This window comes from Canis lupus, chromosome 15 (assembly GCF_048164855.1).
Source record: "Canis lupus baileyi chromosome 15, mCanLup2.hap1, whole genome shotgun sequence".
Taxonomy (NCBI): Eukaryota; Metazoa; Chordata; class Mammalia; order Carnivora; family Canidae; genus Canis; species Canis lupus.
The window spans coordinates 5,084,463-5,155,083 of record NC_132852.1 but is presented as its reverse complement, the minus strand read 5'-3'; the positions used below and the strand labels follow the sequence as shown (position 1 = coordinate 5,155,083).

Sequence of the window (70,621 nt, the reverse complement as noted above, 5' to 3'; positions counted from 1 at the left end):
TGGCAAGCGTGGCCAGGAAGCCAAGGCAGGGGTCACACAGTAGACGCATCCAGGGATGAACGTCGTTAAGAGTCTGTTGTCTGGTGTGTCAAAACGGAGAGAATAGAATCCGGTGGAAAGTCAGAATGCAAAATGGAAAGTCCTTTGTAATGAACCGGATGCTGCGGTGGGCACGAGGGAGAACCGTTCTTCACATCTGAGGTACAGAAGTGACTCAATAAAACAGAAAGCCCTCAAGAGGACCCAAGTTGGGAGGGAAGATGAGGCATTTGGCTGTGGAGAGGGTGCACTGGAAGGAAGCTTCAGGATAAGTGACTGATATCAATCAATGAATTCCTTTTTTCTTAATCCAGCTTGACTTACGTGCTTGGGTTGTATTTCTGTGTGATGCACCACCCCGGAGTCCGGACAGTGAAACAGCAACACTAGTCGTGCTCACAGACTCCGTGTCAGGAAGCCAGGGGGCTGCAGCAGGGTGGCTTGCTTCAAACCCACAATGCCTAGGGTCTCGGACCCAAAGAAAGCCCAGAAGTTGGGGAGCCGGACCCCTCCAGGGGCACATGGGCTGGAGGGACTCAAGAATGGCCTTCCTGCCTTTATAGAAGCCTATAGTCACACGGGCGGGCCTCGGGACACTGGGACATCTTTTCTCTGGCTTTCAGGCCAAGTGCTAGGATCCCAGGGACCAGGTGCCCCCTGCATCGCCATCTCTGTCATAGGCTCAGGAGTCAGACAGTATCCCATAACATTTCTTTTCCAGAGACTCACGAGCCCTCTGTCCCAGCTCCGCTGCCGGAGGCACAGCCCTCACTTCTTGGTTGAGGAGCATCAAGGCCATGTCGCCGAGGACCAGGAGAGATGGAAGGTGCTGCAGGATCTGTGGGAACCACCAGGGGCCACTTTGCTTCTGTGCCTCTTGCAGCCAGAGCCTGGGCAGCCGGAAGGGCAGTGTCTCCTCTCGCGCATCTTTTGTTTGGTGCCGTCCAAGACGCTCTCTTTCATACCAACGAAACAGGTGTTTGCAGAAACGCCGAGCCTGTCCTCTCTCCCTTTCTGGTTTGTTTCTTGTTCTTTTTCAACTGTGTATCACACGGTGCAATTTATAGGAAAGAAGCATAGGACAGAACATCGGCAAAAAGTAAACATGCAAAGAACTCATGTAAAATATTTCAATCTAGAGCGAATCGCTACGGATAATTTGATGGACATTGGACCTTTGAGAGATCCCTTCTCGGGCTTCCTTCTGAAGTCAAATTCGGTTTCCTGCAGTGGTGACATCCTTCTCCTCTCCTTCAGCGGTAGGTGAATAGTCATGCGTGTCATTAAAATGGCTTCATGAATACGATTTTTAAATAACATGTGGTCAGAGACCTACAACAAGAAGAGTTCCTTACATACAGCATTAAAACCATAAAGAGGGAATCGGTCAAATGCAGAGAGAAACACCTCTTGCACGCAACGCATGAACGGAGAGGGACGTCCAATCCCGGCGGCTTGGTGACCGGATCATGGGGAGGATGAGAATTGAACTTGCTTCCTTTCCTGCAGGTGCAAGAAGGGGTCACGCTGTGTCCGAATGCTGGTGGTTGATTTTGGAGACACAGGGGATCGTCCCTTCTGTTTCTTTATTTCAACCATCAGAAATACACACATTTAGTACCTTTGTTTTCTGAAAGAAGCCATAAAGTGAATATCCACTTTTTTTCTAGAAATCATCCATAATAATGAAACAGTTGCATGAGCCAATCTATGCCGCTGATGTGCTTTTGTTACATCTGATTTCTCTCCCAAGATTTCCCTCTGAGCGAAGTGCAGAAACAATACCTCAGTCCCAATATCCCTAAAGCCTACATGGCCTCAAGGTGAAATCTGTTGCAATCTGTCAGAGGCGTATTTTTCATCTTGCTGTAAAAAAAAAAAAAAATCCAAACATTACATTTTTCAAATCTTTAGAAAATACATTAAATAATAATTTAAAAAACCCTCTAAATATGAATTGGGGAAGAAAAAAGTTCTTGATCACAAACAGAAACCTGCTCTTGAGAAATATGGGAAATTCATTTTAACTAGAAGAATGTTAATTTAGTTTCATTAGAAGAAAAAAAACAAAAGAAAAGAAAAGAAAAGGAAAGAAAAGAAAAGAGCATTCAATTTCTTTAAGGAAAGTAACTTCCAAAGAATTTAATGAACACAGAAAGGGAATCGTTTAAGATTTTAATCTATTGGAGTTGTTAGGGGTTGAGTGGCGTCCCCCACAATCCTTATACAGGAGTTCCAACCCCCTGAGAGCTCAGAGATGAACTTGTTTGGAAACAGGGTCATGGCAGGTAGAGACCCAGGCAGAGGGAGAAGCAGGCTCCATGCAGGGAGCCCGACGCGGGGCTGGATCCCGGGACCCCGGGGTCACTCCCTGAGCCAAAGGCAGGCATCTGCTCAACCACAGAGCCACCTGGGCATCCCAATTTTACATCTTTCTAAAGGGGCTTCCCTTGGTCAGAATCAGAGACCCTGCAGGGTCCAGCCAGACCCCAAGAAGTGAGCAAATCAAAGGGGAAAGTAAGGTCATTAGAGACCGAAAGCTGACGAGACCGGACCGCGCTGGGTCTCGCGCTGAGCCTGCAGGATGACCCACCTTTCCCGCACCCAGTGCAGCACCCACAGTGGCGGGACAGATGCAGGGTTGGGGTGGCTTCGCCTCCATCTTCCTTGTTTCTCTTGCTCCCTCCCGTGGGCCGATGTCGGGGAGCACCAGCTCCCCGTTCCCCGCGGGCATCGCGAGCACAGGGAAGCCCCCCAGTCTCAGTCGCCTGCTTCCCCGAGTACCTGGGTGGTAAGACCTTGGATCAGGCGACCCCCACTAGAGCTGAGTGCTGGAAGGAACATGGGGGACGAGGCCGGGCCAAGGCGACCAAGGAGGATGGAGGCGGCCTGGTCCGCCCCGAGCGACCCCTGGAACGTGGGGCAAGGGCAGCCGCCGCTCTCAGGGCCGCGATAGGTGTCCCGCACCCAGCACGATGCTTCTCGGCCCTGGCATGGAGGCGGCACGAGGTTCCCGGGTCCTTTCGGGAGCACCTGTTTCCTGTGAGCCCCACGGGACCCGCCTCCACGTCCCCGGAGGCCGTTCCCTGGCCTAGTCCCTGCGGGGCCCCCGACCCCGGGCTGTGGCAGCTTCAGCGGCCTGCCCCCCGCCAGCCCCGCGCTCCCACAGGCAGCCCGGAGGGGGCCGCACCATCGTGCCCTTGAACACGAACTCAGCTCCGATCTCTTCCTCCCTGCGCTGCTGACCGGTGCAAGCAGCAGCTCCTGATTCTTTTCTTTCTGGAATTGTTTCTTAAACTTCTGCTTCTGCCCACCAGGCCCCCTTTACCTAAGTTTAGCAAAGCTGAAAAGGAACCTGGAGCAATATCGTTTTCAACTGAATATATTCTTGGTGCATAATGGTGACACTTTTTATGGTTTGTACGTGTCTCTAAGTGTGTGTGTGTCCAAGTCACACGCGCGTGCATGTGGGTGTGCGAATGTAGCACGGTCATGGCCGCGATACCGTGCCCTTTACCCGCTGGGTGAACGGACTAATCAGCAGGTGGTGTTGTCTGGAGAAAATGAAACATCGCTTGGTTGCAGAAAGACCCTAGAGCCAGGAGGTGTGTCCTCTGGAGCAATCCCCTCCACAGGCCCAGAGGGGCCCGGCTCCAGGCCCGCAGCCCCCATGACCCCTCCTCCTTCCCTGGGACACGAGGCCGCGCTGCCCGCTGCTTGTTCAGCATCGCCTCAGGGCGCCGGAGCACCTGTCCCCGCCTCACGCACCACCCGGGACCCCAGCTCCTCCGAGGACACTTGTCCGAGGCTTTGACCCCATCATCTGTTTGCTGAGCCTGTGTGTGTGTCGTGCCGCCAAACTCCTCTGGGTCGACGATGCCCAAAGGAACGTGATCCGCACCCCCGCTCCCTGCACGGCCCGGGTGGGGACCGCCTCCGGTTCTTGGTCCCCGCGGAGACTCACCGGGCACCGGGCGCCGACTGCCACCACGGGGCTGTAGGGGAGATCTGTCAGGGTTAGGGGGAGATCTCATAGTCTCCCATTTTTATTAACAGTTTTTCATTTCTATCGATTTTTTTTTATTCTGTGAATACCAAAATCACTTCAACATGAGCCGGAATCCAGTCTCACTACGATAGACAAAGCACAGCAAAGTCTCCAAAGACCCCAACTGTGTGTGACGTGCCTTACGCACAAAACGAGTTTTCTCCGAGGTGATGCTGTGAGCAGCCTGGCCGGGTGGGAGCCGTCCCCAGTGGCGTGCACATCTGTCCATGCACTACGCTGCCTGTGTCCACGGGGTGATAAACTTACTGTCAAAAAAAAAATGTTTTTTTGCCTTCCCAAGATCTAGAAAGAACTTATTAAACTCAAAAGCAAAGAAACAAACAACCCATTCAGGAAATGGACAAAAGACATGAACAGAAATCTCACAGAGGAAGACATAGACGTGGCCAACACACACATGAGAAAATGCTCCACATCACTTGCCATCAGGGAAATACAAATCAAAACCACAATGAGAAAAAAAAAAAAAAAAAAAACCACAATGAGATCCCACCCCAGTGAGAATGGGGAAAATTGACAAGGCAGGAAACCACAAATGTTGGTGAGGATGTGGAGAAAGGGGAACCCTCCTGCACTGTGGGTGGGAATGTGACCTGGTGCGGCCACTCTGGAAAACTGTGTGGAGGTTCCTCAAAGAGTTAAAAATAGACCTGCCCTATGACCCATCCATTGCACTGCTGGGGATTTACCCCAAAGATACAGATGCAGTGAAATGCTGGGACCCCTGCACCCCGATGATTCTAGCAGCAATGTCCACAATAGCCAAACTGTGGAAGGAGCCTCGGTGTCCATCGACAGATGATGGATAGAGAAGCTGTGGTCTCTGTGTACAGTGGGATATTCCTCAGCCATTAGAAACGACAAATACCCACCATTTGCTTCGACGTGGATGGACCTGGAGGGTATTATGCTGAGTGAAATAAGTCAATTGGAGAAGGATAAAGATTATATGTTCTCATTCACTTGGGGAATATAAAAAATAGTGGAAAGGAATAAAGGGGAAAGGAGAGAAAATGTGTGGGAGATATCAGAAAGGGAGACAGAACATGAGAGACTCCTAACTCCGGGAAACGAACTAGGGGTGGGGGAAGGGGAGGAGGGCAGGGGGTGGGGTGACTGGGTGACAGGCACTGAGGGGTCACTTGATGGGATGAGCACTGGGTGTTATGCTATACATTGGCAAATGGAACTCTAATAAAAATATATAAAAAAAATGACCGATGCTAATTGTGAAGTATGCGTCAAACCCACAAATATGTATATTGCGCTTCAGCAGATACCTGGTGGTTTTCACTGGGATGATTTGACACAAGTATGGGCTTTTCTTACTGTTGACAAGACAGGTTGGATTCAGATTAAACAACAGCTCCCAAATCTTTGGCCATGAGACATAATTTAAGGCATTGAAACTCTCCAATTTGACAAATTGCGATGTCATGGGAGACAGCACAGGACAAAAACAGCACATGACGCTTGTTTCTGATCGTCCGCCGCTGGGCTGGTGGCGTCTGTGGATCCTCACTGCTGCAATCACCAGTTACCCAGGGAGATTTCAGTGTTCCTGTCAAATAGTCTGTACTATTTTGCAGACTTTGTTCATTGTTCGGGGGCATCGATTCTTTTTTTTTCCAGTGAAACAGACCTAATGAACCATTTGCTCTAAATCCTATACATATGCCCAGTGTGATTATTTCCTAACGCCTTATTTACTATAAATCAGTGTAAAACAGTTTTTTTTTAATCAGAAATACACCAGAAATAAGGCATTTCCCCTTTAAACACCAACCAAGTGACTTTGCTCAGGTCAGATCCATAGTCACTGCACCAAGGAATTTGCCCTTCGCACCCGTTCACGCACGTTGACAGTGGTGGCCGGTTTTGAGCTCGTCGTTATTTGTGCACGTCGGATGCTGGGCTCAGATATGCTTCTCATTTTAATTAACATCTTTATTAAGATGTGATCGAGAGAGAACAGTGTGGCTCATTTTTAACGTGCGCGGTGGGTGAGCTTGGGTGGGTGACGACGCGGGACAAAGCAGCAGCACCATCAAGGGAAAGAGCACCCCGTGGCCGCAAGGGTTTCCTCCTGCCGCTGGGGGGGCGCACAGCCTCGAGGGCGGGCAGGGCTGTCCAGCTCTCTGAGCAGCAGCAGCGCGAGCAGGAAAGCCTCCCGGACGGCATCCTCCGTGGCTGCAGCCCGCCTCTCCCGTGGGCGCCCACTGGCAAGGTCCGGGCTGTTTGGTGCCACCTGTTGGCTGTCGCCTCCGGGAACAGGGCTCCGGGTTGTGTGGCCCCTCCAGCCTCGAGGTAAAGACCTGCACCCCCTCACCAGCTTCACCTTGGTTACCGTCCCTCCATCCCTGCACGGGAGCCACGGTCCCTAAGAAATGTGTCTCGACTCCTTGCACGCGGCCTCAGCCCCGCCTCCTCGAGCGGGTAAGTGCTGGTGCTTTGTGCGTGCTCTTCCCCGTCGCCTCGCACGAGGCCCTGTTTCACAGAGAGGAGCGCGCTGGGTCTGTGCGAGTGTGCGGTGTGTGCGGGTGTGCGTGACGTGGGGAGGAGACCGTAACGATGCTCACACGCACAACCAGAGACCAGACCGCAGCGGGATGTCAGTCATCCCTCCAGATGCCTGAGTCTATGCGGATCATACACGGGTCCCCGTGACTGCACGGAGGTGACACGCCCGGGCTTCAGCACACGCGCTCCCCAGGATGCCCAACACGCAGCGGTCCCTCGAGAAGTGCTCCTGGTTGACACACACACCGGCTCGCCCACCAGATAGACAGCTTCCCGGGGCCGGGGTCACCCAGTTTACGTCCGCGGAATATCTCAGGTCGCGTTGGTGGCCTAGAACTAAGGTCCCGACTGATGTTCATAAAACTTCCCAAGGGACGCCACGGGTCACCATCGCTTTATGAGCGTGACGGAAGCCCCCGGCTTGTCCATTAAGAACTCTGCACTGGCCTCCGTCCCTCACAACAAAAGTGGCTTCTTCACGGCGTCCACCAATGCCCCCCCTCCGCTCGGCTGCCCCCAGGAGGCAGGTCCCCTCCCCGGGGCTTCCCGCAGGTGGCTCCTCTGGGCCAGGGCCTGGGGTGGCCCTCGACCTGCCACTCCCTGCCGCCCGGGAGGGTCTGACCACTCTCATCAGCGCAGAGGCCCATTGCGACCATTTCCCGTCTTTCCTTTTCTTTCTATTTCCTTTATTTTTGCACATCGTAGTCATTGCCCTGCAACGTGCTATAAACTACAATTTTACGATCTGCTCCTTGTCTCCCCAAAGAGAACGATGTGTCCGTTTCCTTTACTGCTCTCGTCCCGGATTCGGAAAATGCATCTCCTCCGCAGGGCAGAGCAGGTATCTCAACAAATATTGGACCAATAGCAAGAGGGGTGACCGTGCTAAGGACTGCTGGGCCGGGTCGCCCCGTGGAGTGCGGCGGGCGTCAGCTGCCGATACAGGCCGCCTAGGCTGTGAAAGAAAAGTCACAGCATGACTGAAATTCTCAAACTGCGGTGTAGGAATGAATGAGGATCCCAGAGAGGTGGAAAACACCTGCTATTCAGTTTTTCCACGGATGGACCCGACGACGGTCGTTTTGTGCGTAAGGCACGTCACACACAGTTGGGGTCTTTGGAGACTTTGCTGTGCTTTGTCTATCGTAGTGAGACTGGATTCCGGCTCATGTTGAAGTGATTTTGGTATTCACAGAATAAAAAAAATCGATAGAAATGAAAGACTGTTAATAAAAATGGGAGACTATGAGATCTCCCCCTAACCCTGACAGATCTCTCCTACAGCCCCGTGGTGGCAGTCGGCGCCCGGTGCCCGGTGAGTCTCCGCGGGGACCAAGAACTGGAGGCGGTCCCCACCCGGGCCATGCAGGGAGCGGGGGTGCGGATCACGTTCCTTTGGGCATCGTCGATCCAGAGGAGTTGGTGGCACAACACACACAGAGGCTCAGCAAACGGATGATGGGGCCAAATCTCTGGACAAGTGTCCTCAGTGGTGCTGGGGCCCCGGGTGGTGCGTGAGGCGGGGACAGGTGCTCCCGCGCCCTGAGGCGATGCTGAGCAAGCAGCGGGCAGCGTGGCCTCGTGTCCCAGGGAAGGAGGAGGGGTCGTGGGGGCCGCGGGCCTGGAGCCGGGCCCCTCTGGGCCTGTGGAGGGGATTGCTCCAGAGGACACACCTCCTGGCTCTAGGGTCTTTCTGCAACCAAGCGATGTTTCATTTTCTCCAGACAACACCACCTGCTGATTAGTCCGTTCACCCAGCGGGTAAAGGGCACGGTATCGCGGCCGTGACCGTGCTACATTCGCACACCCACATGCACGCGCATGTGACTTGGACACACACACACTTAGAGACACGTACAAACCATAGAAAGTGTCACCATTATGCACCAAGAATTTATTCAGTTGAAAACGATATTGCTCCAGGTTCCTTTTCAGCTTTGCTAAACTTAGGTAAAGGGGGCCTGGTGGGCAGAAGCAGAAGTTTAAGAAACAATTCCAGAAAGAAAAAGAATCGTGAGTTGCTGCTTGCACAGGTCAGCAGCGCAGGGAGGAAGAGATCGGAGCTGAGTTCGTGTTCAAGGGCACGATGGTGCGGCCCCCTCCGGGCTGCCTGTCAGAGTGCGGGGCTGGCAGGGGACAGGCTGCCCAAGCTGCCGCAGCCCGGGGTTGGGGGCCCCGCAGGGACTAGGCTGAGGAACTGCCTCCGGGGACGTGGAGGCGGGTCCCCTTGGGCTCACAGGACACAGATGCTCCCGAGAGGACCCAGGAACCTCGTGCCGCCTCCATGCCAGGGCCGAGAAGCATCGTGCTGGGTGCGGTACACCTATCGCGGCCCTGAGAGCAGCAGCTGCCCCTGCCCCAGCCTCCCCTGAGCGCCCTCTTGCTTGGGGCGCCCACCTGCCATCTCAGTGTCCTTGTCCCACCAGGGGGCTGGGCCTGCACAGGCAGGGGCCCCTCCTCGGGTGACCAGCAGGCCCGGGGCCACAAGCAGGTCCCGCGCGGGGGCAGATGCTGTCAGGAAAGCCATGGGTGGTGGGGTTCAGGCAGAGGGGTGTCCTCTGAGTGGGAGCAGCTGCACACAGGCCACCGGGTGTCCGGGGAGGACGGCAGCCCATGGGCACTGGATCCTCAGTCCCACAGTGCTCACCCCGCAGTCACGGCATCTGGGTGATGCTCCGCCCTCCTGCACTGGGGCCCGTCCTCCTGCACCTGCTGCCTGTCCTTGGCTCCCGTCCCCACACGCAGGAGCTGGGGGATGGACACAGCCAGGCCGTAACTTGGGAATGGGGACAGCCCCAGGGGCCAAGGGACAACCTGCCCAAAGGGTTCAGCATCACCCAAACCCAGACAGCCCGCTGGTCCCTGCACCCCGTGCCCCCAGGAGAGGCCCAGGGACCTCGCAGGCCTTTCGGGCCAGCCGGGCCCTCTCCCTGGCAGGCGCGGAAGTGGCCCCACCACAGCACTGGGGCCCATCGTGTCTCTGTCCTCCCTGCACCAGCCTGTTGCTCCCTCCGAAGAGGGTCTGGTCGTTAGAAGGGTCAGAGGACCCAGGGAAGGAGCCCCCGCCCCAGGTGACTGTGCTGGTGCAGGCGGGGGCCACCGATCCAGGGATCGCTTGGGGCTGACCAGGCCGCCTCCATCCTCCTGGGTCACCTTGGCCCGGCCTCGTCCCCCGTGTTCCTTCCAGCGCTCGGCTCAAGTGGGGGTCGCCTGATCCAAGGACTTACCACCCAGGTACTGGGGGAAGCAGGCGACTGAGACTGGGGGGCTTGCTTCCCTGTGCTCGCGATGCCCACGGGGAACGGGGAGCTGGTGCTCCCCGACATCGGCCCACGGGAGGGAGCAAGAGAAACAAGAAAGATGGAGGCGAAGCCACCCCAACCCTGCATCTGTCCCGCCGCCTTCGGTGCTGCACTGGGTGCGGGAAAGGTGGGTCATCCTGCAGGCTCAGCGCGAGACCCAGCGCGGTCCGGTCTCGTCAGCTTTCGGTCTCTAATGACCTTACTTTCCCCTTTGATTTGCTCACTTCTTGGGGTCTGGCTGGACCCTGCAGGGTCTCTGATTCTGACCAAGGGAAGCCCCTTTAGAAAGATGTAAAATTGGGATGCCCAGGTGGCTCTGTGGTTGAGCAGATGCCTGCCTTTGGCTCAGGGAGTGACCCCGGGGTCCTGGGATCCAGTCCCGCGTCGGGCTCCCTGCATGGAGCCTGCTTCTCCCTCTGCCTGGGTCTCTACCTGCCATGACCCTGTTTCCAAACAAGTTCATCTCTGAGCTCTCAGGGGGTTGGAACTCCTGTATAAGGATTGTGGGGGTCGCCACTCAACCCCTAATAACCCCAATACGTTGAAATCTTAAGCGATTCCATTACTGTGTTCGTTAAATTCTTTGGAAGATACTTTCCTTAAATAAATTGAATGCTTTTTTCTTTTCTTTTCTTTTTTTTTTTTTTTTTGCTTTTTTCTTCCAATGAAAATAAATTAACATTCTTCTAGTTAAAATGAATTTCCCGTATTTCTCAAGAGCAGGTTTCTGTTTGTGATCAAGAACTTTTTTTTTCCCCAATTCATATTTAGAGGGTTTTTTAAATTATTATTTAATGTATTTTCTAAAGATTTGAAAAATGTAATGTTTGGATTTTTTTTTTTTACAGCAAGAAGAAAAATACGCCTCTGACAGATTGCAACAGATTTCACCTTGAGGCCATGTAGGCTTTAGGGATATTGGGACTGAGGTATTGTTTCTGCACTTCGCTCAGAGGGAAACCTTGGGAGAGAAATCAGATGTAACAAAAGCACATCAGCGGCATAGATTGGCTCATGCAACTGTTTCATTATTATGGATGATTTCTAGAAAAAAAGTGGATATTCACTTTATGGCTTCTTTCAGAAAACAAAGGTACTAAATGTGTGTATTTCTGATGGTTGAAATAAAGAAACAGAAGGGACAATCCCCTGTGTCTCCAAAATCAACCACCAGCATTCGGACACAGCGTGACCCCTTCTTGCACCTGCAGGAAAGGAAGAAAGTTCAATTCTCATCCTCCCCATGATCCGGTCACCAAGCCGCCGGGATTGGACGTCCCTCTCCGTTCATGCGTTGCATGCAAGAGGTGTTTCTCTCTGCATTTGACCGATTCCCTCTTTATGGTTTTAATGCTGTATGTAAGGAACTCTTCTTGTTGTAGGTCTCTGACCACATGTTATTTAAAAATCGTATTCATGAAGCCATTTTAATGACACGCATGACTATTCACCTACCGCTGAAGGAGAGGAGAAGGATGTAACCACTGCAGGAAACCGAATTTGACTTCAGAAGGAAGCCCGAGAAGGGATCTCTCAAAGGTCCAATGTCCATCAAATTATCCGTAGCGATTCGCTCTAGATTGAAATATTTTACATGAGTTCTTTGCATGTTTACTTTTTGCCGATGTTCTGTCCTATGCTTCTTTCCTATAAATTGCACCGTGTGATACACAGTTGAAAAAGAACAAGAAACAAACCAGAAAGGGAGAGAGGACAGGCTCGGCGTTTCTGCAAACACCTGTTTCGTTGGTATGAAAGAGAGCGTCTTGGACGGCGCCAAACAAAAGATGCGCGAGAGGAGACACCGCCCTTCCGGCTGCCCAGGCTCTGGCTGCAAGAGGCACAGAAGCAAAGTGGCCCCTGGTGGTTCCCACAGATCCTGCAGCACCTTCCATCTCTCCTGGTCCTCGGCGACATGGCCTTGATGCTCCTCAACCAAGAAGTGAGGGCTGTGCCTCCGGCAGCGGAGCTGGGACAGAGGGCTCGTGAGTCTCTGGAAAAGAAATGTTATGGGATACTGTCTGACTCCTGGGCCTATGACAGAGATGGCGATGCAGGGGGCACCTGGTCCCTGGGATCCTAGCACTTGGCCTGAAAGCCAGAGAAAAGATGTCCCAGTGTCCCGAGGCCCGCCCGTGTGACTATAGGCTTCTATAAAGGCAGGAAGGCCATTCTTGAGTCCCTCCAGCCCATGTGCCCCTGGAGGGGTCCGGGACCCCAACTTCTGGGCTTTCTTTGGGCCCGAGACCCTAGGCATTGTGGGTGTGAAGCAAGCCACCCTGCTGCAGCCCCCTGGCTTCCTGACTCGGAGTCTGTGAGCACGACTAGTGTTGCTGTTTCACTGTCCGGACTCTGGGGTGGTGCGTCACACAGAAATACAACCTGAGCACGTAAGTCAAGCTGGATTAAGAAAAAAGGAATTCATTGATTGATATCAGTCACTTATCCTGAAGCTTCCTTCCAGTGCACCCTCTCCACAGCCAAATGCCTCATCTTCCCTCCCAACTCGGGTCCTCTTGAGGGCTTTCTGTTTTATTGAGTCACTTCTGTACCTCAGATGTGAAGAACGGTTCTCCCTCTTGCCCACCGCAGCATCCGGTTCATTACAAAGGACTTTCCATTTTGCATTCTGACTTTCCACCGGATTCTATTCTCTCCGTTTTGACACACCAGACAACAGACTCTTAACAACGTTCATCCCTGGATGCGTCTACTGTGTGACCCCTGCCTTGGCTTCCTGGCCACGCTTGCCAGAGTCCACATCAGGATGAAGACCTCATCATCTTGCATTTCTGCGTACTCCTCAGTCGGCCTGCTCCATCCCTGAATGGGTACTGATGTCCTCCGCAGGACTCACATGCCCTAAATGGAATTGAGCCATCTGTTCAGCCTTGTCTCAGCTGACTCTTGGTGCTGGCTTTGCTCTCATGGGACAGTCCCGTGGCCCTTCTATTTCTTGAATGAGTTACACCGTTTCCTACCATGGGGTCTGCGTGCATGCTGCTCCCTCGGGAGCGCTCCCTCGCCCCTTCCCATAATGGGCTCTTTGACCTAGTTACCTAGAAGTAATCTTTCAAGTCTCAGCTTCTGCTATTTGCTTGGAGACTTCCCCACAACCATCTCACTGAGTTTAAAGGAGAACAAAGTAATATGTTATTCACCGAAGACAAAACTTACTGAATTTATGGTATATTGAATAGGGAGGACAATAGGAAAACTCTTCAACCGCAGAAAACCTTAACCGCAAACAATTCTGCACATGTGGAAAGAGTATTGGGGGCACTAATTAGGGATGGGAAGATGGAATTCAACAAATGCTTAGAAAGGAAGTCATGAATTCAGAAGGGGCCTGTGAGCCATCTGAGCCCCGTGACACTGACTTCCACGTAGATCCCAGAGAGCAGGGAGCGGGCTGCGCTGGGCAGGTGCAGCCGGGAAGCTGGTGGGGTCGCAGGCCGGAGCATCCCGTGCTGCAGCCGGGCCAGGTGCGGGCACCTGTGCAGCAGGCGGGGCAGGGACAGGTGCAGGTGGCGGCCACCTGGGAAGGGCCGGCTGGCGGGTGTGGGCCGCCGGGCCCGGATGGTGTGGGCCGCCGGGCCCGGAGGAGGACATGGCCCGGGATGCAGGTGGTGGACACGCAGGTTCCCAGGAGGCCGAGTACGGGAGTGAACCCGCAGTAAGCAGACTGGAGAGGGAATCGGGGAGACCCTGGGCGATGAGCTGCAGTCGACCTGGGACGGGCCGGCAGTCCGCGGGCATCAGCGTGGGCACCGTGTGCAGGCCAGGCTGCGTGGAGTCCCGACCTGAAGTCAGGACGGTCCTCGCTCGGCCCGGCAGGCCTTGGTGGCACAGCACATGCTTGCCGAGAGCTTTGCAAGCGTGAAGCAGGATCTGAAGCATTTTGGAAGGCTTTTCGCATTGATTCCTCCCACAGACGTAGGGAACAGGTGCTGTCCTTATTCTCAGTTTTCGTTTGTGGACATTAAGACTGAGAGCTTAAATAAAATGATTTTCCAAAAACATGCAGTGTATTGGGCAAGGGCTATGTCTGCTTTCCCGATGACAGACATTTTCGTTGGGAGGGACCCCGGGGTGCCACTGCGATACAATTTAAAATGTGTCTAGATTGGGATTGTTAATGTTTCTAGGGCATTATTTCCCAACCATGACTAAGAGCCAGACACCATGTATCTAAGCGAGTATTTATCACATGTAATTTTGATCAAACATATTTTGATTGAAAAATCAAATCTTAAAAAAGAAATCAAATCTTACCACGAAAAGCATTTTATAAATCTATTACATAAAAAGAAAATCAGATGCATAAGTATGTTGGATATTAAGAACGTTTTTGGGTGCCTGAGTGACTCAGTTGCCTAAGCGTCTGCCTTTGGCTCAGATCACAATCTCAGGGTCCTGGGATCGAGCCCGACACCTGCTCAGCGAGGAGCCCGCTTCTCCCTCTCCCTCTCTCCTTCCATCTACTTGTGCTCTGTCTCTCTCTCTGTCTCTCAAATAAATAAAACAAAAATCTCTCAATTTTTTTAAATAAAAGGCAAAAGCAAGAACAAGCAAATGAAGGAGAAATATAAATATGTAATAATAGAGATTGATGGTTGGCAAAAAGTAAGGCGAGATTGGCAATACCCGCTGCTGATGACAGTGGGAGTAAAGGCGCTCATCATATTCCTAGTGGGAGTTTAAATTGCTCCTGGGAAGAGACAGCACTTTTTTTAAATTAAGCTCTCTATTTTGAGAGCATTACAGAAGCACATACGGTTGTAAGAAACACTACGTGGAGGCTCCGTGTGCTCACTCCCCATCTCCCCGCCCGTGACCTCCTGCGGCTCTCCTGCACAACACCTCCACGAGGCCGTAGGTACTGACGCAGTCCAGAAGCAGGACATTATCACCACGCACCTGTCTTCCTCCCCTCCCTGCTCCTTGACCCCTTGGGGCCGCGGAATCCTGGCTCCTTTCCCATGGTCTCCTCACTCAGGAGCCTTAATGGGATGGGAAGACCTGCGGCATTTGGGGGTTGGATTTTTCCCCTTTCCTTCCTTCCTTCCCTTCTTCCTTCCTTCCTTCCCTTCTTCCTTCCTTCTTTCCTTCCTTCCTTTCTTCCTTCCTTCCTATTCCTTCCTTCCTTCCTTCCTTCCTTCCTTCCTTCCTTCCTTCCTTCCTCTTCCTTCCTTCCTTCCTTCCTTCCCTCCTTCCTCCCTTCCTTCCTTCCTTCCTTCCTTCCTTCCTTCCTTCCTTCCTTCCTTCCTTCCCTCCTTCCTCCCTTCCTTCCTTCCTTCCTTCCTTCCTTCCTTCCTTCCTTCCCTCCCTCCCTCCCTCCCTCCTTCCTTCCTTCCTTCCTTCCTTCCCTCAGAGCAAGTCTCTAAAGGTCCATCCACGTCATGGCGTGCATTACTGGCTTAGTCCTACGTGCTGCTAAGCAGTGCCCCTCGGAGCTGATGTACGACCTTCTGTTTACCTGCTCTTCATTGAAAGGCAGCTGGGCTGTTCCCAGTTAGGGCTGCTGTGAACAAAGCTGTCGTAAATACTTGCATAGAGTTCTGCTGGTCTATGTCTTGGTTTCTTGAGGAACAAGAGCCCTGGTTGGATGGACTGGGTCCTAGGGTAGGGGCATGCCTTGTGCTTTAAATTGCCTGGCTGTTTTGCAGAGCGGCTGTACCACTTCTGATAAACAGCGTTTCTGGGATCCCATTTCTCTGCATACCCACCGGCATTTGGAACCATCACTATTTGTCACGTTAGCCATTCTCATTGGTGCACTGGGGTGGCTCCTGATTATTTTAATCTGCATTTCCCTGAAGGCTGATGGTGTCGAACATTTTTTCTTTTTCTTTTTTTTTTTAAAGATTTTATTTATTTATTCATAGAGATGCAGAGAGAGAGAGAGAGAGGCAGAGACACAGGCAGAGGGAGAAGCAGGCCCCATGCAGAGCCCCGATGCGGGACTCGATCCAGGGTCTCCAGATCACGCCCCGGGCTGCAGGCAGCGCTAAACCACTGCGCCACCAGGGCTGCCCAACATTTTTTCGTGTCATTTGCCTTCCATGTACCCTTTGGGTGAAATACCTCTTACCCATTTTCTACTTGGAATTTGTTTTACTGTTGAGCTTTGAGATTCTTCACATGCTTTAGATACTAATCCTTTGCCAGGTATATGGTTCACAAGGATTTCCTTTACTCTGTAGCTGTTTTTCTATCCTATCAACAGTCACTTGAAGCATAAAAGTGTTTACTTTTGATGAAGTGTAGTGAATTGATGTTGTCTCTTTGTCTCTTACAGGTCAAGACCTGAGCTGAGATCAAGAACCAGATGCTTACCCGCCTGAGCCACCCAGGTGCCCCATAGTCAATGTATTTTTGAACTGACCGTGAGACTTCCTCTTTGACTCATGGAATATTTAGATTCTGATCAGGACTCTATGGTCATTTTTTTAATAATTTTTATTTATTTATGATAGTCACACAGAGAGAGAGAGAGAGAGAGGCAGAGACACAGACAGAGGGAGAAGCAGGCTCCATGCACGGGGAGCCCGACGTGGGATTCGATCCCGGGTCTCCAGGATCGCGCCCTGGGCCAAAGGCAGGCGCTAAACCGCTGCGCCACCCAGGGATCCCTAGGACACTATGGTCATTTTAATTGCTGTTCACCTATAGGATTTTTCTGTGATTTCTTTCAAGATTTTAAATCTTTCTTTCATTTTCAAAAAAAAATTAATCATGATATCTTGGCACAGATTTACCCTGTTTGGCTGCCCACAGCTCTTGAATCTGTTAGTTTATGTGTCTTGTCAAAATTTGCCAAGATTTAACCATTGACTGTTTCCAGGCCCCTCTTCTATTTCCTCTCCTTCTGGAACCACAGTGACACAAATATTAGATATTTGTGGTCGGTCTCCAAGCATCTACGTTCTGGAAAAATCCTCAAGGGTCACGTGGCGTGGCTCCAATCCCACTTCCATCCCCAGCACGCCAACTGACACACCAGGGGCATGAGGCCCCACTAGGCTTCGTGTTGCCCATTTACAATGCTCGGCTGTCCTTTCTCCTATGGACCCAGCCTGCATATTACATCACCACATGCCCACCTCCGAAGATCCCTTTCCTCATTCGCTTTCTAAACTGAGCTTTCCAGAAAGTACACCGACACCTGGTTTGCTTCCTTCTGCCCAGGGTCTTCCTCTTCAGTGGGTTTTCATGCCTCCAATTCATTTTCTCAGTTTCGAGATGGTGACATATCCCATCTCGGGGTGGTCAGAAAGACAGAGCCTTTCTGTCTTGTCTCTGCTCAATTTCTAGAAGATCTAATCTGGACCCGGAGTCTTTTTTCTGGATCCATGATCTCAGAGGATTAGTGGATGAAATTACCCAGCTGTGTAAAGTTTATTCTACTGGGGTACCCGTGAAGCTCAGAGTTATATTGTGTGACCTCCTGGCCACTGGTCTGTGACATCAGTGTCAAGTGAGGCAAGCAGAGTGAAACACATTTCTTCTCTCCACACTCCTGTTTGTGATGCTCCTCCATTCACCCCCAGAGGGCCAGCGACCATCGCAACACCACATGTGTACCAGATTCCTAAACAAACCCTATTTGCAATCAGAAGTTAGAATTTTTTTCATAAACTCTGGAACTAGAAATCCCACACACGGCGTACATATTTATTTCAGACAATAATGTTTGCTGCAATAAAAATCTACTTATCAGTAAATAGAACTTCTCTCTTTTTCATTTCAAATCTTTAATCATTGTGAGTCAAACTGAATTATTCATAATTCTTAAAACAACATAATGTTTGGACATGTTTGCTATAATTTAAAGCAGCAATGTAGATGGAAAGAAAACACTTCTCTTTATTCTGCGTTTTATTTATTTATTTATTTTTATTTTTTTAAATTTTTTTTTTATTTATTTATGATAGTCACAGAGAGAGAGAGAGAGAGAGAGAGAGGCAGAGACACAGGCAGAGGGAGAAGCAGGCTCCATGCACTGGGAGCCTGATGTGGGATTCGATCCCGGGTCTCCAGGATCGCGCCCTGGGCCAAAGGCAGGCGCCAAACCGCTGCGCCACCCAGGGATCCCTATTCTGCGTTTTAGCATATAAGTAAGCAATTAATCTCGGTTTGAGTTTATATGACTGTTTAGTAGTAATGCCTTCCTTTCCATTTATGCATTTAACTCAACATGCATTCCGTAATTTTTATTTCCTTTTTTTGTTGTTGTTAGAAATTTAGCCCTTGGGCAAAATAAAGGAAGTAATTACTTTTTGTCAAAAGGTTGCAAGACCGTAGCTCACGGATTATAAAGGAGACTTCATCAAGCCTGTATGTCTTCTATGCCTACTGTTATTTTACTTATCCTGACAGCCCTCAGAAGACAAAGCTCTTCATTAATGGACTCAACTATTACACTTCTAATTTTAACAGAAGGTTTTGGATATGTGGTGGTGTAAATGGGATATTATTTGAAAAAAAAAGTGTGAGTGAAATCCTTTATAATGTTCTCCTTTGATATATTTCCATTTAAATGGCCAATTTTATTAAAGTGCAAAGGGACCCTAGGCATGCACATTTGGTCATGAGTAGCCATGTCTCTTAACTCAACACAAGAGAAATCTTAGATCTAATGAGAAAACAGCCTTTTAAGGACAGCTCTTCAGAAAGCGGCTGAGAGTCTACTCATGCATTTAGATTTATTTGTGGGTATAAACATGCATATTTTTTTTTTAAATTTTTTTTAATTTTATTTATTTATGATAGTCACAGAGAGAGAGAGAGAGAGGCAGAGACACAGGCAGAGGGAGAAGCAGGCTCCATGCACCGGGAGCCCGACGTGGGATTCGATCCCGGGTCTCCAGGATCGCGCCCTGGGCCAAAGGCAGGCGCCAAACCGCTGCGCCACCCAGGGATCCCTATAAACATGCATATTATAGAGCATCTGGTTTTTACCTTTTCATAGTTTATCATCATTTAAAACTGCTGAATATGTTACTCCTTGGACAAGTGATTTTGTCATGATTTTTCATGGAATGACTTAGCATAGAAGAGCGAAAATTACCTCGTTCTCATACAAGTGATTCGGAACACGAATGAATGATGATGCTTTTATTTTAAGAAGGATGTGACAATTTAAAATAATAGATTATCACTTTTAATATCGATAAACTCAGGATCTACCTTGGTAAAGATCTTGCACGAACCTACTTGGAGCAAGAATGGATTGGAATAGGCCAAAATGTGGAATTAAGAAAAAGATATTAAACTATTTTTTTTCTTTTTCTACTAGACTCTTTCTACTTTATTTTGGTACTTATCATTTACTCTAGGTATTAAAGAGCAAACCAAACAACAAACAAACAAACAAAACCCATACATTAAAAAAAAGAAAATTGGAGTTTGAAGTCGTAGCCTCTGATGTAGGGACTACTGTACAAACATTTCCTACTGTGCATTCAGGTCAGTACATGTGGAGGCAGAGACGGTGCAAGAGCTGGGCCAGCAGAGGTCGGGGCTGTGGAGGACTGACAATGCCCTAGGGGTCTGGACAGCACCCCTTCAGTGGCGGCCCAGGCTGGGTCATCTCAGCCAGTTTCTTCAGATCCCTGCTGGTCATTCCTGGACGTAGCTGCTTCAGGTGGGGGCACGGTCTGGGACAGGTGGTGGTTTCGGGTGAGGTGATACCTGCAGGGCCATCTGCTAGAAAGCACTGCGATACATCTTTATCCTCAAGGGTATGAGTGGCACATATGACAAGGTTTGTTCCCCTGGAAGAAAGTCCTTCCTGTCCTGAGAGAAGCCCCACTAAGATCCCAGTGAAAGGCCCTGTCTAAGAGGAACATGGCGGGGGGCATTCTAGGGTACAGGAGCAGCCCCCCAACTCCAGAGAGAGGCTGATTTGGCAGCCACTCTGGGTATCTCCCACTCCCACCGTCCACTGTAGGCTCCTCATCTTCAACTGGCACCTGTTGGCTCGTTAGCATGAGCCAGACTCTCATCCCTGAGGGTATGTGCTGCTGAGGCCGAGGCTGCTGTGCGTGTTCATTCACCATCCAGTGTTGGCAATGGGCACCTAGACACATCCAAGTGTGTCACCTGCATGCCACTCGGTGACAACATCCCCCTATCTTCCCCTTGGTCTCAGGCCATTATTATACCTGCTAGAAGAGAGATTCTTCTTGTCCGCAGCTCCATTGGCACAGAATCTAAGGTGAACTTTCTTCTCATGAGCCCCTGCGTGAAGTGTTCTCTCTTAATGAAGACCTCCAAACCTACAAAGCCCAGAGTTTCAGGGACAGGAGGTCAGACTCCCTAAGTGGGTCCCTGGGGGTGACAGCGAGGAACCCCTCCATTTGCACCTTGGCCAAGACTCTTATCATGTTCTTGTTGGAGACATGGCACTAAAATGTGCACTTCTTCCTGGAGCCTGGTGTCCCATCTTTGTACAGTTTAGGCTCCTGGTGGATGGTATCACCTGTCACATTACCAGCTCCTCCTGATGCTTCCACAGGCCAGCTGTTTCTGGGATGGTATGGCTTGTGATCAGAACAGTGGATGTACTGGGCAGGACCCATTCCCCTCTCTTGTTGTAAAATGGGTCCTCCCTGAGTTAATGTTACTGAGTTAATTGAATTAATGTTAGTCCATTCTTGTAATGGAGGAACAAATATTCCAAAGCCCCTCACAGAGTGGAGATGGCTAAGCCCCTGAAGGTGAGAAAGGTAAATTCACATGCACAATACATATCATTTCTAATCAGGATGGACTGCTTTTCCCTTCTGATGTAAAAGGGGATTGATTTAATCAGTTTACCACCAGCGGGTGGGTGGTCTCCTAAAGAAATGCTTCTTAGGATCGACTCTGTCACTGGCAAGCTGGGAATTCCATAGTTTCAGCAGCTACGTGCCCTTTGCTAGGTGAGTCTCACACACAGTGTCCTTTCTTGCCAGCAGGCTCACCTCATGTGACCCTCATGCCAGCACTTGTGTGGCCAGTGATAAAGGCCAGATGTTGTCATAAGTAATTTTGTCCACCTTGTTGCCTAGTGCTTCTGCTGGGGTGGATGCTTTCTGGGGGGCATGCCGTGCAATGCAAAGATCTCTACCTTCTAGGTTTATCCCATATGACCGCCACCATGTCTACACCAAGATTTCCTGTTCCCACCCTCCTGACCGTTCTCCTTCTCATCCCAGGATATGTTAGCCAAGCCCTTCAACGCAGATCACATCTCTCTATACAGTCCAACCTGAGGCTACTTCTATTTCCACATGTGTGGCCCACCAGGTGCCCTGCTTGAAGCAAGGTAGCCTTACCACTCTCTGGTAGTACCTTCTCTGGGCTGGGCTGTCATTCATTTGTGAACTGACATTCACTTCTAACTCACAGCCAAATACTGAGCTGGCCCATCGTGAGCCAAGCTCAAGCTTTTTCCTCCCATGTCAGCTCGTCACAAAGGATCACCCATATGGGTGTATGCTGACTGGCAGGCCGAGTGCAGTTAGTGATGGGTGACATGGGGCCACTCGTTACCTATGTGTGAGACTTAACCTATGATTTGCTTAATGCTCACCTTCCATCTTGCAATAGATTGTTTCTGGACCACCCACACTGATGGTTGAATGGGTACATGATAGCCTAGTTCACAGAGAGTAGCAGTGGCCATATGGTTACTTTTTGCCTGTGGGACAGGTGCTCTGTCCCTATCAAGACTCAGTAGCACATCGGGAGTTGTTCTACAAAAGACGTACATGCTCATAGAGGACAGCATGCGCTTGATCCACAGCCCGAAGCATCCACGTTGTGGGCTCCTCAATGGGGCTCACACTAATTCATCACTGATATCTCCAGAACTAGAACGTGCCGGGTCCTATGGCCCACGTGTCACTGTAGCTCAAACCTTCACCTGGGACCACAGCAGGATCCTTCCTGTTTGGAGCCCCCTTAGAGCAACCACCTTGGGAGTCAACTGCTGTCTGAACTGAAGCGGTATTCTCAGGTGTAGAGCACACTGTGGCCACAGCCTGGCCTACGAGGCACCGGATGAGTCAGGATTCTTTAGAAGGATGGAAATTGGGACAGAATTCCCGCTACTTTGGGAAATCCAAAAAGATCTTACTCGTAAGACCTTAGACTGATTGGGCGGAGCTCACCCATAGTATGAAAGGTCCTCAAAGTTGACTGAACATTTGAGTTCAAATGTTTCTGAACATTAATCTTATCTGAAATATACCCTCGTCAGAGCATCTGGCCTGGGGTTTGACTGGTCAGCTGGTCACTCTAGCCTACCCAGGTTGGCACATGGGATTGACCGTCCCAGGCAGTGTTGAGCCTTCTTTGTGATGGGAGCTGTGTGATCAGTGATTTCTCCCTTAATTTTGATAATGTGTTTCAGCATCCCCCCCCCCCGAGCTGCATCTAAATATTTCACATAACATGGTGGGACTCTGAACGTGCACGGAGGACATCCCCATCACACGGAACACATCTGTCTCTGCGCGGGTACATGATACATTAGCACGATGCCACCGATTTAGTGGATTAACGTGGTATCAGCAGGATGTTCAGATAATTCAGGCCTCTCTGGAGGATATTATGGCAGAGGGTAGGATATTTAACCCAGCCTTGGGGCCAAGCTCTAAATGTACCCTGTTTTTTCTGTGTGTGTGTGGGGGGGGGGGTTTAATCCATGTGGATATGAACTTGTTCTGATCCCTTTTCTGATTGTCACCAGCTAACAAGTGTTTACCCACTCTGCTAAGGCCACAGCCTCAGGCATGGACACTGATGTCTGATGAAGTGGTGAGAAGCCTCTTTTCACCCTCCATGGCCAACATGGGCTTCGCAGGACACTGACTGGCAACTGAAATGTTGAGATGACGGGCACCACCTCCAGACCCTTTATGTTTGTAAGGGTGGCTCCTAATCCCCAAGAGATGGGGTATTGCCGCTGATGTGAGGTCTTGGCCACATGGGGACGGGGGCAGTTTCAGAGGCTTCCATGTGACCATGTGTATACGACAGCTTCTCAGCCACTAGGTGAGGCCCCGGTATGGGACCGGTGACACATTCAGACATGCCCACTCTACTTACTCATTTAAGAACTGAAGACAGGGGATCCCTGGGTGGCGCAGTGGTTTGGCGCCTGCCTTTGGCCCAGGGCGTGATCCTGGAGACCCGGGATCGAGTCCCACATCGGGCTCCCGGTGCATGGAGCCTGCTTCTCCCTCTGCCTGTGTCTCTGCGCCTCTCTCTCTGTGACTATCATAAATAAATAAAAAATTAAAAAAAAAAGAATAAGACAAGGGTGTTTGTTTAAAAAAAAAAAGAACTGAAGACATAGCCATGGGGTGGGTCTGTGGACTGAGTGGGCCCGTTACAGACAGATTTAGTCAGAAATTCATTTGTCACCTGGTCCCCGTGTGCTCCCAAGTTAGTCAGGGAGCTTGAAGATGCTTCGAGTCTCTGAACATGGATGCTGGCACAGACCAATGTACTGCCCTAACCAGACACCAAATATTGGACACCCCCTCCCTAGTGTCAGTGACTTTGTCTATACAAATTCTAGACTGTGTTTGTACTGTGAGCGAATTATGAAAATTTGCAGTATACCCAAGCCCCAGTCTCATCATTAAGTAAAAGAAAATATTAGAGCAAGAAAATGGGCAGATTTCTTATGAATCTAACCCTAAGCAATCCGATGATTATTGTCTCCTTTCTTGTAGCTAGATTAATATAAATCGCAGAGAATGCATGTGATAAAGTGTGATATCCCAAGAATTAAGTTGTTATGAGTTGCATTTAACTGGGTGATCCCCCAAAAGACACCGATATCCCTGAAAATATATAAAATGGATGCTTCACATCATCATGGAATGTTGAAGTATTTAAGATCACAGCATTCATGTAAGACAAGATCTGTTCTTGATAGAAAAAAAAGTGAAGTCTCAGTTCTCTGAATTTCCCAAAGATATGGGACGAATAATACCTCAGATATGCAATTCATTGGCATCAAGTTCTCCAGGTAATTTCTCTGGGATGAAGAGCAAGCATTGTGATAGATGACAGGGGGTCTGTTCACAAACATTTGTGTATCATTTTTTCCCCAGAAACTAGCAGTTATGTCCCCTAACAAAGAAAAGAACAGAGATGTAAAATATATTCCTATTGGATAGGCACTGTGTGTGTGTTGGGAAGATGGGAGCGTAGAATGCTGTTCCAGAAAAGATTCCTTCAAACTACATTACAAAAATCAAAATGAGCTTGTAAAGCTTGAAAACCTTTGTCTCCTACGTTTGTGGGTAGAGAATTTACGAGTTTTAACACAAAACCTCACAACCCGCCGTAAGTGTGCTGTCCTTCCAAAGTGCCTTATTTAACGTCAGATTCCAGGGAGCACTGGCATTTACTCTAGAAAGCACTTCCTGCTCTTTTTCTCCCTCGGATAGATCCAGAAACAAAACTACTTTAAGAAATGAAGTCACAATTCCGTGATATTTAGGAAAAATGGCTTACATAAAAGCATCCAAAATAATACTCCTTTTGTTCAAAATTTAGGAGGTAAATCATCAAGAATTAATATTAAAATAGTGTTATGTATGTTGTGAAATGTAAGGTTTTCTGGGAAATGACACCTGCCATTTTGCCAGGCACCCCCAAGTATTTCACTGGAAACAGATGAGGAATGGTTGGGTCATCCAGCTCCTTAGTGTGATGTGTGACTTACAAACAGAAAAACACAGAGCGTAGAGTTTTAGATGTGTGCCTCGGGGCTTTCTTACAAGAACCCCTGAGGGATCCCTGGGTGGCGCAGCGGTTTGGCGCCTGCCTTTGGCCTAGGGCGCGATCCTGGAGACCCAGGATCGATTCCCACGTCGGGCTCCCGGTGCATGGAGCCTGCTTCTCTCTGCCTGTGTCTCTGCCTCTCTTTCTCTCTCTGTGACTATCATAAATAAATAAATAAAAAAAAATAAAAAATAAAAAAAAAGAACCCCTGAGCCAGTGACAAGCATTAAGAACATTATAGATCTACCTTTGGATATAGAGTGAAAGGCAGGCAGCATTGTACAGGGGACTTGAGGCAATATTTTTAAACCTAGGATTTTCTAGTTTTTCTTGAATATGGCTCCCAAAGGAAAATGTACATGTCAAAACAAAGCAGGTGCAAGCAAAAGAATTCTCACAGAGAGAGATGCAATTGCAAGGGGATTCGACATCGCCTCCAGGCATGTTTGCAATAAGAGTATTAATGACCGGGTAAGAAACATGGCAAGAAATATTTGATGCTGCTCAAGGGACAATAAAAGACCTGGAAACTTGCCTTCATTCAGTGGAGGGGAGTGAAAAGTGGGCACATGTCTACTTGCTTCTATAAATCTTCATACAGTGTTACGTAAATATTACACAATCCCAGAAAGAATACAGGTGGGCCATGTGGGAACATGCGTTCCCAGGGCCTGGGAAGGGGCCAAGGTCCAGAAGCCCGCCGGTGCTGATGGTCATGCGACGGGGACTGTCAAGCAGCCAAGTCTTTAGCACTGATACACACGCCCAATTGTTCGGAATTGTATTTTCCAGATTTAAACCTTGAGAAATGCATTCACAGAAAAGTGCTATATATGAAGAAGTCAAGGAATATATATATATATATATATTTTTTTTTTTTTGTCAGTAGATCATGTAGTTCTGCACAACATTCCCTGGGTTCAACAAATACCAACTCATGAAACACACTACCATATTTTTAAAAGAACACACTAAAGTTGATAATTCGTGCTCACATGGGATACAGATACCAATCCCAGATGTGATATGCCCAAGAAAAAAAAGGGATATAGAGAGGGAGCATGAATTTCTGCCTCAAGCGCCCCGAGCCACATCACTTACTAGCAACACAGTCTTGAGAAAGCCATGTAGACTCTTTCTCTTCAACTATTAAATTGAGATATCACCACTTGCTTTACAGCGTTGTTGCAAGATTTCATGCAATCATGCCTGTAAATTGCACAGTGCTGGGCGCATGTGGGGAGATGGGCACAAAAATACATTTGTATTCTTCCTGTGTCAGGTTCTGTGGCCAACGTCAGGGTACCCAACCCCTGGTTTGCTTAAAGTAAAATTCTTTGCAGTGCCTAAGTCTTTTAATTTCTTCAAAAAACCATGATCAAATTCAAATGTGGATTTTTAGGTTACGAGTAGATTATGAATCCAATGCCTGAGAGAATGTGATTATTTCAGAAGAATAAGACACTGCTTTATGAAAGCATTCTAAAAAGTGCTCCAGACATGGAAGAAATTGCACTTAAAATGGATTCTTGTCCTTGTTATTTAATGCACTGGTGATGACAGGTGTGCTTTGGGAGTTAGATGTTTAATTGGGTCACTGATTCACACCATGGTAATAAAAAAAAAGTAGATCTTTTTAGTTTCATACTGAGAATAATGATTTCCTTATCTTACCCAGTTAGATTCAACATATCGTGCAGTCAGCTTGTCAATTATAATGATTGTGTGTATTGGAAAATGAGAGACCCTTCAGGGCATTTTTGATGGTGTAAAAATTGAACTTTATTTTATTTGCTTATTATCTGACTCTCTGACTAGTATGTGAGATCCATGAGGCTGTGACCCTTATCTGTTTTGTTTGCTTAAACGGTGCCTGGTACATAATAAATATGCAATCAATTTATTTTGAAAGATTTGAATGAATGAAGGCTTTCACCTGGAAAGTGAATGGAATATTTGATCTTCGAGAGTGACTATCCTTGAGGCATGCATTAGACAAAGGTTATAAAAAAAGAGGGGAGAAAAGACCCATCCATGAGTGTTCCCCCAAACGTTCCTGACTTACCATTTGAGAATTTATTTTCCTCTGTGCATAGATTTGTTCTAGGCCATTCTGGGGCTACTATTTTGCTTATGTGATAAAGATCCTCTTCTTTGGTGATGGGTTAACAGTAGCATTTCCCTCGAGGCTGCTACACTTCCTTTTCTTTTTATAATAGGAGAAGCAAGTGTTTGCAGAAGGAACCCATCTCTAGTGAATTTAGGTAAAGATACAAATATGAAAGCTGTGAATGCAGATTCTAGTTTTACCAAAAAGTCTGAACAGAATAGAGAATCCAGAAGTGGACCCTCAACTTTATGGTAAACTAATATTCGACAAAGCAGGGAAGACTATCCACTGGAAAAAAGACAGTCTCTTCAATAAATGGTGCTGGGAAAATTGGACATCCACATGCAGAAGAATGAAACTAGACCACTCTCTTGCACCATACACAAGGATAAACTCAAAATGGATGAAAGATCTAAATGTGAGACAAGATTCCATCAAAAATCCTAGAGGAGAACACAGGCAACACCCTTTTTGAACTTGGCCAAAGCAAATTCTTGCAAGATACATCCATGAAGGCAAGAGAAACAAAAGCAAAAATGAACTATTGGGACTTCATGGAGATAAGAAGCTTCTGCACAGCAAAGGAAACAGTCGACAAAACTAAAAGACAACCTACAGAACGGGAGAAGATATTTGCAAATGACGTATCAGATAAAGGGCTAGTATCCAAGATCTATAAAGAACTTATTAAACTCAACAGCAAAGAAACAAACAAACCAATCATGAAATGGGCAAAAGACATGAAGAGAAATCTCACAGAGGAAGACATAGACATGGCCAACACGCACATGAGACAATGCTCCGCATCACTTGCCATCAGGGAAATACAAATCAAAACCACCATGAGATCCCACCTCACACCAGTGAGAATGGGGAAAATTAACAAGGCAGGAAACCACAAATCTTGATTCTATATACTGTAAATCCCTCCACTTCCCCTGGAACTTTCCAGTGCTGCTTGGTCAATAACTGGCTTTTCCCCTTACCTTCTAGCAATTCTTCTGGGGGAGGGTCCTGCTGTGCTGATTCTCAGGTGTGTGTACCCGGGGAGCTGCCCCGCCTTCTGCCAGGTGTACGGCTCAGTGGGAGTTTATCCTGTGAGCCCCCTGCTCAGTCCCAGGTACAGGGTGACACCAGGAGGGACAACAACAGTGCAGGCAGCCAGCTGTGCAGCCCTGGAGTCAGCTCCCGCAGTAACTACAACAGCCCCCAGTGTGCAGGGCCTGGGTGCTCCAGGGCGGGGCTGCTGACCTGCACAGCTCTGGGCCTGGCAGCAGGAGTGACCTGGCTGTCCTGGGTCCTCCCGGCCTCTGCCTGTCCCGGGGGAGCAACGGATCCTCGGCTGTGTCCCTCGGCGCCCTGGGCCAGGGGGCTTGCAACACTGTGAATGGACCTAAAGTACCACGATGTGAAATTCAGAAGCATCAGAGTAAATTTTGTACCAGGTTAACTTATCCCTTATTACAAATAAAATATATAAGCCCTTACAAAAGGTTTACGAAAATCATAAAATAGAGTAACAATGCAATGACAGGGAGGGGAAGGCTCCATTGGGCTATAGCCACCACGAGCCCCGTGGCAGGAGCTGGGGCGGGCTCCCGAGGTGACCAGGGGGCTGCTCAGGGGTCGAAGCAGGTTGTTTCGGAGGCAGGTGGTGGCTCTGACACTCTGGGGACCCCAATTGCAGGCTCCTGGGCCTACTCCTCTGGGGTGGCCGCGGGTACAGGTGGCTCTTCCTCATCAGGGCAGGGAATCATAGGTTCGACCAGCATCTGCACTACCTTAAACTCAGGAGCCAGCATCTCGGCTTTGACCAAGTCCTCAGCTCCAGCAGCCAGGACCAGCTCCATCACCCTGAAGCTTCAGCAGGCCCCACAGTCGGAGCTGGGGCGGGCTCCCGAGGTGGTTCACAGGGTTGCTTCGGTCCTATGGCTGGTTGCTCCATCGAGTTAGGAGGCTGCTCGGGCACATCCATGACCTCGAGAGCAGGGGTGGCACCTGCTCCTCCTCCAGGCTCGCAGGGGTGCAGGGGGCTCCTGCAGGGCGGAGCAGTGAACTAGACCAGTGACGACTTTGCCTCCCCAGTGGGTGCCTCAGCGCAGGCCAAGCCCTCAGCCCCAGCAGCCAGGATGGCCTCGATCCCTTCAGGCCCCGACGGGGCAGTAGGCCCCACGGTCAGAGCTGGGGCACACTCCAGAGCGGGTTCAGGGTGTTTTGCTCGGTCCAAAGCTGTAGCTCCAAGAAGACAAAGTATCACCATCAGGGCAGACTGTCCACGTTCCTCCCAAATCAAGGCCACTCTTCCCACTGCTCCACATGTGTGGGGGCAAGAGCCCTGGGAGGTGTCCCCAGCCCACAGCCCGTGGGGTGGGGTGTGAGCCCACCCCCTGCTCCCGGCCCAGCTGCATAGAGGCGGGATCCGCCGGGCACCCCCTGTCCCCGCTCGGCCACCCCCTCTGGCTCCGCTGCTGGAGGCGTCTGAATTGCTGGCGGTAACGCCGGGCATGGAGTTCCACGTCCGAGCCTGGCATGCGCTGCCTCATGAATTCCAGAATCATCCTCAGGGAGGGAAATTCTGGGAGCTGACAAAATTCATCCCGAAAATAATCCAGCCATATTTCCAACATGCAGGAGATGGCCCTGGGGAGGGACAGGAGGGCACAGGTGTCAGAAGACAGGGCACCATCACTCACAGGTGTCCTGAGGAAGCCCTGCAGGACCCAGGGACCCGGCATCCCTTGCAGGATGTTGGAGGCAAGTCCTGATCCTCGTCCCCTTGCCACCTGGCGGACCTGCCTGCCACAGGCCTGCTCCCCGAGAAGGGGCTGGGATGCAGCCTCTGTGCGGGGAGCCCAGGCCCAGCGGGGTGACCATCACCATCTCTCCTGGAGAAGCGGGGCTCCCTCATCAGCCTGGTCCCTGCCCACCTGCCCCTTGAGTCCACCGGCAGGCGTACGGGGACGGGGGGCATCTGGCCTGTCATTGCCCTCACTGCACACACTGTCTTCTGGGTAGGTCCAAGCCAGGAGGGCTCGGGCTCTGTGTCCTGCCAGGGTTTGCCAGGAACTGCCCAGGACCGCCACCTTCCCTCCTGTGGCTCTGGGCTGCCTCACTCCCGAGGGGGCCTTGGGGGTGTCCTTCAACTGACTCTAATCTCCCATCTCCCACGGGGCGGGGGCCGCCTGGTCCGGGAGCCCCCACCAGCCCTCCTGAGCACCTGCTGTGCCCCCGGGTCCAGGTGCTACCAGATTGGGGAGTGCAATGCTTCCCACCCCCTCTGCTCTGGCCCCAGGTGTGGGGCAGAGAGAGGGTTGGGGGGCATGGAGAAGGACTCCTTAGGGGTCCCAATGCCTCCCACCAAGCCTGCATCCCATCCACCGCTCTCCTGTTCTCTTTTCCAGAAGGGGCCTTAGACCTTTACCCTGTCACGGGAATTGCAGATGTGTGGGGTGAGGGTGCAGCCTCCCCACCCCACAGCCCCCTCGCTGCCCTCCTGGAGAGGGAAGGCCCTCCTGCAGGAGCCGGAGTCACTCACATTTTCCAGCGCTGCAGGACCATGTCATTGTTACCCCACGCATCTACGATGCACCCATACCTAGAGGAGGGCGGGGGCATCCCATGAATTGTGCTGGGGACGTGACTTCTCATCATGGGGGCTGTCACCCTCTCACCCCGACTAGGCTGGAGCCCCGGGAGCCGTCACCTCTGTTCGTGGGGCCACGGGCAGCTCCCAGAGAATCGCCCGCACCTGCTGGGGACTCCTGAAGGCTTGAGCATGAAAGGGCTCCAGCCAGGCCCATGGCCCATATCCTAGTGGGCCTGAGGCACCCCGGGGTCCCCCGGTCTGGTTGCCCCAGGACACAGACCCCCGATGGACTCTCAAACCTCCCTTTCAATGGGGAAACAGGCCAGCTCAGGCCCCTGGTGATGGGTGGAGGAGGCACAAGTCTCCTCACAAGTGAGGAGGATGGCTGCTGAGCACAGGCACAGCCCCTCTGGCCGACCCGCCACAGGCCAGGCCCCAGGGGTGCCCTCCAGGACCTGCTAGGCCCTGGGTTACCCTGCTCCAGGTGGGGGAGCAGCCCGAGGCCGGGAAGCTCACACCATCCCCAGCCTCCCCAGCAGCAGGTGGCCCAGCCCTGGGCTGCGGAGGGGCAGGTGCTCACTCAGTGGACAGCAGGTCCAGCACCTCGTCCGTGGTGGCGAATCCACGATAGTCGTCTAAGAAGCTGCAAATGGAGATGACATCTCTGCGCTGCAAGGCGAGCAGCAGTTGTCGGACTTTGTGCTCCAGCAACTCCGTCCGGCTGGACTTCATCAGGGCGATCAGATGCCCATTCCCGGCCAAGGCCCCTGCACCCTGAGGTGGGATGAGGGGACATGCATCCTGCAGGGAGCCGCCGCGAGGCCTGAGAATCTATTTGCAGAAGATAAAATTGACATTCTACATGAAAGAGTAGCCTTTGTCATAGTGCATGGATTTCCCTAAGGAAAGTACAAGGTGTGTTTTGGGGGTGGGTGCATGGCTCCAGGAGCATGAGAGGCAGCACACTGTAGACCCGGGAATTTCCACACAATGCAGCTGAGCAATGGCTGATTCCCCACATGAGTCCAGGAGGGGCCACGTCCTGAGGTCTTCAGTCACCCCGTCAGGTGGCAGTGGGGTGGAGGACAATGTCTGAGGCCAGGAGCTGCCTCATTCACTATCAGTGTCTTCTGAGGATGAGGACACCTGTAGGTCACTGTGGAGGACACTCCAGGGGCCACAGACACAGGCTCCGTCCAACAGGTGGGTGGCAGGAGGGCCCTGAGCAGGTCCTGGCTTCTCAGGAGGAAGGATGAAGGAGCTGCGAGGAACCGGGAGCTCCAGCAGCTTCTGTCCAATCTGGTGAAGACCATTCTCAGGGGCTGAGTGGGGGCCCGCGCAGAGGGCGGCCGAGGGGGCTCGGTGCATGGCTGCAGCATCTCCAGGTGACGTGTGGCATGTGTGGGCTGGGGGCTCTTGCTTGGCCAGAGGGCAGGTGTCTTCCTGGGCTGCGGGGGCCCGGCTGTGCATCCACAGGCGTGACTGCTTCCTGGAGGACACAGATTCCCTGAATTCCCCACAGGGGCTCCCTGGATGCTCCTGCGGGTGTGCTAGCTGGGGCTCCACCGCGCTTTCTTTTGGGGGTTCTGGGTCCTGTCTAGGGGCATCTGGGCACATTTCTTGCCTGGAGTATGGAGGGGCATTTGGGAATTGTCTGCCAATTCGTTCCTGACAGCGGGACGGGTGTTCTCCTCAGGATACTTGGGTGGTGCCTGGGTGTGTCCTAACCCATGGCCCTGGGAGCCAGCCTGGAGCCCCTCGAGGGAGACTCTGCTGCACACCCAGGCTGTCAGCCCTGACACAGGGTTGGCGAGCTGGCTGTGGGGTGTCAGCGATCGGCACTTCCTGGGCACCGGGAGGTCCACCAGGTGGGCTGAGGCTAACTTTAGGGCTACTCAGAGGAGATGTGGAATGGGACTGGACAGTCTCATCAGGGGTCTCAGTATGTGTCTTCATTGGCAGGTTAGGCTCAGGGATTAAAACTTTCAGGTAAAAATGGAGATATCATATAGAACATCCTACACAAGCTTTTATTGAACTCCATGGGTACAGAATCAATATCCTAAAACATGGTGGCTTCAGAGATGACACTTTTATTCTCTTAGTGTCCAGGGATGACAAGTGAACATCAAGAATTCACCAGGGCCCCAGGGCTTGTGAAGCCCAATCACTGACCAAGGCCTGTCAAAATGTTCCTGTTTCTCTTGGCCTCTGGTCAGTAAAGAAGACAAATAGACTTAGGTTTCAACCTTTCCTAGACTTATACAATTTCCTATACTTCATTATTCTTCACTATTCTATCCTGCACAAAGATGCCTCCTTTCCCAATGCAAAGGATCATGGTCACAAGTAGGAATGAATTGTCGTGACGACTCAAAAATGTTTCAGCAGACACTACCAATTCTGTGGGCGGAAGAAGCCATAATGACACTTTCAAACCACAAGCTAACCAGGTGCCCTCCTACCTGCATCTACACCTGCCAAGCCCACAATGTGGAAAAAGGCACAAGCCTACAACATATTCCAACTGAATCAAGAGAATATAAAGGATATTGGGGTGGAATTCCCTGAGGAACAGTTAAAATGAGGCATATAAACACTGGATTAAGGATAGAGACTCTTGTAGGAAAGGGAGTTTCAAAGGAATGTTTCCCAAAAGCATAAAACCAGCCAGAGAATTTTTCTTGTGGTGGACCCGGGCCACACCTAGACAGAAACTGGTATTCATCAAAACCTTCACAATCTTTGTAGATTGGGATCATAGTCCAGAGAGATGGAAGTGTAGAAGCCAATCAATGGATGCCATATTCCCAAATAATTGGTTACAGCTACAAACATTCTGGCTGCTGAGGAGAACGAGTTCCTATGTGATACCTGCGCTCCTTTGGGAGAGTGATCTTCCATGTCCTAGAGCACTGACGACTAACACTCCTTGGCTCGCTTGAGGTTACTGAGGAAGAAAAAAGGACATTCATAGAGATATCCATTGAACATAGAAACTGATCAAATTCGGTTCAGAAATGAGCAGGGGCAGTTAGGGAGGTTGAGAAAGACCTGAAGGTGCTGTCTGATGAGAGAGTCAAGATTAGGACCTGGGCTGGCCTGAAAGGTCTCTATGAGAAAGGGACCACACCCAAATCCCTTAATCCAATCAAGCAATTATAGCCGATTGGAAGATCTTGCTCTTTATGATATTTCAGTTTTTAACTGAAAGTTAGTTGACAAAATGGATATAACATCTTGAATAACCTCAAACCCTGACCCCATTTTTAATACCATTAGGTCTAAATTCAGCAGAAGTGTTGGTAAAATACCAATAGTTCAGGAAACATGAGTCCTGAGGCTAATTCCCATGCTAAAATGTACCAATATAATTTCACTTGCAGAAATTCCAATCTCCACCAAATCCACATGGACTCACACCTCCATTCACAGAGACACACACACACAGGCACACACACGGAGTCATAGAAATCGCTCTCATGAGGACATTAGCCTGTTGAAGCTGCTGATTGGCTCAATCCCTGCAGCAGCTAAGAGGATTAGGTGGATGTCTTTCAAGTGGCTGAAATGTCACGTGACCTTGGGGCAGTATAAAAGTCCGGGAGCACAGAAGTGGCCATTACTGACCATCCCTCTCTCCCACGGGACACCCAGTCTCCTGCAGCGGAGTCTGTCCAGGACCTTTCTCAGCCTCTCCTGATGGGCGTGAGGACCACAAGTGCACTTCAGGTGAGTTTTCGGGCCACTGGTCCGACCTTCCCTGACAGAGCAATGGGACAGTGAGGAAATGATGGAGGGATTGGCCCTTCCTCCACGGGTTAAGGACTCTTTCTGGTCTAACATGTTCTGAGGACAGAGACTGAGCCAAGGCATGGCTGTGAATGCCCTGGACACCCGGAGGTTCCAATGCCAGTGGAATGGGGCCTCAGGTGTCACATTGGTGTGGGGTGGTGGACGAGCAGGGACAGAAGGCCTGTAAATGTCTCACTGGGCCCTGCAGACCTAGAGAAGACACAGGATCAGGGCGCCTGGGCAGCTCCGTTTTTTCAGGGACTGACTTGGGTCGGGTTGTGATCTCAGGCTCTGGAGATGGATCCAGGCCCTCACTGGGTTTCTGATAACTGAGTGCTTCTCCCTCTGTCCTTCCTACAGCTCAGGTGATCACTCTCCCTCATACACACACACACACACACACACACTCACTGTCCCATAAATAATTGACTTTTTTTTCAATAGAAGAATTACCTGGTTCCCAAGGTGAAAAGAAATTCACCTCCCAAACCTTCAATGGCAGTTAATTGGGGGCACTGCCACGAACACATGGAATGGAAGTGTTCAGATGGGCAGCTTCCCATCGAGTAGAGAAGAATGTGTTTTCCCAATGAATTTGGACTTAACTATGGCTTCCTCTGGAGTCACAAGGGGCATTCAGATATGAGAGAGGGAAGCCCACTTTCCTGACGCTTTTGCCCTTTGCGTGTTCCATGGTGCATCCCACTGGACCTCAATCGGGAGAGGTCCCGTCCCTGGTTTTGTTCCCACAGGGGATTTGGAGAGACTTAATGATAGTGTCAACAAGAGTCCTTCCTTAAGGGCGGCCTTCCTCAGAGCGGGGATGTGGCTTGGCCAGGAGAGCGTAGGCAGGAAGGAGGAAAGAGAAGTGACAGGGGGAAATGTGTTTGGCACCACTGTCCTGAAGCTCACTAAGGCCTCTTGGGAAGATGGTACAGTGAGGACGCCTAGGTCAGGTGAATAGGACTCTCTTGTTTCTTTTCCCTCAGGCTACCCGAAACCCATCCCTGAAGCAGACTGACTTGTCCCTCCAGAAGGTGGGACTGATGGCGGCTGGTCATGCCCACCTTGGGCCCGACAGTCCCTTGAGACCCCAGAAAGGCAAGAGGCCACAGATAGCAGGACTGGCCCTCAGAGTTCCCAGTCCAGAGGAGGAGGATCGCAGGGTGAGTGGGGAGGCTGGCATGGGTTTTGAAGCAGGAGCTCTGCCAGGAGTCTTGAGACAGGCTAGGCTCCCAGAAGATCGTGGCCCAGACTCAGTTGTCCATCGTGACATGGGCAGGAAATCCCCCAGGCTACACACTGGGACACTCAGAGGCTCTGAGCATCAGCCCCAGGGCACCATAAGATCAGATCGAGCCTTGTGTTTGTCCCGAGTCTTAATGATGTTTCCAACTGTCCTCAACCTGACACCTCCAATCCCTCTTCCCCTTTCCTTCCTTCCACGGGATGGGGAGTAAGCATCCAGAGGTCTTCACTATACTGACACCTCACTAGCAGATACGATGTCCCCTGTCCTCATCCCATGTGCCACTCCATGAGGATGGTCTCCCATTCGTGTGCTTGACAGATTCACTGGCATTTGAGTGGATGCACTGACCGTTGCCCCTTCCTCCCACAGGTGAAGTGCAGGGACTGTGGCGCCATTGGACACAAGGCATCAAGCACCAGATGCCCCATAAAACACTGAGCACGACCCTCGTTCCCGTGGCCTTGGGCTCCAGGAGGCTGAAGGAGAATGTGGAGCCGGGGAGTCATCGGGACCCAAGACACCAGGCTGGGCTGTTGAACCAGGCTGAGAGGGAGAAGGCAGGGAGACGAAGGTGAGGAATGGGGCTTGTGACCCGATGCCAGGGCTGATACGACAGACCCCGAGTCCGTGTGCATGCACAGTGTGCAGGGCGGCTGCGGGCAGAGCCAGGCTGGGCGAGGCAGGCAGAGGAGCTCCCAGACTAACAGGGTCCACATTTGGGTGATGGAGCTGTCCCTGCTGATTTGGTGTGGGGTTTGAGGCTGGACAAATGTCCCTGCACCAGTGAATGTATGGAGCTTGGCACATGCCAAGGCAGACCCTTTCAGACTCTGAATGTAAGAAACTGCCTGGACGACCTGTTCAGCTCCCGATAGTTAGGATGAGGGGCAGAGGTGGGCGTAGAGTGGCTGCGGAGGGAAAAGACCAGGTGGCCCCAGCCCCGAGCAGGTGTCCGGCTGGAATCCAGGGAAGGGAGTTCCTTCTCCTTTCTATGCCTTCATTTCTGGTGCAGGCAGGAAGCCGAGCAGAGGAAGGCCCTGCTCCACAGGTTCCCCAGGAGACCCCGGGAGGGGCAGAAGCGCACCTGGAAGGAAGACACGGAATCTTGTGACTATGTGAGGGTGAGAGTGCGCTGCGTCCCGGGCTGTGCCCTTCTGGACTCGCTGGGCTCCATGGGCCTCCTGGGGGAGGCGGGGCTCCACTTCCTCTCTGACCAATGGCAGTTGAGCAGCGTGGATTTGCACACTTTTTTCCCTTGGTGCACATGATGTTGCCTTATGCCTGGTATTTGGGCGAACACTGGCTGTTTGACGTGTGAAGGTCATTGGCGGGCACTCCTGGAGCACATACCAACCTCAGAGAAGAACAGGCCGCTGTCCTTTGTGACACATCATCCCACACTGCCCATCCCCACTCAGGAGCTCCCACCATGACTCTCCAGCAGCAGGACTCCTATCTCCTCATGAGCAGAGAGGATGGAAGCGCTGGTCCAATGGAGGAAGCATCGCTGTGAGGCAGGACTTTGCGTGTCCCCCCCATGTCTCAAGGACATCAACAGCATCCTGTCAGGCCTTTGTTTGGACGAGCCCTGCAGCCAGATTCCCTACTCCTAGGTCAACAGATCCCAACTCTTTCTTTCCCTGTTCCGGGGTAGGGGGTGGTTACTAAGGTCGTGGGCGTTGGTTGGTTTCTTTCCTGAATGTTCATTTTGCCTTGGTGCCGGGACCAAACTCATGGAGTCCCGTGTGTTCTCTTTTCCCACAGTGTCCACACATGCCGATGCTCGTCTACACCAAGAGGAGGCCTTCTATCCCTGAGCCTGCCCTGCCGATGGAACCACGTACTCAGCCCCCTGACATAAGACTCCGGTCCCATTCCACCTCTCGTCTCAGAAGCCCTCAAGTTAGCCTCAGCCCACCTGGTGGACGTCCTAGTGCCCAGGAAGTGCCGATCGCTGACACCCCTCTGCCGACTCGCCAACCCTGTGTCAGGGCTGACAGCCTGGTTGTGCAGCAGAGAACCAAGAGGCCCTGCAGAGTCTCCCTCGAGGGTCCCCAGGCTGGCTCCCAGGGCCATGGGCTGGGACACACCCAGGCACCACCCAAGTATCCTGAGGAGAACACCCGTCCCGCTGTCAGCAACGCATTGCAGACAATTCCCAAATGCCCCTCCAGACTCCAGGCAAGAAATGTGCCCAGATGCCCCTAGACAGGTCCCAGAACCCCTGAAAGAAACCGTGATGGAGCCCCAGCCAGCACACCTCCGGGATCATAAAGGAAGTCCCTTTGGGGATTTCCGGGAGTCTGTGTCCTCCAGGAAGCAGACGTGCCTGTGGATGCACAGCCGGGCCCCGGCAGCCCAGGAAGACACCTGCACTCCGGCCAAGCAAGGGCCCCCAGCCCAAACCTTCCACACCTCACATGGAGATGCTGCAGCCGTGCACCGAGCCCCCACGGCCGCCCTCTGCGTGGGCCCCCACTCAGCCCCTGAGAATGGTCTTCACCAGATGGACAGAAGTTGCTGGAGCTCCCGGTTCCTCGCAGCTCCCTCATTCCTTCCTCCCGAGAAGCCAGGCCCTGCTCAGGGCCCCCCTGCCCCCCACATGTCGGACGGAGCCTGTGTCTGTGGTCCCTGGAGTGTCCTCCACGGTGACCTACAGGTGTCCTCATCCTCAGAAGACACTGAGAGCGAATGAGCCAGCTCCTAGCCTCGGACATTGTCCTCCACCCCACTGCACCCTGACGGGGTGACTGCGGACCTGAGGACGTGGCCCCTCCTGGACTCATGTGGGGAATCAACACTTGCTCAGCTGCTTTGCATGGGAATTTCCGGGTCCACAGCCTGCTTCCTCTCATGCTCCTGGGGCCGTGCACAGACACTGAACCCCAAAGGCACACAATGCCCTTTTTTTAGGGAAATCCGTGTGCTGTGGAGAAGGCTACTCTTCCCTCTGGAATGTCAATTTTCTCTTCAGCAAATAGATTCTCCAAGAAGTGGAGGGAATTTCGAATGAGCACTTGTCACTCCAATGGAAATAGAAACTCAGACTTTAAGCTCTCATTGGCATACACATGTCTGCATTTGGGTTTTCAGCTGCGAACAGCCCCTGTTGGCTCTGCAAATGGACACTGTGTTTTCTCCTGAGATGAGTTTTCTAGACTGTGGTGGTAGCTTTGTGGGCACTGTGATGGGCAATATTTCATCTGCGCATTTCGATTATTCTCAGCCATAATTTAGAATCGTGTGTAGTGTTTTATTTCCCTTAATAAAATGTTACCACTGATGAATAGCGTGCATGTGTTTCATTTGATTTGGTTTCTGGGTTTTTTTAATCTCAGCAATTCTGAAACTCTCTATAGTTAATTTAATTCCTCCAGCCTTAATTAACTGAGAGGAGACAACAGCGTGATAGTTTTGGGGGATATGTAGACTTTGAGGGTCTCCTGCACACCCAGTCTCCTTGGTGAAGTACTGCATAGGGAACATTGACCCTGTGCACCCTGTGAGGGAGCCCTGTGTACTGTATGGGCCCTGGGTCACAGGTTGGTCTTTAATGGGATGAGTGGGTGGTTTCCCTCTATACATATTCTGGATCCATCTTTAATGTTGGATCATGATGCCTCCTTTCTGAGACCTGGGCAAGGAGATTTTTTACCCTCCTGATGATTTCCTAAGGAGGCAATGGTTGACAAGTCGTCCAAATAGCACGAGACCAAGGCCACAGTCTCTATCTATCTATCTATCTATCTATCTATCTATCTATCTATCTATCTCATTCTCTCTCTGTCTCTCTTTCTCAGGGTTATCTCTGATATGGGCCCATGGGAAAAAACAATACAACACCATGCCAAATGAAACCAAACCACACCAAGCACCTCCATACTTGTATTTAGAGAATTTCTTTTTTTTGGAAAAACAACTGACTGCTCTTTTCTCACTCCAAAGCATCTGTTTAAGGGTGTTCCCTCTGTCTGTGCAGATGCCTGTAGGTGGAGGTAGAAGAGCTCCTCTATGAGCACACTAGGGTTTAAAAAGTCAGAATGCAGTAGAAAAGCCACAGTGTGTGATCCTTCTCCCACCCCCAACCCCTAAGTAACTCCCATTCAGGCAATCATTATGTGACCCAGGTCAGAGTCTGGCCCCTTGAGCCTCAAGCCCATGTCTCATCCCATGGATGCCGCCCTATTGCTATCTCATGGCTTCTGAGGAAAATGCAGCTTCCTGGGCACTCATGGGATGTGTGCAGTAATAGAAATGTTCCCTACTTTCTGGAAGCCTCAGAAGATCCCAGAGGTCCAAGGGTGCGAAGGCCTATCATCATGAGGGGATGCTGGGATTGGAACTAGCAAAGTAGCCTAAGAATTCTTGGACTTGCAGGAATATAGGGCGCAAGGGTGAGGATGCAGGCAGGCTTGAGCATAGGGCTTTAATGCTGGGCTCTCCAGCAGAATTGGGACTTCATGTGCAATTGAGAGGATTCCTTCCATGTGCACAGGGAGTCCAGAGAGAAAGGCTAGCGGAAGAAGGTCTGAGCAGGCCTGTTCTCCCCCTCTAGTCACCTTACATGTCTTTTGCTTCCCTGCCATCAAAACACCAAACCAAACCAAAGCAAACCCAACCAAACAGAGCCAAACCTATCTTCCCAAAGCAAAATCCACTCTCATCCAGATATGGAAGACGACAGAGTTATCTGAGCAAGCTGGTATAGGTTATGGATATTAGTAATAGATGGATTTAGCACAGTTGGAAGCACATTGGGTGAATCCTCCCCTCCTTCAGCCTTGGGGAAAAATGGGGCCACTTGAAGGTGGCAGGATTAGAAGCAGTGAGCAGCCAGCTTTGAGTGTGGAAATGATGCTGAGGACCTAGGGTCAGTGTGAGCATGTCTGACCGTGTCCTCATGCATCCCTCATCCCATTGCTTATCTTCTCTTTATATTGAAAGACCATTTGTCCAAACCAGGGTGGGTGGAGTGTTGGCAGCAATGTTTTTGGTCATATACAACCAGCACCGATTTGAAAACCCAGAGCACCTACACAAAGAAATGACAAACTACCGTGTAAGTCAATGATCTACAGCCTTGTATGGCGACAGACTTCTTTTCAGGAAATTATGGGCACAAAATATATATTGAGAAGTTAACCTATAAACCCGGCGTTTGATAATATTTGGAAATGCAAAGAGGCAATGAAATGCTTATATTTCAGGAGTTAAACGCATCCTGCCTGATTAGATCATGTTGATTGAATCACAGCCCCTTCACAATCCACCCCCACCTTTGACTGAAGAGAAGGTGCCTGGCAAGGACCCATCTCCCACAGGGAATTGCTCCATATCCCAGCAACTCTAACCTGTCCAGAACACTTGACAGTCATCCGTCTGTGTAACAATCTCCTGACAAGGAAGAGGTGGGCACAGGATTTCAGATCACTTCCACTCCAATTTTGGTCCTTGGGTGACACCTCAGAAAGACATTCTCCACTGAATGAATGTGGGTTTTGAGGTTAACTAATGGGTGCTATGTAACAATTATATTTCTTAGGGGCAAGATTGACTAATGCATTGTTGAAAGGTAATTAATGCGTGATTATACAGATTCTTATGATTTGGGAGGCCATTCTCATGCTGTTTTAAACTTTGGTGACATATACATGCATTTAATGTTTCCATTATTTCCTTTAAGAATGAATTATAACATTCACGAATCACAGTTATTAGAAAAATAATGTGACAGTTTGAATTTTGTAGAGAAAATATCAGGGTTTTTAAAATTTTTATTTATTCATCAGACAGATCGAGATAGAGAGCTAAGCGGATAGATCTGTGCCAGTTGGAGAGTGAGATGGAGCCTCTCACTGAGCAGGGATCCAGACTGTGCACGGCAGACCCCAAAACCAAACCACATTGTTGGAAAAATCTTGAAAATGTCTCTGAGTTGGGAGGTGGATCGGACACGAGAGAGGAGGTCAGTGTAGCAAAGTGCAAAGGACTCAGTGCTTCCCACACCCTGAAATACTGAGTAACACCGGGCTCCCTGGATCTAATCGACTTGGATGTGGGGACATAGATGCCAAGACATGAACACGTTTCATTGTTTGTTTCTGTTTAAGATTTATTTGTTTATTTGTTTGAGACAGGGAGAGACCAGAGAGAGACCACAGAGTAGCGGGAGAGAGGGGGCCCGACAAAGAGAGGGAGAGAGATTCTCAAGGAGACTCCCCAGTGGCCATGCTGCTGGATTCGGGGCTCCCTCCCACATTCCTGAGACCCACATGTCTGGCGTTATTTTTCATTTCCAGGTAAGAAGCATGAGACAGCAAGGCCCTCAAGCAGACATTATCTAGGACACTCCAAGGGCAAAAGCAGCCACATTGGAAGGAATTGGCAGCATCAGATTCCCTCCTGACGGCGGGGCTCTTCCTTATCCACCACCGTCTCCCGTCTGTGCACCCAGAGTGTCTTCACTCCATGCTCTTCCTCCGTGAGGGATTTCTTAAAATTCCATTCTCTCCCCGAGTTCCCTCCCTTGCTTATGGAGTCTTCAGGTTCCATGTGTCCTTCAATTCTTTGCTTCTGTGTGATCGCTGACATGTGAGCCCCAACATGCTAGAGCCACCATGTGGAACTGATTTACTGAGATGTCTCCAAATGGAAAAATCCCTAATGCAACAAAATGTATTGATTCCATATATATTCCAAATCGTGTATCACACACAGTATCACTAAAAATTTTAAAGACAGCTATGGTTTTCTTTTTAATATTCCCCTGGCTATTCAGGGTCTTTTCTATTTCCACACAAATCTTAAGATCATTTGTTCCAAATCTCTAAAGAAAGTCCTCAGTGTTTTGATAGGGATTGCATTAAATGTGTGAATCGCCCTGGGTACCCTTGACATTTTCATAATATTACTTCTTCCAATCCTTGAGCTTGGAATATTTTTCCATCTCTTTGTGTCTCACTCCATTTCCTTAAAAGTGTTCTGTAGTTTTTAGGGTATAGATCCTTTACCTCTTTGGGTAGGTTGATTCCTAGGTATCTTATGTTGAATAGCAGGGGTGAGAGTGGCCATCCCTGCCTTGTTCCTGATCTTAGGGGAAAGGCTCCCAGTGTTTCCCCATTGAGAATGATGTTTGCTGAGCTGTTTCCGTAGATGGCTTTTAAGATGCTGAGGAATGTTCCTCTATCCCTACACTCTGAAGACAGGATTAGCTCGGTCCACTGCCAGAAGAGTGAATGCAATGGCTTCTTCTAAGGAAACTAAAACACTGTATTGAAACCTTCTCATCTGACCCTCTGGTAACAGGAGGCTAATGTATTTTATGTCCCCTTATCACCACAGGGGTGGGGTTCTTTTCCCATTAAAATGAGCACTTTTAATAATATCACCGTGGAATGGATTGTTCTCATCTCCATGCCTTTACTGTGCTTGATTTCTATGAAGTGGAGAGGCAGAGCTAAGATGTGGTCCATCTGTGGTGTCTTCTATTGGAGCAGCTGGTAATGGGATGATGCACACCTCACAGGAGGAGACAATCTCCCTAGAAGCTGTTTCCTGTCTCCTGCCTGAGCTCAAACCTGCCACGAGACACATGCCCTAGGATATCTCCTGTGAAAAGTCCTGACTTTGTTTTCTCCTGCTGGACAACAGAAAAGCTCAGGAAGGGGAGTCAGGTAATCCTTCTGCTTACATTCACCCACCATGGCCAGGAACCTACCCTCCTTGTCAAGCTCACAGATCATTAATTGGATGTGGCCTCCCAGATTAAACCTCCATATCCTGCCATGGAATCTAGCCTTGGGGCTGTCCCCAAAACCCAGTTTCAGCCCAGATTTCTATTGTGAAAACAATTCCAGCCTGAAATCTTGCCGCAGGTTGATGGAGCCAGGACTCAACACATTGTAGCCTGGAAACAGGTATGAGGTCCACCTAGAACTCCATCCAGGATTGGCAATTCCAGTTTCCCAGGAAAGAACTCATGAATCTGGGGATCTCTGGGTGGCTCAGCGGTTTGGCGCCTGCCTTTGGCCCAGGGCATGATCCTGGAAACCCGGGATCGAGTCCCACGTCAGGCTCCGGGCACGGAGCCTGCTTCTCCCTCCTCCAGTGTCTCTGCCCCCCTCTCTGTCTATCATAAATAAATGAATGAATGAATGAATGAATAAATAAATCTTTAAAAAAAAAGAACTCGTGAATCTGTTCTGTGGGTCGCTCTGCAGATTCTTTGGTCTGTCCTCATGACTAATAGATCTTGATATAGAGAGACACCCCTCGATTGACTAATGGATACCTGGACAGGATGAGCATTGACGTCCAGACACCTAACCAGAGAATCCATCTGCTGACTGCCCAGCCTCCACCGTCCCCACAGTGTGCTATCCAACCATCTCCCGTCATCCCTCCTAGGGGTCTCTGCTAGCCTTGGGCAGAGATGGTGTGCTTCTGGTTCAATCTACTCCTCCCCCTTAATTTCTCATACAAGCATCTTCCTGGTCAGAGCTCTCATAATTGAAGAGACCCTGAAGAATAATGTCCCTATGTCCCATTGCATTTCTTCTTAAATGGCTGCTGGCGCTTCCCCTATATTGAGCCAGTGAGTAGGAGTGAGAAATTCCCATGGGGGGAGGATATGAATTTGAGCTGCAGGTGACCTAGAGGTGGCTGTGGAATTCCACTCAGGGGAAGCAGGCAAAGAAGCCTCTGTGAGGAGCCAGCCTGGAAATAAAACAACTGTTTCAAGGTTCTGAAATACTGGGGAGAAAAAGCCTGCACACCAAATCATATGTGGGAATTTTTTATTAAGAATAAAAAACCACACAACTTCGTAATAACATTTTAGAGCAAAAACAAACAAAGCAGATGCAATATTCTGCATAACAATTTCAGAGAAATAATATCAACAAGTACAGAAAATGTCTTCTAGGAGAAAACATGGTGTAATTTGCAGAACTCTGGATGGGATCTTTTTCTAAATCAGAAATTCAGACATTTATAAAACAATTTCAGATTAACTTGTTAATTTCTGTTTACAACCAAGTTACAAATTGCCAGGATGATTTCCCTACATTTGTTAGAAAATGGATTTCACTAAGACAAACTTGACATTCCGGATTGGGAAGCACGCTTTGACAGTCCTATAGATTTACCTAACGAAAAACTGTAGCATCTGTGTAGTGGGGGGAGTGTATGTGTAGGCGCACAAAAGCAGGACACTCAGCACGTGGTGGACTTGACCGTTTCCATCCAGTTCAGCGGAGGAATTGCTGGTTCACCACAACAGTCCAGGTGGAGACATATCCTCATTCCCACAGACACCTCCTCAGGGTCCTCTGCTGTGGAGGACAAGTCCCCGAGTCCATGAGCTGTCTCATTCCCTATGACAGTCTTCAGAGGACGGGGATACCTGCAGGTCCTCTTACGGAACTCTTGGCAAGACATGCACACAGGTTCCCTCACTTTTTATGACACAGTAAACTGTAATGGTCAAAAGAAACACAATTTCCAGACATGAAAGAAACCCTGACACTTTATATCTCTAATCTGTTTTTGTTACATGAAAATCTAAAAAAAAGCGTGATTTCTTCTGCACAGATCCTATTGTCCCTTACTCTCCAGTAAGGGTGCATGTCCAAGTTTGAATACAGAGTGAAAATAACATTATGATGTGATGTTACAACTGCACATCTACGGTCACACTCAGAGGCGTTTGCTGGTCATGCAATAATTTCCATTCTACAAAGAACTTGTCAAACTCCTCTGTAAGAAATGAAATGATAACACAGAACACCTATAACCTGACCTCAAAAAGCTTTTGCTAGATTCATGAACTTGGCACTGTTTTCCAGAGGTATCAACCCAGGTCCAAATTTGAATTTGAACTGGTCTGAAATCCAGAGTCCACTGCTTCTGGGTCAGGAGGTGCCACAGAGCAGATGGTAGCAAAATAGTCATAAAAAGTTATGTTCAGTGGGAGGCTGGCCATTTCCCTTTGGAATAAGAGTCCTTGTTAGTTTGCTTCTCTTCAGTCTTAATGTGGGAGAGAGTTATGGGAACATAATAAAATCACTGTGGTTCAATCAGGTCTGGATGCAGTTATTGCCCCAAAAGTAAGCACTTAATTTCCTTCCTACAATTTCCAAGCATTGACCAAGACACATCGCTAGCAAGACCCAATACATACTTATGTGTTCAGACAAAATTCTTTCAATATAAATAGAAGAAAAGCATTGGGAAGTGGGGAGCATGATGAGAGGGTCAAACATACTGACTTCAACCCCAGGTCCTCAGCATCATATCCACTGTCAACCCTGACTGCTCACTGCCTCTCACCTGCAAGTGGCCCCCACTCTCCACAAGGCTGAAGGAGAGGCAGGTTCCTGGATTGACCCCATATGAAATCCACACTATCCCAATATAAGATCATGACAAAGACCCAGGTTTAAATATCAGTGTCTCCTAGTTTCAGTTGAAGGCCATATCCCATGAACACACCAGATAGATGGTTCTTCCATACATACAGAACACACACTTCACACAACACAAAATATTTCCAGTATGGGTCTGTGTTCGGATTTGGAGTGTGTGAGTGACGCTGTGTGTGTGGGTGTGTGCGCCCATGTGCACCAAAGTTAGGAGACACATCCCTGGACTGCTTCCCCAGACCTCTGTCCCTTCTTGCTCGTCCTCTTGGTAGGTCGGGCTCTCCCTGGCACACGCGGGACTTTGGCCACGTCCCCGGCCACCTGAGGTGGGAGCATCCCAGCCGCAGTGGTGAGCAGGTCAACGGTCTGCTGAGGATGATTCTTCGGCATCTCAGGTCTGTATTTGGAGTGGTGAAGGATGACTGCGTTCGCAGGAAGAGCAATTTCTCTTCTCCTGACATTAAGTTCAGGCTTAGGGCGGTTGCATTCTTGGAGGCATCTCCACTGGTCTAATGTCATTTGTTGCCTTGAGGTCTCTTCCCCACGCTCCTCCAACTCAGGAAGGTTCACGGAGGGATCCGTTGCCGGCTCTCCTGAGGCCTCACCCACCACTGTGGGGTCTGCCTCGGGAGATGCGAGTCCTCCCTCTTTGACTGACTCCCTCCCAAGGTCTCTCTCCAGATCAGTCTTCTGCATATAAAAGAGGACATAGGCAGGTTGGCGCAGCGCGCAAGTCACATCACAGGCGCTGACCTTAGCATCATCCATTTTATACCACTGGCCATTTCCTGCCTTTACGAAACAGAAGTAATGTCCGCTGTGGCAACTCCTCCCAGCGTGCACCAGCACGGCATAGAGCACATAAACCAAGGGTCCTGCCCTCTGCTCAGACAGGTAGTGTTGCATGTCAAGGCGCTCAGGATATTGCACCTCCTTAGTCATTTTGTTGCCTGTCAAGTCTGAGAATCGTCTCAAGACCAGGATGAGGACCTTCGGGGAAGTGTGCAAAGTCAACACCTTGGACGCAGGCACCTTCGCCAGACACTTACTACAATGGTAGGCATTTTCACCTTCCAGCAGTTCGGGCTTCACCAACTGCTCCAAAGCTTGGCTGACGCTGTGAGCATCCCCGATGTCCAGGCTGATGTCCAGGTAAGGTTCCAGAGTGCTCGAAATGCCTTGGCAGTGGAGACACTGGATTTGAGACCTCCAGTACCCCCCAAAGAGTTGCTGGATGAGGGTGCTGTCCTGAGGACACTCAGGGTCTGAGAGCTTGTCCTCAGGCAAGCATGCTTGCTGCATTGCATCCAGAATGAACATGAGATACTCATGGGCATCTTCCTGCTTGTGTCTGTGGAAGGCGGCGAGCAGGAGTGGCAGGGGCCGGAGCACACGTCCCTGATGGCAGAGAACCCGCGTCAGGTGAGCCTGCAGGGTACACAGCATGCAGGATGTCTGCCTCCTACAGGTGGTCCCGTGCTGCTGGGACAGCATGTAGCTGGCGAGGGGCTCTGTGTAGGTCAGACACTGTAGGGTCGCATTCACATAGCAAGTGTTGCCCATGTTCTGAAGCCCGGCTCCCACCTGGGAAAGGCTCTTCCAACTCAGAGGCATCTTGGTGGGAGGCAGTCCTGCTGATGCGGGAGCCAACGGGTCAGTCGGGGAGGAGAGTGTCTTTGATGCAGGGGATGTCGTCTCGGGCACAGAGGGTCCTCCGTGGACTTCAGCACCGCCTCTCCTTGACCAGCATGACTGGGGTTTGGGAGAGGCGCTGAACTGAGGCTCCTCTGAGGGGTGGAGGTGGGCAGCCTCCATGTCTGCAGAAACAGTGTCCACAAGATACATTCAACCAGGAGCTTCGGGTCGCAAAGGGATGCTCCTCTCACTGTGCCAGTTTCCAAATGTCAGATAGTGAACCTCACCTCCACCTTTATGGCTTTTGGGCCCTGGGATAAAGCACAAAGTCCTCTAATCCACTCTAATTGCTTGATTGGATTACGGGATTTGGGTGTGGTCCCTCCCTGACGGAGACCATTCAGGTCAGCCCAGCTCCTATTCTTGCCTCCCACAACAGGCAACTTTCAGATTATTCTCAACCACCTCAACTGTCCCTGCACCTTTCTCAACAGAATTTGTTCAGAGTTTCTATGTTCAGAGGAAACCTTTTTGAATGTCCTTTCCTTTGAGTAACCCCAAGGGAGCCAAGGAGTGTTAGACGTTAGTGCTCTAGGACAGGGAAGATCACTCTCCCAAAGGAGCTCAGGTATCACATAGGAACTCGTTCTCCTCACCAGCAGAATGTTTGTAGCTGAAACCAATTATTTGGGAATATGGCATCCATTGCTTGGCTTCTCCACTTCTATCTCTCGGGACTATGATTCCAATCTACAAAGATTGTGAATGTTTTGATGAATACCAGTTTCTGCCTTGGTGTGGCCCGGGTCCACCACAACAGGAATTCTCTCACTGGTTTAATGTTTTTGGGAAACATTCCTTTGAAACTCCCTTTCCTACAAGAGTCTATATCCTAAATCCAGTGTTTATATGCCTCATTTTACCTGTACAAGACCACGGGACCTTGAACACAAGGCACCAAGCACCAGATGCCCGGTAACACACTGGGGTGCAACCTTCCTTCCCCTTGCCTTGGGCTCCAGGAGGCTGAAGGAGAATGTGGAGCTGGGGAGTCAGCGGGACCAGCGGCACCAGGCTGGGCTGTTGAACCAGGCTGAGAGGGAGAAGACACAGAGACGAAGGTGAGGAATGGGGCTTGTGACCCAAACGCCAGGGCTGATACGACAGACCCCGAGTCCATGTGCATGCACAGTGTGCAGGGCGGCTGTGGGCAGAGCCAGGCTGGGCGAGGCAGCCAGAGGAGCTCCCAGGCTAAGAGGGGCCACATTTGGGTGATGGAGCTGTCCCTGCTGATTTGGTGTGGGGTTTGTGGCTGGAGCAGTGTCCCTGCACCAGTGAATGTATGGAGCTTGGCACATGCCAAGGCAGACCCTTTCAGACTCTGTATGTAAGAAACTGCCTGGACGACCTGTTCAGCTCCCTGTAGTTAGGACGAGGGGCAGAGGTGGGCGTAGATTGGCTGAGGACGGAAAGGACCAGGTTGGCCCAAGCCCCAAGCAGGTGTCCGGCTGGAAGCCAGGGAAGGGAGTTCCTACTCCTTTCCCTGCTTTGATTTCTCGTGCAGGCAAGAAGCCGAGCAGAGGAAGGGCCTGCTCCACAGGTTCCCCAGGAGACCCCAGGAGGGGCAGAAGCGCACCTGGAAGGAAGACACGGAATCTTGTGACTATGTGAGGGTGAGTGTGCGCTGCTTCCCGGGCTGTGCCCTTGGGGACTCCCTGGGCTCCATGGGCCTCCTGGTGGAAGCGGGGCTCCACTTCCTCTCTGACCAGTGGCAGTTGAGTAGGGTGGATTTGCACCCAGTTTTCCCTTGGTGCCCATGATGTTGCCTCCCACCTTCTATGTGTGTGAACACTGGCTGTTTGACGTGTGAAGGTCATTGGCGGGCACTCCTGGAGCACATACCAACCTCAGAGAAGAACAGGCCGCTGTCCTTTGTGACACATCATCCCACACTGCCCATCCCCACTCAGGAGCTCCCACCATGACTCTCCAGCAGCAGGACTCCTATCTCCTCATGAGCAGAGAGGATGGAAGCGCTGGTCCAATGGAGGAAGCATCGCTGTGAGGCAGGACTTTGCGTGTCCCCCCCATGTCTCAAGGGCATCAACAGCATCCTGTCAGGCCTTTGTTCTGGACAAGCCCTGCAGCCAGATTCCCTACTCCTAGGTCAACAGATCCCAACTCTTTCTTTCCCTGTTCCGGGGGAGGGGGTGGTTACTAGGGTCCTGGCCATTTGTTGGTTTCTTTCTTTCTTTCCTGAATGTTCATTTTGCCTTGGTGCCGGGGCCAAACTCATGGAGTCCTGTGTGTTCTCTTTTCCCACAGTGTCCACACATGCCGATGCCCGTCTACACCACCAGGAGGCCTTCTATCCCTGAGCCTGCCCTGCTGATGGAACCACGTACTCAGCCCCCTGACATAAGACTCCCGTCCCATTCCACCTCTCATCTCAGAAGCCCTAAAGTTAGCCTCAGCCCACCTGGTGGACCTCGGGGTGCCCAGCAAGTGCCGATCACTGACACCCCTCTGCCGGCTCGCCAACCCTGTGTCAGGGCTGACAGCCTGGTTGTGCAGCAGAGAGCCAAGAGGCCCTGCAGAGTCTCCCTTGAGGGTCCCCAGGCTGGCTCCAAGGGCCATGGGCTGGGACACACCCAGGCACCACCCAAGTATCCTGAGGAGAACACCCGTCCCGCTGTCAGCAAAGCATTGGCAGACAATTCCCAAATGCCCCTCCAGACTCCAGGCAAGAAATGTGCCCAGATGCCCCTAGACAGGTCCCAGAACTCCCGAAAAAAACCGTGATGGAGGCCCTCCCAACACACCTGCAGGATCATTGAGGAAGCCCCTCTAGGGATATTGGGGAGTCTGTGTCCTCCAGGAAGCAGACGTGCCCATGGATGCACAGCCCAGCCCCCGCAGACCAGGAAGACACCTGCCCTCCATCCAAGCAAGGGCCCCCAGCCCACACCTGCCACACCTCACCTGGGAACGCTGCAGCCGTGCACCGAGCCCCCACGGCCGCCCTCTGCGCGGGCCCCCACTCAGCCCCTGAGAATGGTCTTCACCAGATTGAACAGAAGCTGCTGGAGCTCCCGGTTCCTCGCAGCTCCCTCATTCCTTCCTCCCGAGAAGCCAGGCCCTGCTCAGGGCCCTCCTGCCCCCCACCTGTCGGACGGAGCCTGTGTCTGTGGCCCCTGGAGTGTCCTCCACGGTGACCTACAGGTGTCCTCATCCTCAGAAGACACTGAGAGCGAATGAGCCAGCTCCTGGCCTCGGACATTATCCTCCACCCCAAGCACCCTGAGGGGGTGACTGCGGACCTGAGGACGTGGCCCCTCCTGGACTGATATGGGGAATCAGCACTTGCTCAGCTCCTTTGCATGGGAATCCTGGGTCCACAGCCTGCTGCCTCTCATGCTCCTTGATAGGTTCAGGGGATACGTAGACATTGAGGGTGTCCTGCACACCCAGTGTTCTGCGTGAAGTACTAGCCAGGCAATGTGGATCCCTGAGCATCCAGTATGGGTGCCATGTGCTCCACATGGGGCCGCGGTCGCACATGGTCTGTAATGGGATGAGTTGACAGTTTCATTCTTTATATATCCTGAAACCCACTTCAATGTTGGGTAATGATGCTTCCTTTCAGAGGCCTGAGCATGGAGATTTATCTCTCTCCAGATGATTTCCTAAGAAGGCAAAGTTTGACTAGTGGGCATGTAATGGTCCAAATAGCACAGGACCCAGGACTGGGTAGTTCCCTCTGACTGTCTGTCTTTCTCTCTCTGTCCCTCGTTCTCAGGCATATCTCTGAAGTGGGCCAATGGAAACAATACAACACCATGTGATACCAAACCAAATGAAACTCAGCAAAACCAAACCAACCCAAACGAAACCAAACCAAAGCACATCCATAGTTGTGTCGTGAGGATTTCTTTTTTAGGAAAAACAACTGACTGCTCTTTCCTCACTCCAGAGCTCCTGTTCAAGGGTGTTCCCTCTCTCTGTGCATATGGAGGGTAGAGGAGCTCCTCGATGTGCACACTAGGCTTTTAAAAGTCAGAGGGCAGTAGAGAAGCCACGGTGTGGGATCCTTCTCCCACCCTCAAGCCCTAAGTAACTCCCATTCATGCAATCATTATGTGACCCGGGTCAGATTCTGGTCCCTGGAGCCTCAGGCCCCTGTCTCATTCCATGAAAGCTGCCCTATTGCTGCCTCATGGCTTCAGAGGAAAATGCAGCTTCCTGGGCACTCAAGGGATGCATGCCACAACAGAAATATTCCCTACTTTCTGGAAGCCTATGAGGATCCCAGGGGTCCAAGGGTAGGAAGGCCTATCCTCACAGGGGATGTCGGGATTGGAGCTAGTGAAGTAGCCTAAGGATCCTTGGACCTGCAGGTGTGTAGGGCACAGGGGTGAGGATGCAGGCAGGCTTGAGCAAAGGGTCTTCAGGCTGGGCTCTCCAGCAGTACTGGCACTTCATGTGCTTGAAGGGGATTTGGTCCATGTGCCCAGGGAGACCAGGGAGAAAGGCTAGCGGAAGAAGGTCTGAGCAGGCCTGTGCTCTCCCCTCTAGTCACCTCACGTGTCTTTGCTTCCCTGCCATCAAAACACCAAACCAAAGCAAACCAGACCAAATCTATCTTCCCAATGGAAAATCCACTCTCATCCAGATATGGAGGAAGACAGAGTTATCTGGACAAGCTGGCATAGGTTATGGATATACCATGAGCCTGAGACACTAAATCTCAAATTGTCAAGAAGCAAAACTTATATATGGAGAACGATAAAATTCATTCCAGTGACAAGAACCAAACATAAAGAATGTATCTATAAAATATGAGTGTAAAAAATTGAAGTTACCAAATGTCTTAAAATCAAAGAGTTGAGAAAACACGAAACCAGTGGAAAAGGGGAAAAAGACAAAAAAGCATCACGGAATTTTAAACTGCAGATATAGGAATCATTAGATGAACAGTCAAATTCTCTATACTGTGTTGTCCCCACCTGGAATACGCAGCCCTTTGATGTCCATACACATGGTGTTCATGGCATCTTGGGAGCTGATCTCCCGGGGAGGGGCCTGCTGCACTGATGCTCAGGGTCTGTTCCTGGTCCGGCTTACACGTCCCCTTGCCTCGGGGCTGGGCTCACTGTGAGCTCTTTCTGGTTTTCCTGCGTGGCTTTGTTCCCTGAAAGCCCCCTGTGCCTCTTTAGGAGACCAACACGAAATGGCTGGAATCTGATCTCCAGCCTGAGAGCAGAAAGATCAGGGTCCCGCTCTTCAGTAAGCACTCAGGGCCAAGCAGGAGTCACTGGGGTGTGCCAGATGCTGCAGACGCCTGTGGTGGGTGCCCAGACCAGTCTGCCAGAAGAGAGAGGGTTGCCCTGTTACTGTTCCTTCCAGGGTCTCTGCACTGAGAGCTGTCCCCCGGGGGTGCACCTACACTCTCTGCCTATCCCAGGGGAAGGGGCAGGGTCCCCACTTCCCTGTCCTTTGCAGGATTCCCATGTGGAGAGTGGTCAGCCGATTAGGCAAAGTGGTTCCAGTTTTAGGGCCAACTGAGCTGTGAGGCACCTTGCACTCTTGTTGGCCATGACCAGTGTCCACACCCCAAGGCTTGGGAACTCCACCCCCGTGGGCACCCCCATTCTTTCTGGGACTCTGAGAATTCTGAGACACTGTGTCCAGAGTAGTGTCTGCCCATTTCACCACCTGAGCTCATTTCAGGCAAGGTTGTGTCTCACCGGATCAGATTGCCAAGGCAGATTGCAATGTGGGCTCTGTGGCCCTTCCCTTTCCCGATTCTGGGGTGCGTAAACTGCCCGCCCTGCCATTCACCTTCTGATATATCACTTTGGATTCACGTCTCGCATCTCCCACCTTGCAGAGGGTGGTCGCTTTTCTACTGAAGAGTTCCAGCAATTCTTTTATTAAACGTCAGGTGGGATTCCTACCTTTTCACAACGATCGGATAGCATCTACCTACCATCAAGGATCCAGCTGAGCGGAGGTCCCCAGTTTTCGACAATCTTGCCCCTTCACTATCTTATTTCTTTGCAATTGTAATTTTGCCAGTGTTTTACACAGTTGAGCTCACTGAATTTTTAAATATATTTATTCTTGCGATTACAATAATCAATTATCTGAGGTTCCTCGGGGAGTTGGTACATACACAAAGCCTAATATATTCAGTAAGTAATTATGAAAATACAAGTATTGTGATGAATCAATTTTGAGTTTATGATGTGCAGAGGAACAGGGTTAGAGGATGACAATACCTTAGTTCAAATCCAACAGTAGATACGGATGCATTTATCGGAAGCCGGAACGCCCACCGTCCTCCTAATTTCTGTTAAATGCACCGAATCCTATTTGGGAATTTTCAAATCGGATATAGAATACGCTTCTTGCTCAACTGTTGTTTAACTGATGTAGCAGGATCTGATGACTCTACCTTTGCTTATTTAATAGAGGATGCTCAGGCATAGCTGGTGGTTTCCCTATCCTGAGGAATCCACACACATGTAGAGAAAGTATCCTCTTCTCTTTTATAACGTAAAATAAATATGTGTCACTTGCTTCAAAAAGTTAAAATACATTGACACCAGACCTAATGAGGTATGAATACATGTGGAAAACCATTTGACTTTCTAAGACAGCATTTATAATCATTCCTTTATGTATGGATGTGTGTATTCTTTGAGTATCTGCGTGTGTTGGGGGTTTGTTTCAGGAAAGAGGGTCTACCTGGAGGAAGAGCAGACCTTGCCCATCCCACACCCCTGTCCTCCAAAGCCCCAACTACCCTGAAAATTCTAGTGATGAGTGACCTGTCACTCTTCCTGAAATTTTCTCTCTCCGACAACAATCATGTCTAAGTCGAGTTGTGACTCTGAGCCTGGGCTGTGGATCTCCTCCTAAATAGTTCCCTCTGTGCCCTGAAATCCTGTGTCAGTCATTCTGGCCTGAGCCACTTTGGAAAACCAACCATCCTCTACAGCCCTGGATCCAGGAATTCTAGATGAATGAAGACTGACAAGTATTTTTGGAATTAAAGGGTTTAAATTCACAAAGTGGAGTTAGATTTTGAATGACTACATCCAATGAAGTGTCTTTTATTGTTGATTTGATGTGAACTGACAGGAATCTTAAGTGAAATGGCAATAGGGCAGGACACATGAATGATGAAGGAAAAAGCCACAGAAAAATCCACATATGCAAGTCAATGTGTATAAATTTCTGTATCCAAACCTCTGCTGGATTAACATCTGCATTCAGACACACACACACACACACACGCTCACACACCCACACTATGAAAACCCACAGAATCATCCATTCAGCTCCCTGCACGCTGTGGCCAGCACCTCCCGGATGACCTTCTCCCACCTGTGCTATCCACACCTGAGCAAGTCCACCCACCTATTCCCATTGCATAGGGGAGGTCACAGGAAGGAGCCTTGCACCGTGAGCTCAGACCAGCAGAGGGCGACGCTGGCCAGCCCAAGTTGTTCCTAGGCTTCCAGGAGGACCCCACTTTGTGCAGCTGCTCAGGCTGGCAGGTGTGCAGCTCCACACTTTGGGCTGCAGCGTGTGCATTTGCTAGAGCTGCAGAGGCACGATGAGTATTGACAGAAGGTCTGGGGACGTGGTTCCCACCTTCCAATTCTAGTGTTGCCACAGCTGGACACTGCCTGCTGAGGAAAGGAGAAAAATCTTTCCTGTGCTGTGCTTCCAATGCTCCGCAGTCCTTGCTCATCCCCTGTGCTGCCCCTGCACCTGGGGAAACCATGGCTTTCATTGGAAGCCTGGAGGCCCTACTGGGAGGTCAATATTGGTTTGGAAAAGAGTAGATCAGGTTGTGACCCTGTAAGTGCCAGGAAGTTTCTGATAATATTGCCCTGCGAGTAATGGGTCCTCCTGCTTCACCCCTGGCCAGGACCTTCCAAGCAGGGAAGGAGGGCTGAGGAATAGCTCTCACGAGCAATGTTACTCCCTATCTATTTCTCCATCGACTGTGTGTCCATCTATCGCTGACGAGCCTCCCTGTCATCCATCTCTCCTCCATCATCTCTCCATCATACACCTAGAAATTTCTCATTCCTCACAATGCACATATTCACTTTCACATAATAGGAGATGAGATGACTTTCCTGCCGCTCTGCACCTGATTTCACAGAAACTACTAAGGCAGGACTGTCTTGGCCCAGTACATGGTAGTTTTTAAACGTAACTGTCTCGTGTTTTCAAATGACTTAGCCTGTGAATAAATCCATTGAAAATGACATTGGCACAGGCATGTTGACTCCTCTCTTTCCTAGAAAGTCCTGCCTGCAAGGCTGCTGCTTCCTGGTGAATAGCTCCATGTCCAAGAGAAGAGAAAAAGGAAACACAGGAGCCCCCGTTTGGACAAACACCACAATGTCCTCCATTAACCTGGTCATGAACATGTCTGCACGTGGCCTGGCCCAGAGCCTGATCCTTTGTCCTCCTGAGCGCTTGCCCCATGGCCCATAGCCTTCCCCATCGCTGTGACACAGTCAGCACACGAGCTGCACTGGAGCTTCAGTTCTGTGAAAGCAAGCGTTCCAGAAGACATAGGACAACCACCCCCTTCTGGACTCTTCTAAATAGCACATGAGATAGTGAACATGCGTGTCAGCATAGATATCATTAAATTTGGAATAATTTGTGTGGAGTCAGTCTTCTTGGATGTGTAACTCATGAATCGAAAGTTGAGGAATAGATCGGTTCTCTGAAATAGCTGCAGTTTTGAACACCTGACCCAGGGTCACAGGGCACAGAGGGTCCCATTCGGGAGCAAATCCACAACCCGAGACTCAGAATCACAACAGGAGACCAGACGACACCTTCTGCAGGGTTTGCCTTGGATTCAGGAGCCTAGGATCCTGGGAAGCTGTTGCCCATCCCTGCCCAAGGGGACTGTCACCTTCTGGGCCTCCAGAATGAGGGTACCGGTGCCCACGTGTGTGCACAGAGGACCTCGTGGACCTGGACGCATGTACACACCAAGGAAGAACGTGTGGGTGGAGGTATGTCCTGCAGGTGACACCCGCCTCCAAGGTCATAGATATGAGGCCACAGTGGCCTGGGGACATCTGGGGGAAGCACCCGCTAGGATACTCCCTGTCCCACAGTCAAGACGCCGACCATCCCCATGGGCACAACGGCTTGTTGGTGTCAAACCGGGGAAGACTGGACAGTCATGTCTGAACCCAGGCGTGTGTCCAGGCTGGGGTCCTGGGTGCACACAGTCTTTCCCTGGGGCCTGTGGACAGGGCTGCGGTCGTGTCCCTGTGTGCACAGGCCATCGCCTGCAGGGAGGGGGGGCGTCGGCAGCACGAGCGCTGCCCCTGCAGCTTCCTCCAGGAGTGGGTCAGGGAGGGGGTCCCAGGGAGTGAGGTCACTTCCGTGTCACAGAGCCCAACAGAACTTGGAACCCCCGTAACCAGGCACCCGCATCCAGTGCAGCCCCAGCTCAGGCTCACTTGGCTGGAGACATCTGCTACTGGAGGATGTTCTCTTGCTGCCGGCCCACCTCTCGGGGCTCTGGCTCCCAGGAACCCCGGGGGAGCCGCTTGTTCCAATGCTGTAGGCATTGGCTCCAGGATAGATACCAAGGCGTCAGGGCGGTGATCCGGAGGCGCCGTCAGGTAACACAGCGCAGGCCAGGCCAGGCCCCCTGTGCCACCATCCTGGGAGCCTCATCCCCTCCTCCTCAGTTTCAGGGAACCAGGAATGTGTGGGCAGGTCCCATGCAGGCTGGGGGACGCTGCAGGGCGGCACATTCCCCGGGGATCCCTTCAGGGTCACCCTGATGTCACAGTGGGCAGGGGGGAAACAGGGTTCCTGAGGTCCTCTACCCCCCCCGGAGTCACCCCGAGGCCCTGCAGCCACATCCCTTTCCTCTCTCCAGGGGCGGTGGGTGCCGCCTGCGCTGTGGTGTGTCTGGGTGGAGGCAGCTGGGGGTGCGGCCCAGGCGAGGGGGCCAGACCGGGCGCTGAGGCCTCCTGCCTGGCTGCCGGGCACTGTCTCCACAGAGCTCCACCCGGGACGTGGGGCGCGAGCGGGAGGAAGAGGTCGTCTGCCCCACCGCCTCCAGGTGCAGGGAGGTGCCCTGCGCAGCTACCAGAGGCCAGCGCGGGCTCAGGGTGAGTGCAGGGGCTGGGCCCCCCGACACCCGGGCCCTGATGCGGCAGGAAGGGCACCGGGTCCCAGAAGCCAGCCTGCTACCCCCTGGGCCCCCCGACACTCCTGCTCCCACATGAGTCTGGATCCCCCCCTCCCCACACCTGCCCCCATGGCCCTGCCCCTGCCTGGGCCAGATGCAGAGTCCCTGCGCACAGATGTGTGGGAACATCAGAATAGAGCCCTCAGGGGAGGCCTGGTCGCCCGGCGGTTAGCGCCTGCCTTCCGCCAGGCCTGATCTCCGAGGCCCGGGATCGAGCCCTGCCTGGGCTCCCTGCACGGGCTGCTTCTCCCTCCGTCTGTGTGGCTGCCTCTCTCGGTCTCTCTCTCTGTGTCTCTTGAGGTCCTCGTATTGATCCAAATATTTTGAACATTTATCCTCTGAGATTGTTTCTTTATTGCATAGTTGGTCCTGTTTGTGTAAGAGACAGGCAGGGAGCTTGAGCGGGAGAGGGAGCCCCAGCTCCTCAAGCCCACGGGGCCCCAGCGCAGGGCCTGCCGGGGCGGGATCCCAGGTCTCCTGGCGGCTCCCTGCAGGCTGCACGTCCCCTCTGTCCCACCTCAGGGTGCTGGGGCCGCGGCCGGGAAGGGGCATCAGATTGTCCCGAAGAAGCTCAGCCGGACGGAGCTGCTGGGGCACGAAGACCGACAACTGCTGCTCGCCTTGCAGCGCAGGGACGTCATCTCCATTTGCAGCTTCTTAGACGACTATCGTGGATTCGCCACCACGGACGAGGTGCTGGACCTGCTGTTCACCGAGTGAGCACCTGCCCCTCCGCAGCCCAAGGCTGGGCCACCTGCTGCTGGGGAGGCTGGGGATGGTGTGAGCTTCCCGGGCTCGGGCTGCTCCCCCGCCAGGAGCAGGGTCCCCCAGGGCCTAGCGGGGTCCTGGAGGGCAGCCGCGGGGCCTGGCCTGTGGCGGGTCAGCCAGAGGGTCTGTGCCTGTGCTCAGCAGCTGTCTTCCTCCCCCATCATGAGGCCTGGGCCTCCTCCACCCCACCACCAGGGTCCTGAGCAGCCTGTTTCCCATTTGAAAGGGAGGTTTGAGAGTCTATCGGGGGTCTGTGTCCTCGGGCAACCAGACCGGGGGACCCCGGGGCACCCCGGGCCCACTCGGTTATGGGCCATGGGCCTCGCCGAGCCCTTTCATGCTCAAGCCTTCAGGAGGCCCCAGCAGGTGCGGGCGCTTCTCCGGGAGCTGCCCGTGGCCCCACGCCCAGAGCTGACGGCCCCCGGGGCTCCGGCCTAGTCAGGGGTCAGAGGGTGACAGCCCCCATTATGAGAGGTCACGTCCACAGGACGATTCATGGGATGCCCCCGCCCTCCTCTAGATATGGGTACATCGTAGCTGCATGTGGTGACGACGACACGGTCCAGCGTTGGAAACTGTGAGTGACTCCGGCTCCTGCAGGAGGGCCTTCCCTCTCCAGGAGGGCAGCGAAGGGGCTGTGGGGCGGGGGGGCGGCTGCACCCTCACCTCACACATCTGCAATTCCTGTGACAGAGTAAAGGTCTAAGGCCCCTTCTTGAAAAGAGGGCAGGAGAGCCAGGATGGGGTGCGGTCTTGGTGGGAGACACTGGGAACCCTAATGAGAACTTCTCCATGCCCCCCAACCCTCTCTCTGCCCCACACCTGGGGCCCAGAGCAGAGGGGGTGGGGAGCATCGCACTCCCCAATCTGGTGGCACCTGGACCAGGGGGCACAGCAGGTGCTCAGGAGGGTTGGTGAGGCCTCCAGACCAGGCGGCCCCCACCCTGTGGGAGATGAGAGATTAGAGTCAGTGGAAGGACACCCCCGGGGGCCCCTCTGGAGGGAGGCAGGCCAGAGCCACAGGAGGGAAGGTGGCGGTCCTGGGCGGCTCCTGGCAAGGCCTGGCAGGACACAGAGCCCGAGCCCTCCTGCCTTGGAGCTTCCCAGAGCGACAGTGTGTGCAGTGAGGGCAATGACAGGCCAGACGCCCCCAGTCCCCGGACGCCTGCCGGTTGACTCAAGGGGCAGGTGGGCAGGGACCAGGCTGAGGAGGGAGTCCCGCTTCCCCAGGAGAGACGGTGATGGTCACCCCGCTGGGCGTGGGCTCCCCAGAACAGAGGGTGCATATCAGCCCCTCCTCAGGGAGCAGGCCTGTGGCAGGCAGGACCGCCAGGTGGCAGGGACACAAGGAGCAGGACTGGCCTCTGACACCCCGCACGGGAGGCCGGGTCCCCGGGTCCTGCACGGCTTCCCCGGGACACCTGCATGTGACAGAGCCCTGTCTTCTGACACCTGTGCCCGCCTGTCCCTCCACAGGGCCATCTCCTGCATGCTGGAAATATGGCTGGATTATTATGGGGACGACTTTTGTCAGCTCCCCGAATTTCCCTCCCTTATGAAAATTCTGCAATTCGTAAGACAGCACATGCCAGGTTCAGACGTGGAACTCCGTGCCCGGCGTAACCTCCAGCAATTCAGACGCCTCCATACAGTGGAGCCAGAGGCTGGGGGTGAGGAGGCCTGGGGGTGACTGAGCTGGGGACAGGGTGGGCCCCGCCGATCCAGCCTCCATGCAGCTGGGCTGGGAGCAGGGGGTGGGCTCACACTTCACCCCACGGGCTGCAGCCTGGGGACACCTCCCAGGGCTCATGCCCTCACGCACGTGGAGCAGTGGGAAGAGTGGTCTTGACTTGGGAGGCACGTGGAACGTCCGTCCTAATGGGGATACTTTGCCTTCCTGGAGCTACAGCTTCAGCCCAAGGAAAACACCCTGAAGCAGCTCAGGAGCAAGTCCCAGCTCTGACCGTGGGGACTGCTGCCCCGTCGGGGCCTGCGGGGATCCAGGCCGTCCCGGCCGCTGGGGCTGAGGGCTCGGCCCGCGCTGAAGCGCCCGCTGGGGAGGTGAAGCCCCTGCAGATAGTGGTCACTGCTCTAGTTCACTGCTCAGCCCTGGAGGAGCCCCCTGCACCCGCGGCCACCCCAGAGGAGGAGCAAGCCCCGGCACCTGCAATCGGGGTCCCCAGAGTGCCAGAGCCGCCACCTGCATCTGGAACAACTGGCTTCGACCCCTGAGCTCACCCCAGCTCCCAACGCAGGGCTCGTGGTGGCTGCAGCCCAACGGAGGCTTGCCCTCCCCTGGCATTTCACTGTTTCTATATTTTCCATTTTTCTTTAAACTTTAACCTGTATAATGGCTTATGAGTTTTATTGTAATAAAGGATAAGTTAACTTCACACAAAATTGACTCTGATGGTTTTAAATGCTACATTGTACTTAGGTCAATCACAGTGTGGCAGGCTCGGAGCCCAGGGCACCGGGGGACACAGCCCAGGATCCGGTGCTCCCCTGGGAAAGGCAGAGGACGGGAGGACACAGGACATCAGGTCACTCCTGCTGCCGGGCCGCGGCAAAATTTTGAGGGTACTCAGGCCCCTGCTAATTTGTTTTCCAGTATTTTTGGATTGCAAGAGCAGTTGCAGGGCACCCAAATGACATTAGAAATTTTATGCGGGCTCTAGTGAGGCAAGGAGGGTTGTGTGACTCTCCCAGGTCTACAGGGAATGGTGCTGATCTCTGGACGGAACGTGTACATTTTTCTAGGATCTGCCAACCTGGGGACATTATCCACTTGGCTTCCCTGCCCTCATGGAGGGTATATGCCTCAGGAGAGGAATGTGGAACATGCTGAGAGGGTTTCCGCATGAAAGGAAACCAAGCAGTGGAGTGGGAGAACTGTAGCCTCGTTGTGTAAAAGTCTTCTGGGGAACAATCAGAAATGGTCTCCAAATATCAGACCCTCCTCTTGAATAGAAAATGTAGTCAGTGTTTTATAACAACCACCCATGAACAATCCATAATAAGAGACATAATAGTAAAAGTAATAATCAAGAGCAATGTAATGATTGGAGGACGATCACAGTGACTTTAACGCTATTAAAGCAATTAATACTGACAAGTCTCCTACAACAAACCTAAGAAGTTGGGAGATTCTGGTACATATTTCTCAAATTCCTTGTCAAATCACAAGATATCAGGACCTTCTTCCTGGGGTATCTCAGGCTCTGAGCCCCATGTTCTGATCAAGAAAATTATTTCATAAAGCCAAAACAGGTAGCCTGTGGCATAGAAAGTCAAACCAACTAGGTCCAGGTAATGGGGGATCTTGGGAACTTGTGTGCACATACCAGTGGGGGAGCTTTAAAGAATGGAGGTGGAAGGGGGGCTGTCTGGGGCTGGCCAGCCACATGATACCCATCAGATTTCAAGTATTTGGCCAGCCCAGGGTGCATGCAGAGAAGGCAGGAGCCAGACTCACAGCCAGGGTCCATGAACCATGCTATGACTCCCACTAAACCCCAGCATTTTCTTAGCCTTAGCATCCCATTGCCCTTCTTCCACCTCTTCCATCCAACCACTGGAGGTCCAGGTAACCATATTTGCATATAGAGGCTCTGGGCTGTTGGAGTGTGAGCCTCTGTCAACCAGACCAGCAGGGGTGACAAAGGCAAGCATCTGAGTTTCATATTGCCTTTGGGTGAACCCAGGAAGTGCTGAAGTTGCTGGAGTAGGTGGGCAGTCACCACCCGGTGCCTTCAAAAGGCAAGTTCCCCTTTTTTGGAACAACGAGAGGACTTTAACCATATCCAGGGACTCAGGCTGGCTGAGATTGTCCAATGGTGGTTCCCTGACGCTGAGCTGAAGTACAAAATTCTAAGGATATTTGCGCAGGTGTCAGCTGAAACCTCTCCAGGAAGACAAGAGCTGCTCCTTGGTTCCCAAGTAGACTCGAAAACATTTGACGACTCTGGCCATCCAAGAACAAAATCCCTATGTCTTCCCGCTCATCACAGGAGGTATCTGGACCTACAGGAGCTCTCATAAAGTTTTATTAGAGATTCAGTTAGGTCATGGGAAGCCTGGTTGGATTTCAAGTTTTGACACTATCAGTTCTCAGGGTCTGAGCTGAAGCAGATAATTCTGAGGATGCTTCAGTTCAGGATAACTTTCTCCATCATCTTCACAGAGGCGAGTGATCCCTGGGCCCCCAAGTGTTCTTTAAAAACTTTGTGGAGGTTCTGGTGGACCAAGGATGCCCGGAAATGGCCGCAGCTTGCTATGTGGAGAGGGTTTCTAGGAGGCGTTCAGAGGGAAAACCAGGCATAGCTCAGTTAACTCCCTGAAATGAGGATGGAGTAGAGATGGAGCAGATAAAAGGAGAAGGGAGAGCTACTTGGGGAGGGAACCTGAGCTCCATGAATAGGGACCACCAACCCCAACTGTCAGAGTAGACAAGCACATCTCCCCACCCCTCACCCCTGCCCCCAGCCTTATCCCCTGGGTGTTCAGGCACAGCCGTGGTCAGTGCTTGCTTTGGAAGTTGGTGCTGTTTAGAGAGCGCTACAGAGTTCCTGTCCTGCTCGACGTGACATTCTCCCCAGGGCTCATTCTTTTCTCTTTTTTAATATATCTGATTTTGTTTCCCCCTTTTCTGTGTTTCAATCCTAAGCTCTCTGCCTTTTGTTCGACCCTCTTAAAAAGTTCAGTCTGATCAGGTATGTCCATCAATCTCATCATCTTGTAGAACTCTGTCTCAGAGATTTCTGAGGTGTCACAACCAATATTGTTGCCAGCTGTGTATGTTGCTCCCTGTCGCATGCAGATGTCTCTTGGCTCTCATCCTGGGATTCCCACCAGAGTGTTCTCTTGAGTTTTCCACTAGTTTCCTATTGTCACTGTAATGAATTACCATACACTTAGTAACTAAAAACAACAGAAAATATTTCTTTCTTTTTTTTTTTTTTTTACAGGTTTGGAGGCCTAAAACCTACAATGAGTCATTTTAATAGTCGTATGGTGGTATCTCACTGGAGAAACCCCTATGGATTCTCTATGTTTCTTACATACTTCATTGTCTCATTTGATGAAAATACTTTGCTGCAGTTTTCACAATTGGCCTTGGTTCTTTAAAAGCAAATAACTTTGCTTAGTAAAATTATATATGGAGAAAATATAGAAGTGAAGTATACATAATTGTTTCATTGAAGATCTAGTAGGTTCCTTGAGACTAGAGAGTGTGCCCCATTTGTCCTTAAGTCTGCAATGTGTGTTAATAAAAAACTCCAGGACCACCGTCATCATTACTCTTCCCCCATTTTGAGTTACTACCATTGGTAATTAAGCACTGTTGTCACCTCTGTGTCTACTTCATACATTTCGGCAAACCCTAGGTTTCTGTTCATCAAAACAAATGAATAAATATCCTACCTCAAGTGTAATAATATCGCCTATTCCTCCTTGAATATACTTGGCCAGGACTTTTAGATACTGGCTGTTCTCTTTTATACTTCCAGTTCTTTCCTTGGTCAAAAGCAGGGAGTCTGATGCAGGCTATGGTAAGGCATGGTTGGACAGGATGGTTAAGACCTCTAGTTCCTGTTTCTACCCTAAATGTAGAAGGGCACATTCGGTTTGGGAGTCAGCTGGAATCTCAGGAGGAATCCATTTGAGAAGACCAGAGTTGAAAGGTAACAGGGGGAGCCAAGGGTGGAATAAAGCCATAAAAAATGACTTAAGCCCCAAAGATCAGTTGTATGGAGCTAATTTTCTTAGACTCAGTTTTCCTATAAGTAGATCCTTATCATTTCCCATTGCCTGGGCCCCTGAGCTGTATCATGGCTCTGTCATGCTATTATCTGAAAGTTACTAACTCTTGGAGAATATAAGCAGAGGAGGTTTGGAGACAAAAAACACTGTTAGGAAAATGCCCCATTTTCTGTTACCCATCTCCTGTTCTGTTTCACTGATGAAGTACAGATGGTTCTAAACACCTGGAAAGCCCCTGACTGCAGTTCATCCAAGTCCATCTTACCAGACCTAGGATGTGATGCACACAATCAGGAGGGAGCATTCAGGTACCAGGGAACTATGGTCTCTCAAACACTGACTATCCCATAGGACGTAGTGGGATGTAGGTAGTGTAGGTCGTGGAGTCTTTGGCCTATGTGTAGGATTCTCTCAAGTGCTCAGTTTCTCAAACTGAATAAGTCTTTTATAAACTTGTTTTGTTACCTGAGGAGACTTGGTTCAAAAAAGAATAGATTTGCACGAAGATAGTAATGGTTCTCATGGGTGATGGTGTCCATACAGACAGGTGGAAAATGACTTCATTTCAGTCCGCACTCACCAGGACTAGTAGAATGTCCCTGCATCATGAGGACATTTTAATACCTCCCTACAGGTATCTGAGGACAGGGGTGTCCTATGATAGCAGAACGGCCTTCAAAGGAGGACAGAGAGTCCTTGTTATTTTGGATGCTCATGGAAGTGGGCAGTTTTGAATGGAAGTAATTGTCAAATGGGAACATAAGCTACGGACACTTTGGCAATAAAATGGAACAGCAATCTTTCAGGTCAGTTAAAGTGATTTTGACTAGATTGACAAGAAGTTGGTTTGAACGAGGACAGGGTATTTTGTCTGAGAACTTGTTTCAGACTCTGCTAACTAAAGTGAAACTCAGTCATTCTGTTCTGAGCTCCCACAGGCTTCCCATCAGGCTGTGGAAACTGCCATGTTCTATGTTACTTTGCTGGACATGTATTTTCCAATGAAAGTCTGAGGTTCTAGGGCACCTGGGTGGCTCAAACGGTTAAGCATCTGCGTTTGGCTCAGGTCATGATCCTGGAGTCCAGGGATCCAGCCCCGTTTTGCTCAGCAGGGAGTCTGCTTCTCCCTCTGCCCCTGCCTTCCCACTTGTGTATACCAGCTCTCTCTCAATTGAAAAACAAACAAACAAACAAACAAATAAGTAAATCTATCTATAAAGTCTGAACTTCTCTTTCCCGAGCAAGGAGGTGAGCCATTTGTTATGTTCCTCTCAATATCTCCTTTTCAAAAAGTGCAGGACAGTGAAATACCACTGGGCTGAAAGACAGAACTTCTAGATTTGAGTGCTGAAGCTCCACTCTGGCTTCTAACTGGAAGTGTGGGACACAGAACCAGGGCACTTTCAAATCTCAGATGCTCCTCTGGTCGGTGATCTATAGTTGCCAAACATCACTATGCAGGAGATTTGATCGGACATGTGGTTTTAAAAATTCAGATTCTTAACTTAAGAATTCCGAATATGAAAGTGTGAGAGTCAGGAACAGACCTCTGATTTTCAAAAATATTCTAGGTGACTAGAATCAACTTTCTAAAAAAGATTTTTTTTTTATTTATTCATGATAGACACCGAGAGAGATGCAGAGACACAGGCAGAGGGGGAAGCAGGCTTCCTCTGGGGAGCCCGATGTGGAACTTGATCCCAGGACCCCGGGATCATGATCTGAGTCAAAGGCAGATGCTCAACCATTGAGCCACCCAAGCATCCCTAGGTGACTGGAATCCATTTGGCTCTAGAAACACTGATTTATATTACCTCCAAGGCCACTTCTAGCTCTAACATTTTAATATTCTAAGAATTCTTGTAAATCTGAGTGTGACACTTATCCTTAGTTTTTATGATTGAACAAGAAACCCGGTCTGTGGGTGTGTATGCGTGTGTGCATATATGCATAATATGTAGCATGAAATGTAGAACCATATCCAATCCCTAATTCTTGGTAAATGAGAACAATGTTAGTGAGGAGAGAGAAGGGAGGAAAAGGTATGGCACAATTTGCACATACTGGGGAATAATCTATGTACATTTATGCTGTGAGGGAATTGTGTGATTTGTAAGGGACAAGAAGCCTGAGGAAGTCATTTTTAACTTGAGTGCCTGAGTAAGTGGTAACAATATTTACTAAGATCTAGAACAGTAAATGAAGATCAGTTTTGGAAAGGAAGGGATAAAGTGCAATAAAAACTAGTTATTTGTGGGTGCCCATCAGAGATCCAGTTAGGGAAGACCAATGCCCTGTAAAACTTTAGCATGAAGTTGAAGTCGGAAATACACTGTAGGATTTTTATCAGACAAAGCTCATTTAGGTCAACAAAAATCATGCTGGGTATTCAGAACACGAAATTTAATGCAAAGGATTGCTTACACAGGTAGCAGATGGTCAAATGTCCACAGAGATTAATAACTACGGGCCCAGAGAAGGACATGGGAAAGGCGCTATCAGCGGCAGGGGTCCGAAATCCTGGTGTTAGCTACCTACAGCTGGAGGCTGGATGTGTGAGTATGGGACACAGCACAGCTGGTGCTCAGACCTCTAAGTCAAGAACAGCTCATGAATGATGCTTAAGACTTTAAGGAAGGAGTGCTCCATGGCTGGGGCCCAGACAAGTGGGGTGGAGACATCCTGCAGCCAATGTTCAGACTTTTGAGGAGAAGATATGGCCAAACAGGGGCCATGGAGAACCAGGGTACACAGCAAAACAGGTTGTGGCCCAGCCATGCCTTTATGGGTGCTGGGTGCTGTTAGTTCCTTCAAGGGTTATTGCAAGGCTGCTGAGAAAGCCAAAAGGAGTTGGAGCCTGGAGCCAACCATCTGTTGCTGTTGGGGTGCTGCTGGCCAGAGCTGGAAATGAAAGGGACTGTCTTCACCCTTCATCTTATTTTCCTGTCTACTGCCAATGTCTTGCATTAAAGGGGCTAATGGGAAGCAACTGGCCTCAAGGTCTGGAAGATGCAGTGTGCAGGGCATCCATGCACTGCCGTGGAGTGGAGTAGAGAATGGAGGCTTGGAGCCTGGAAAGGCTGGTGAGGAGATAATGCCACATCAACAGGAGAGGCTGAAACCACAGGAGCTCCTGGAATTGCTTAGAGACATGTGTAATATGAAGATGGATGAATCCAGGGTGTGTGCAATCGCAGGAAAGGGAGAACATAGGACAACAGGGAAGAAGAGAAAGAAAGTAGCTGGAAGACTTCTATCTTCAAGGGCAGAGGAGACAGGAATGAAGGAGGAGACAGACCACATTGTGAAATGCTTGCGATGTATCGAGGTAACAAGAGATACCAACCATAGATTGCCGAGGGTGCCCCTGGAGTCTTTACAAAGAGCATGGTGACCAACACATGTCTAAGAGGTCATGGTCTCCTCATTAAGAGAAATCCCAGCAGGCTGAAGGTGGTAGAGGATGTTTCTGTAAGTCGAGAAGCAGAGGAAGACACTATACACACCACTGTTAATTTTGCAAGGAAACAGGAGAAAAAAAAAAAACAGAAAGAACAGGGTATGAGGCCTAAATACATTTAGATTCTCAAAGGCAGTTAGTTTTATCTGAGGCCTGGGTAAGCAACTTCTGGGAAGACCCCAGGACCTGTGATACTTGCAAAAAGAGAGCTTCTTCCACCCACTCGTCTCTTGTGTAGTTTTCAGAATAAAAAAATCAGCCCATTAGCCATGAAGATATGTAGCAGCACCAGAACATTTTTTAGAAAAAATGTTTTGATTTCTTATTTTACAGCCTTTATAAATTGGCTCATCCTTGGAAGTAAGTTGTGTTTTATTCTGCTCTCCTTTATTTACATCTCTACAGAAAGCAGGCTTAGTCAAATAGGTAAGGACATTCTCCAGACTGAGCCAAGGGGCTGTCTTTCTTCTGTTCTGGAGCAGTGTGCTGTCAGTCTAGGATGACAGTGGCCTATGACATATATATTGCTAGCCCTGAAAGCTGGGAGTCTGAATTTTGGCAAATAAGGGCAAAAGCAAACCTGTGTGCTGTTACCATCAGCCCAGACAAGCAAGGATCACAAGGTCACAGGAGGGATCTTGGAAAGTGTCCAACTCTTCTGCAGCTGTTTCCACTTCTTCTTCCACCCAGCTGCTCACCGGAGCTGCTATAAATAATCCCTGTTCAGGCTTCTGCTCTCAGCCAGGACCCCATTTTGTGGACATGCTAAGAACATAAGACCAAAAGCCAAAGTGTTGCTGTGACTAAGCCGGCAACAGTGGCATCTTCTGGGGTCTCTATCTCCTCCGCTGTAATGAAGGTGTTGAATTAGACTATCTCTAGGAACCCTGCTCTTGAAGAGGCCATGACTGCTACATTCTCACTACAAGAGGCCAGCATGAAGACGCTACCCAATCTTTGGCCAGCTTAAACTTTGACACAGGCCCTTTTCATTATGGCACTTGATGTTCCAGATTGAAGAGGGAGGGGAAGCCATGCTAACAGCTATCTGTGAAGGAGCCGGAGAAGCATGAGCCAGCAGGACTGCTAAGGCGGCCACAATTTGTGTCCATCACATGGGCATGTACTATGTGGTTGAGTCGTCTCATATTACAGAGACCAGAGTCTGAACGACAAAGACCCAGGGTCACAGCTCTGTCTGAAGCCAGGGTTTTAGAACATTTCAACCATGGTCCCACCTTTCCATTCTACCTGTTTAATCTGTTAATCTGCTCACTCACTTTATCAATCCATAAAATAATTAAGGGGGCCTCTGCCAGCAAGTGAGGATTCCGAAGGTCAACATAACACAGTGCCTTCCCCCAGGCCCCTCACGGCCTACAGATCGTATTTCTCTGCAGTGTCAGAAGCTGGATTGACAGCTTCATTCAAAGAATGCCCATGTTGGAGGTCAAGAGAAAAAATCCAGAGATGTTTGCCGCATGGAGCTCACAGCCAGAGGATCTTTGCTTCTCACTTTCTGGAGCTCCTGCTTGGCTTTTAATTATTCTTCCTTTTTTTGCAGCAAAGTGGTGTCAGTTCAGCTCTACAGCCCCCAATCTTATCTTCAAAGGAAAGGCACTCAACCTCACAGCGACCATCCATCTTCTGACACTGCATCCTTCTGTGTATAGCTCCATGGGCTGTGTGGAGAAAGCAAGGCCTCAGTTATCCAGTACTTGGTGACCAGAAAGCAACATAACATCACCCAGGCCAAAATCACAATTCCCTATTACCGAGTCTCCTGCGGACACCGAGTACACGCCTAGGATCAAAAAAGCACATGTCACCTGAGCAGCTGTATGGGAGCTCAGATTCCCTGCACAACTTACACAGTGTCCCTACTGGGTATTCAATTCCTTTTGCCATATTCATTTCTAGGATATCTAGAAGCAGAGTATGTCTTCCTGGGATGGAGGCAGTCTACTTTCTATTTTCAATAACATTCCTTCCCAATGTGTGATTGTTTTCATGTCTCCAAATTAATAGTCTCAGATATATGACAAAAGGTAAAGATGGTGCTGTTTATACTGTAGGCAGGTCAACGATAGCCCACATGCAACGATAGACCACAGCCATGTGGCTGTGGAGTTTCAAGAGTTTAGGTGCAAAGATAAAAGAAACCTGAGGCTGATCTGTTCTGTAAGAAATATCAATGAATAATGGGTTTAATTCTGGAATTCAGGGTGATGTGGACAACAAGTTTTTCTTCAGAATAAAGATTAAGCTGAAAAGAGTAAAGGTATTTTGAGATAAATGATTGAAAAAAGTTTTTGGTGATAGATGTTCTCAGGAGAAATAATACAAAGAACTGGCAGTCACTCCCAAAGGGAGTTCTTGGAAAATACAGCTTTGAGGAGGAGAAAGAACACATATTGCTGTCATATACCTGAGATAATGCCATGCTGAAGAAACACTGAGCCTGTTTGTACCCCAGTTAGGACTCAGACCAACAGAAAGGAATTGCACAGCCTTAGATTTCTGCTCAAAGTAAGAGGAAATTTTTAATAGAGTCCAAAGTTGAACTGGGGATATTGTAATAGACTACTGAAGTTCATCAGACATCTAGCTAATCAACTGACATGGAATACTCATAAGGTGTTTAAATACTTAATTGAGGCAGATAATAAGAATGAGAATGATGATTTAAAAACAATGATAAGCAGACAATAATAATATTGTACTTTCTCAGGGCACAGAGGATGTGCCTGCCTTTGTTTAAGCAGATTATAAAAACAGAGGGATTGTTAAACCTTCCCAAACAGTTATTTCTCACTTCAAACAATGAGTAATGGAATCTCTGGATAACACAAG

At 50.5% G+C, this 70,621-nt stretch overlaps 3 protein-coding genes across 4 annotated transcripts in view; 1 reads left to right on the top strand and 2 right to left on the bottom strand.

Annotated features, from left to right (window-relative positions):
- Positions 1–28,530: 28,530 nt before the first annotated feature.
- LOC140605383 (ubiquitin carboxyl-terminal hydrolase 17-like protein 6) lies at positions 28,531–47,702 on the bottom strand. Its single transcript, XM_072777657.1, has 4 exons — positions 46,179–47,702; positions 31,000–31,193; positions 29,285–29,473; positions 28,531–28,693 (listed from the first exon to the last, which is right to left on the bottom strand). Exons 1-4 carry the CDS (start codon positions 47,700–47,702, stop codon positions 28,531–28,533), a joined length of 2,070 nt encoding a protein of 689 aa, XP_072633758.1.
- Positions 47,703–58,919: 11,217 nt separating this feature from the next.
- On the top strand, positions 58,920–60,780 carry LOC140605438 (uncharacterized). The gene is made up of 3 exons (XM_072777684.1): positions 58,920–59,122; positions 60,022–60,215; positions 60,455–60,780. Exons 1-3 carry the CDS (start codon positions 59,013–59,015, stop codon positions 60,775–60,777), a joined length of 627 nt encoding a protein of 208 aa, XP_072633785.1. The 5' UTR covers positions 58,920–59,012; the 3' UTR covers positions 60,778–60,780.
- Positions 60,781–66,793: 6,013 nt separating this feature from the next.
- The window catches only part of LOC140604578 (beta-defensin 107A-like), a 6,193-nt gene continuing 2,365 nt past the window's right edge, over positions 66,794–70,621 (bottom strand). The window contains exons 2-3 of one of the 2 annotated variants that reach the window (XR_012007400.1): positions 68,349–69,450; positions 66,794–67,777 (exon numbers count right to left, since the gene is read on the bottom strand). Coding sequence is in view for 1 of the 2 variants with exons in the window: in XM_072775813.1 (XP_072631914.1) it covers positions 69,308–69,450 (143 nt within the window). In the remaining variant the exon portion in view is untranslated. Of the gene's footprint in view, positions 67,778–67,822; positions 69,451–70,621 lie in introns of those variants that run through there. The other variant, XM_072775813.1, reaches the window with a different exon arrangement.

Excerpts from the sequence above, each read along its gene's own strand:
- LOC140605438 (XM_072777684.1), top strand. The coding sequence starts at position 59,013 with ATGAGAGGTCACGTCCACAGGACGATTCATGGGATGCCCCCGCCCTCC. Across the intron at positions 59,123-60,021 it reads ACGGTCCAGCGTTGGAAACT|GGCCATCTCCTGCATGCTGG; the intron begins GTGAGTGACTCC and ends GTCCCTCCACAG. Across the intron at positions 60,216-60,454 it reads AGTGGAGCCAGAGGCTGGGG|CTTCAGCCCAAGGAAAACAC; the intron begins GTGAGGAGGCCT and ends CTGGAGCTACAG.
- LOC140605383 (XM_072777657.1), bottom strand. The coding sequence starts at position 47,702 with ATGGAGGCTGCCCACCTCCACCCCTCAGAGGAGCCTCAGTTCAGCGCC. Across the intron at positions 29,474-30,999 it reads CTGGACCTGCTGTCCACTGA|GGCCATCTCCTGCATGTTGG; the intron begins GTGAGCACCTGC and ends GTCCCTCCCCAG. Across the intron at positions 28,694-29,284 it reads CAGCAGCGGAGCCAGAGGGG|CTTCAGGGTGATGGAGCTGG; the intron begins GTGGCCGAGCGG and ends GGCCTGCTGAAG.